Source organism: Apium graveolens, chromosome 6 (assembly GCF_009905375.1).
Source record: "Apium graveolens cultivar Ventura chromosome 6, ASM990537v1, whole genome shotgun sequence".
NCBI classification, from domain to species: domain Eukaryota; kingdom Viridiplantae; phylum Streptophyta; class Magnoliopsida; order Apiales; family Apiaceae; genus Apium; species Apium graveolens.
In genome coordinates this window covers 213873729-213945817 of record NC_133652.1, presented here as the reverse complement: position 1 = coordinate 213945817, position 72089 = coordinate 213873729, and positions in this window count along the sequence as shown.

The following is a 72089-nucleotide window of genomic DNA, read 5'->3' as shown; positions in this document are numbered from 1 at the left end:
TGCATGAGAATTAGACTAGATAACTACAACTTACAGTCCTTAAAGTTTTACCAATATTTAACTTCTGATAACAACTTCAGTCTGTACAAATATCAGAATTTAAGCAGTTGTAGATCTTTGACTTGGCTTCATCTTCTGATCTCTCAGATGTCAGGAGTTGTTCTGAGATAGTTCTTCAACAAACATCTCTCAGCATATCAAAGTTTATCAATCATTCTCCTTTTGGCATCTTTAAGCTCTGCAGTATCTTCACCAATTTGAAAGATTGCAGCCCTGAGATCATTAATCTTTGCTTTTCTTATATCCTGATCCAGTCTGATCAAATAAGCTTTATCAGACTCAAGATTGAATTCCACAGCCCTGTACCCTAGAAAGGTAGTTATAATTTGAGCAGAATTGGGCTTCATTTCAACTATATCACCCTTGTGATCTCTGTACTTTGGAACATATGTGCTGTCAGATTTAACAGAATAAAGCCTTTTCTGTCTCTGAATCTGATCCTTCAAATAGTTTGTAGCAGTTCCTGTCAATCTGTCATCCACTTGAAGTAAGAATAATACATGCTCCAATTCTTCAAAATACTTCAATGGAATGGCATTTTGCCTTATATGATAAACCCTACCATCTGTCATGAAATACAACAAGATGTATTCTTTCAAGTAGGTATGGTAAACCATTTGTACAGATTCCAGTTGATTCAATCTCTCAGGAGTTGCTCCAATACCTGGTTCACTCAAGGAAGTTGGATCATTGGTAGTGTTATGTATTCTTCTTTCATTAGCACTTCCCAATCCAGTTTTATCTCTTGCTTCCTTTCCAGTAACTACTCTAGCTTCAAAACCACTTGCAGTAGTCTTCAAAGATTGAGTCTGTTTTGCTTTAGTGAATCCTAGTAGGAGTGTTCTTGGTCTATCTTCTGATATCAAGTTAACTTGAGCTATGTCAGAGGTTACTTGCTTCTTCTGAATATCAGAACTTATAGTTTCTTGACTCTGAACAACTTGAGCCATGTCAGAGGTTATTTTAAGAACTTTTCTTGAAGTCAGAGCAAGATCATTCTTTTCATCAGTAATTTCTTCATCCTCAGGAGGCACATAAACCTTGATAGGTTCACCAAACTTTTCTTTACCCTTGGATCTTGGATCTATCTGCGGTTGTGATTTAGCCAATGTTGCTTCAGTATGTGTCCTTTCTTTGATCACAATGCCTTTGAGTTTTGGAAGTGGCTTTTTACCAGAAGCTTCAGATTTAGATGTGACTTTCTCTGATTTAAGTCTGGCTTCTTCTTCCATTAAACTCTCCAAGTCCATTCCTGGATTTTCCTGAAGAAATAATTGTCTTGACATTTCCTCATCAAGATCTAAAAGTTCATCAGAACTTATCCTTTTACCAGTAGCAGAACTTATTCTTTTCCCAGTATCAGAACTTGTCCTGTGACTTGTGATTTCAGCTTTTCTTGATGTGAAACCTCTACCTTGACTATGACCTCTACCCGTTCCAGAGTTTCCTAGATCATCCTTTTCATCATCCTTCCCTTTTAGTGTCTTGTCAGTCTTGCATTTGGACTTAATTACTTTCTCCCCCTTTTTGGCATCAGCAGGTAGTAGAAGAGAGACAAGCAATTCCACTGAGGCTTGGATTTCATTAAGTTGTGATTGCTGAGAAGCTTGATTTTTCAGAATATCATCAATCTGAGCTTGTTGAGTATCTTGAGTCTTCTCAATATAAGCAATCATGTCAAAGGTAGGTTGGAAGAACTTTTTCTTATCAATCTTTTGAACTTATTCCTGTTTGATAAATTCTTTCTGAATCTTGTGTAGCTCTGCATGAGTAGTTGAATGAAGACCTTGTAGATGTTTAGTACTCAATGCAGTGACTCTAAGCTGGGTTTTGAAATCATCAGAATTTAACATTTCATCAGCTTTAGTCAAGTGCTCAGCAAGATGCTTTTCATTTGGAACACAGGAAACTGAGTTCCATTCCTTAGTCCACTCCTGTCCTGCAGGAGTTTCACTCCAAGGCACTGGTGCTTCTCTGGTAACAAAGCACTGGTGCTTCTCTGGTAACAAACTTCTTAATAAGTTCAGACTTAAGAATAGTTTATTGAGAAGCATGTCCTGAAGGACCTGCTTCATCAGCATCTGCAGTTGGAGCAGCATCACCAGTATCTCCAGCATTTGCAGTATCAGAACTTACAGAATCAGTATCCTCTGATAAAACAACAGTGTGAGTAGCAATGAAGGCTTCAGCATCCTCTAATTGCTGATCTGGTTCTAAGTTCTGATCAACAGCCATATCCTGATGCTCACCTAAAGTCTGATCATCAGCATCTAGATGCAGAGAAGGTGTAGCAGATAACTCTGGAGTTTGAACAGCATCAGTAACAGGTGTTGTGGAAGGATTAGTTGTTGTTGGAGCTTCTAAGAGAATTACTTCAGGCACAACCAAGTTTTGAACATCAATATCAGCACCTGTGCCTGGATCAACAGGAGATACACATGGTGTGATGACCTTTTCAGAAACAGCTTCCTTAGATGGAGTTGATGGAGAAGAAGTAACTTTAGCAAATTCCTTTTTTTGTGAGATCAGAGATTCCTGATCCCCTTCCTTAGCTGCGTCCTCTTCATCATCTGAAACTGGCCTATTTGCCCTCTGTTTCTTGTATCTCTTTGTAGATTTGGATTCCTTGGGAGTTTCAGGAACTGTCATTCTTCTAAGCCTCTTGAGAAGCCTAGATCCCCCAATTCCAGAATCCTTCTGAGAAGTCTCTTTCTCAGCTTCATCAATAACAGGTTCTGAAGAAGGAACCTGTTCCTCAGTATCAGATTCATCTCTCAAAGCAATCTTCCTTTTCTTCTAAAGTGCCTTAGGAACAGTCTTTGTCCTCTTTGGTTTGGAAGATGAAGGCTTCACAGTAGGTGTTGATGATGAGGGTTGAACTGTCTGTGAAGTGGAGAGATAGGATTTGATATATTGTCTGAGGGTTGGTTGAGTAGAATGAGTGGTAGGTGTTGATAGTTGTTGTGATTTTTGGGAGGTTGTTGTTGGTTGGACATCAGAATAAACAGATCTATAAGTATCAGGATCAGCATTTACTAAGATTTGTTTTACAGACTGAGGAATCTGTAAAGGTCTAACCACCGATTTCTTAGTGTCAGCATTTACCAGGTCATTAAAGTAGTGTTTTGCAACTTTAAAAGGTGGAGTTGAGGAACTGACTAATTGAGGTTTATCAGTACAAAAAGTATATATAAGTTGATAGAATCTAGCAAAGTACACAACATTCCTATCCTCTGTCATCCTATCCCCAATAAAACCAAGTATACCAGTTGCAAAATCAAAATGAGTTTGGTTTATAATAGCATACCCGATGTGCTGACTCAAAATTGGGATAGCATCAAAATTCGAACATTTGTTCCCAAAAGCTTTAGTGATGCAGTCGAAGAAGAAGCTCCATTCTCTTCTGATATGAGCCCGTTTCAACTGCCCAAGTTTTGCCAAACTCTGTTCATACCCCAAATTGGCCATTAACTCCTGAAGAGCTGATTCCTCTGGAATTGAAAAGGTACATCCTTCTGGGAGATGTAGAGCCTTGCGTATTGTACCAGGAGTGACTGCATATGAAGAATCACCCACTTTGAAAACAATACTAGGAATGCCATGTCTACCACCATCATCAAAGTGCCCAGTCCGCCAAAATGTCAGAACTTGTTGGCTTGAAAAGACTGAAGGCTGGGTCAATGCATACCCAATCTCACTGTGTGCAAGAAGATCTTACACAAAATGCAATTCAGATGGAGCTTCAGCATGATCAAGAATTGCAGCATAGTTGTTTGGAACAAACTTAGCTCCATCAATGATTAAATCCTTAGGTGCCATGTGAAAAGTTGAGATTTAAGCGAGCCTGTTAGGTGTTTGATAAAATGTCTGTATGAAAAACCAACGTGAGAAGAAGAAAGAGAGTAAAAGCAAGGAGAGAAAAAAAATATGAAGGGAAATAAAAGATTAAAAAAAATCTTCTCTCTTTCTTACTTATACTCAAAAAAAATGTTATCGTTGGACACCTGTCAGACATGCAGTAATAACGGATAGTTACTGGGCTCGAGAAAACAGTAATCATTACTTACCCACTTGCCGTTTTTCAAGGAAAAACCGTTCCACTTACTCAGATATTCCATTAATCAAGGTGAAATAGTTTTAATTCAAAATTGAAACTGTTCCCACTTATTTAATTATTTTTCACTACATCATTAATATTCTGAAAATAAATCAAGTGAAAATGACCAAGATAAATCAGATGAGTAAGTACTAATAAAGGAAAATCAGAACTTAAATTAAAACAGAAGTTATATGGTCATCAGAATATGACTATGTATCAGGATTTATCAATGCATTACAAAAGAACTTAGAGACAAAATCTTGAAACAAAAACAAATTTCATTAATATATCAAGTGAATACATTCATGAAATTGAAATTACATCAGAATTTATACAAGATTTCCCTAAGCTGCTAAACCTAACATCAACAGCCTTAGTCCTAGCTCAAGAAGCAGGGCAAGGCTGACGATGAAGAAAAACAGGAAGAAGAAAATAAATCATTTCTTCTTCCTACTCTCGACAAACAGAATGGCGAGTCGAATGATTCGCTCTTGCTGGCGGAGAGCTTCCAGCCTTTCCTCCTCCAATCGCTCCAGATGGCGATGGTAATCCATATAGAAGAACAGGAAGTGGGTGAGTACCTCCTGTGGGACAGAGTCCCATATCTCTTTAGGAATGGCAGTGACGTGCCATTCCTGCTGCCAATCGGCACAGCTTAGCTCCATATTGAATGTTTCGTAGTTCAAAAACATGTTGTATCTGACCATGGTGTTTTTGAAAGAAAAAGGATGAAGGTAAGATGAGTTTGTGAGAAAGGATTTGATGGGAAGGCTGATGTGAAGTGGTTGCTTATATAGGCAAGAGAATGCCAGGAGACGCAAAGAAATTTAATGCTGACAGGTAGAATTAATTCTACCTCGTCTCCCCAGACTTGGAAAAATAAAAACATTCATTGGAAAGAGAAAACATGGTTTAATGCGCACAAGAAGCAAGTAAAAGTTGACTGTTCAAGTACGAATACCATTAACCCTAACCATAGTGACTATTAATCTTCCATTTCAACATATTCTAGTTTGAACCGAGACTGTTATCAAATTTTATCCACGGATAAGTCAAGTAAAGAATTAGACTGTAATATCAGAACTTAGACTTATATCAGAACTTAACATTCATCAGAACATAATTTCTTAACTCGAAAAAGGAATGCCTATCTTAGTAAGTCCTCATACAAGTTCTGAGTTATATTCTTCAGAACTTAATCATCAGAACATGCAACCAGAACTTGTCCTCAGAATTCGTGCAAAGTGACACAATGACTATTTATCTAAAACAACATAGATCACCACAGTAATTTTCATCATTCATATGGAGTGATTAGTGTGTGCATTAAGCTAAATGTCAGACAAAGAGTAAAGTCTGATTCACTTCAGTACATCTTAGAAATAAGGCATAACTAAAACTTTGCTAAAGAGCTGTCATTATTCTGTAACCTACTGTTGAATTAGTTCATGCTTGAGTCCACCTCAACTATTTTGTGTTAATTTTGTGCATATTTTTAAATTCCATTTCACAGTAGCTTCTCAGTGTAAGTGAGTCACGACTGCTTATCAGAATTTATGCTATTATCAGAGTATTTCTCCAGCAATCATAGAGTGTGAAAAGTCACCAAGAAAATATTTTGTTTTTCTAATGCATATTTACTTAATACCAGCAATGCACTTGGTTCTTCCCTTCCACATTTTTACTCTAGATCTCAAAGGAGTACCTGATTTTATTCTTTGATCCTTTTGCTTTTTCTTTTGATTAGTGAGGTTTATCAGCACTTAGTGCATTCAGCAGATTTACTAGTATCAGAACTTAACAGATGAGTAGCATTATTCTAATTTGTGACTTAGTAATAAGATAAACAAAGTAAACTCAACTAAGCTCAATTATCAGAATTTGCTTGTGTCAATAGATTTCCACATAAATAATTACTTCTTACATGGGATCATTTGTTTATTGAAGACTACTAGGTCAGCATCTAGCACAGTTATCCTCATAGGATTGAATAGTTACTTAAACAGACATATCACTTATCAGAGTTTAGAAACATATATCAGACAACAGTCAGTACTTAAACACATTTTTTTTCATTAAGCACAGAATACACAAAGAGATTAAATTCTGTAAATACTGATCATGAAGTCTGATGCAACAGAACAAAACTAAGCAGATTTAGAAAAAGAACCTGAAACCATTCCAAGTTCATTTACCAATCTTGTAAAGGTAGCTTCACACAATGGTTTTGTGAAGATATCTGCTAGTTGTTGATCTGTTGGAATAAAGTGCAACTCCACTGTACCTTCATCTACATGTTCCCTGATGAAGTGGTACCTGATGCTGATGTACTTTGTCATAGAGTGTTGAACTGGATTACCTGTCATAGCAATAGCACTTTGATTATCACTGTAAATAGGGATTTTGAAATATGTTAACCCATAATCCAGTAACTGATTCTTCATCCAAAGAATCTGTGCACAACAGCTTCCTGCAACAATATACTCAGCTTCTGCAGTTGATGTGGAAATTGACTTTTGTTTCTTGCTGAACCAAGAAACCAATCTGCCTCAAAGAAATTGGCAGCTTCCACTTGTGCTTTTCCTGTCAATTTTGCAACCTGCAAAATCTGCATCTGAGTAACCTATTAGTTTAAAATCTGATTCTCTAGGATACCACAATCCCAGATCAGCTATTCCTTTAAGATACTTAAAAATTCTTTTCACAGCTGTTAAGTGAGGTTCTCTTGGATCTGCTTGAAATCTTGCACAAAGACAGGTAGCATACATGATATCAGGTATACTAGCAGTTAGATAGAGTAGAGAGCCAATCATACCTCTGTAATTAGTAATATCTACTGATTTACCAGTATCCTTATCCAGTTTTGTTGCAGTGGCCATGGGAGTGGATGCACTTCAACAATCTTGCATTCCAAATTTCTTCAGCAAATTTCTGGTGTACTTAGTTTGACAAATAAAAGTGCCTTCTTCATTCTGCTTGACTTGAAGGCCCAGAAAATAGCTAAGTTCCCCCATCATACTCATCTGATACCTTGACTGCATCAGTTTGGCAAACTTCTTGCAAAGTCTGTCATTTGTAGACCCAAAAATGATATCATCAACATAAATCTGGACCAGAAGTAAGTCTTTTCCATGGTTGAGGTAGAACAGTGTTTTGTCTATTGTTCCTCTGTTGAATCCACTTTCCAGAAGAAACTGAGCTAAAGTCTCATACCATGCTCTAGGAGCTTGCTTTAGTCCATAAAGTGCTTTATCAAGCCTATAGACATAATCTGGATGTTTGGAGTCTACAAAGCCTGGAGGTTGTTCAACATATACTTCCTCCTCCAATTCTCCATTGAGAAAAGCACTTTTCACATCCATTTGAAAGACAGTAAACTTTTTGTGAGCAGCATAAGCCAAAAATATCCTTATGGCTTCTAACCTAGCAACTGGTGCAAATGTTTCATCATAATCAATTCCCTCATGTTGAGAATATCCTTTTGCAACCAGCCTTGCCTTATTCCTTATAATTATGCCATCACTGTCAGTTTTGTTTCTGAATACCCACTTTGTACCAACAACAGATCTATTCTTTGGTCTTGGCACTAGGGTCCAGACTTTGTTTCTTTTAAATTCATTTAACTCTTCCTACATTGCTTGCACCCAATCAGCATCTTGAAGAGCTTCTTCCACTTTCTTTGGCTCAATCTGAGAGAGGAAAGAATTGTAAAGACATTCGTTTGAAGTACATGTTCTAGTTCTGACACCTGCATCAGGATTTCCAATTATCAAATCAGGTGTATGTGATTTTGTCCACTTCCTTGCAGATGGAAGGTTTTCTCTAGAACTGGATGCTCCCCCATGATCCATGTTGTCTTCATTTTCATTTTCTAATGCTCCCCCTGAAACTATGCTCTCTGAGTTGGATTCTTCAGAATTTAGATTTTCAGCACTGTCAGAACTTGGCTTAACAGAACTTAACGAATCAGAACTTGAAGATCCAGACGTATGTTCTGATGTTTCTTGAGATGTGGTAAGATCTTGAGTATGCTCCCCCTGCACAGGTGCATCTTCATTTGGTGTAGTCACCACAGTTTCAATAACATAAGAGTTTAATTCATCAGAATTTACAGTATCAGGACTTAGACTGTCAGGATTTTCAGCATCAGAATTTGAGTCTTCATTTTCAAATCTCAGCTGATCATGGTCAATAAAATCTTCAAGACCGGTAATCTTCTTGTCATCAAAGGAGACATTGATAGATTCCATGACCACTTTTGTTCTCAAATTATAGACTCTGAAGGCTTTTGTGGAAAGTGGATATCCTACAAAGATTCCTTCATCAGCTTTTAGTTCAAACTTTGATAGTTGTTCAGGATGAGTCTTGAGAAAAAAATACTTACATCCAAATACATGAAAGTACTTCAGATTTGGCTTCTTTTTCTTCACCATCTCATATGGTGTTTTTCCTTGCTTGTTAATGAGTGTTGCATTTTGAGTAAAATAAGCAGTCTGCACAGCTTCAGCCCAGAAATAGGTTGGAAGCTTTGCTGCTTCAAGCATTGTACGTGCAGCTTCAATGAGAGTTCTATTCTTCCTTTCAACAACTCCATTTTGCTGTGGAGTTCCAGGAGCAAAAAATTCCTGCTTTATTCCATGGTTTTTGCAGAACTCTTCCATTATCAAATTCTTGAACTCGGTGCCATTATCACTCCTTAAGGTTTTCACAGAATTTTTGACCAATTTATCCAGATGTTTGACATGATCAATCAAGATAGATGCAGTTTCACTTTTTGTGTGCAAGAAATACACCCATGTGTATCTAGTGAACAATTCCACTATGACCAATGCATATTTCTTCTTTGCAATAGACATGACATTTACTGGACCAAATAGATCAACATGTAGTAGATGATAAGGCTCAAGAATTGATGATTCAGTCTTGCTCTTGAATGAAGATTTTCTTTGTTTGGCCTTCTGACAAGAATCACAAAGGCCATCAGGAGCAAATACTGACTTTGGCAGTCCTCTCACAAGATCTTTCTTGACCAGTTCATTTATATTGTTGAAATTTAAATGAGAGAGTTTCTTGTGCCAATTCCAGCTTTCTTCAATTGATGCTCTACTCATCAGACAGATTGCAGAACCATCAGTACTTGTTGAAAGCTTAGCTTCATAAATGTTACCACGCCTGTATCCTTTCAGAACAACTTTGCCTTTAGATTTACTCACAACTTCACAATGTTCTTCAAAGAAATCAACATGATAACCTCTGTCACAGATTTGACTTATACTCAGCAGATTGTGTTTAAGTCCTGAGACCAGAGCTACTTCTTTAATAATGACATTCCCAAGATTGATATTGCCATATCCCAATGTTTTTCCAATGTTGCCATCTCCATAAGAAACACTTGGGCCAGCTTTCTCCACAAAGTCTGATAGCAGGGCCTTATTTCCAGTCATATGTCCTGAACATCCACTGTCCAGAACTAGAATATTTTTCCTGTTGCCCTACAATCACAAAGACCACTAATTATTAGTTTTAAGGACCCAGACTTGCTTGGATCCTTTTTCCTTATTAAGTTTGTTAACATTTGCAGCGGATTTAGCATCAGAGTTTATGTTAACATTTTTCTTATCAGAACTTACACTATCAGACTTTGAATCAGAATTTACACTAGAAGGAACAATGGAAACTTTCTTCAAAGAAGGTTTTAATTGATAATAATCATAGTACAAACTATGATATTCCTTACAAGTATAAATGGAATGCCATAAACTACCACAATGAAAACAAGGATTTTGTGGTTTATATCTAACAGACTGACTCTTAACTCCTGATTTTAAAGGTAAGGAGTTAATGTTCTTATTCTTCCTGCAAAAAGAAGCCAAATGGTTAGAACTTCCACAGTTATGACATATTTTCCTAGGAGCGTCAGGATCAGGTTTATAATCATTGCTTTTATTCACTACCCTTTCCATTCCTATTTTTTCTAGGTGATTTTACCTTGTTTACATTCTTAACATCTTTCAGCTTATGCTTAAGCTGCTTCTTAGTCATTAAGCCTATGTTTACTTCAGCTGTCTTTTCCTGTTTTAGTTTGTCAGAAGTTAATCCCTCTCTAACTTCTGATTTATCATTATCAGACTTTTCAGTTACAAACTTAACAGGTTTTAACTTTGGCTTTTGCTTAACAACAGGCTTAATTTCTACAGTTCCTTTATCATTCTTATCCTCTCCATAACCTAAGCCCTCTTTCCAATTTTCACTACTTAGCAAATTTTGAGTTGTTCTGCCGGAGTTAGTCCAAGTCCTGATTATTTCTCTTTCCTTTTCTAACTCAGTTTTTAGAGATTCATTCATTTTTAGCACTTCATCCCTAACATAAAGAGCATCATCTCTATCCTTCTGAGTTTGATGGAACATAACTAACTCTTTTTCTAAGAAATCATTTCTTTTCTTAAAAGCAAGATTTTCAGAAGTTAATCTTTCACATGTTAAAGTTTGATCTCTATAACTAACAAACATGGTTTTAAGATATCTTCTCAACTCATTAATATCATCAGTATGAAAAGCATAAGTAGTCTGAGGTACCTTTGTTTCAGCAGTTTCAGAACTGCTCTCAGCACTTTCTTTATCAGCATTTGCCGTCAATGCATAGTTCTCCTCACTTTCAGAGTCTGAGGTGTCTGTCCAGCTTTTCTAGCTTTGTGACAAGAGCCTTGCCTTTGTCACCCTTTACCTTCTTGCAGTCAGGAGATATGTGGCCTTTCTCACCACAGTTATAGCATTTGACATTGGTATAATCTCCTCTATCATACTTTCCTCCTATGCCTTCAGATCTTCTGAAATTCTTCTTATCAGAACTTATGCCTTTCCTGGAAAACTTCTTTCCCTTCCTGAACTTCCTGTATACAATCTTTGTGATCCCTTTCACCATAAGAGCACACAGCTTCATCATCTCCTCATCAGCATCAGTCTCAGGAAAGCTTTCAGAATCTGAGTCATCATCACTTTCAGAACTTGATGACTCAGTATCAGACTTTGTTAAAAGAGTTTTACCCTTGTCTTTCCTTGAGGTAGCTGCCTTGGGGGATTCTTCTTCAGCCTTAAGAGCAACTGTTCTTGACTTTCCTCCTTTTCTCTTGCTTCTTTGTTCCATCTCAAGTTCATGAGTCTTGAGCATTCCATAAATTTCATCAAGAGTTGTTTCATCAATATTGTAATTGTCTCTTATTGTTGTTGCCTTCAAATCCCAACATTCAGGAAGAGCTAACAGGAATTTAAGGTTTGAATCTTCAAGATCATACTCCTTATTAACCAGTGACAGATCATTCAAGAGTTTGACAAATCTATCATATAAATCAGTCAATGATTCATTAGCCTTTGAATCAAAGTGTTCATACTCTTGAGTGAGTATTGTCTTCCTGTTCTTTTTAATCGTATCAGTTCCCTGACACCTTGTTTCCAGAGCATCCCATATCTCTTTAGCAGTCTTGCAGTTAATTACCCTGTTTGACATTACATTATCAATGGCACTATGCAGTAAGTGTTGTACCTTAGCATCCTTAGCAATTGATGCGATATCTTCAGCAGTATAATCACTCTTTTCTTTTGGTACGGTTTTTGCTGCTTCACCTGCAACTGCAACAACGAGCTTGGTTGGTTTGTGAGGCCCTTCCTTGATTCTATCAAGATATTCTGGATCTGTAGCTTCCAGAAACATGGTCATCCTCACCTTCCATATGGCATATTCAGATGGTCTCAGTATGGGAACTCTGATGGTTTCATACCGACTTTGAATTTGTGTCTTTGGAGGTTCTTCAGTTTTGGTAGGCTTAGTTAGAGTTTATGTGTCAGACATGATTGTGTTTGGATCTTTAACTGTATGTGTGTTAACAGATAGGCTCTGATACCACTTGTTAGGTCACACACACTGTAGAGGGGGTGAATACAGTGTATAATACAATCAAATCGAACTTTAATATCTTGAGTAACAGAAAACAAACTTTATTGAAACAATAAACTCTGTTACAGTATGGAACTGTTACCTCTCAGTGATGAACAAATATCACGAGAGCTGCTAGGGTTACAATGAATAATCTTCTCGAATATGATAACACTTATAGTGTAAACCCTATGTCTGTGTTTATATACTACACAGTTACAAGATAATCGCTAATTGATATGGAATATAATTCTGCTTCCTAAAATATATCAATCTGATATCTTTTCTTCCAAGTATTCCATTCTTCACGGAACTCCTTCTTCATGCATATCTCTTCTTATGTTTATCTCGATCTTTTTTCCTTTAATCAGCTACTTTCCTTATCTGATTGTCCTTCAACACTTAAGTTCTGATATCCAACTTCTGATGATTATCTCCTGATAATATAAGTACTGATATCCTTAAGTCCTGACTTCCAGTATAAGTACTGATTCCCAGTTAAGTACTGATTTGTCCGGTTAAGTAAGATCTGAAAACTAAACATAAATCATATTAGCCATGACATTATCAAATATATCTAACAAAAATAGTTTATGATAAAGCAATGATAGCAACAGAGATTATAGCTCGCTTGCAAAATATGTAAAACAATTCATAATCTGGATACCAAAACTAGCATGCTCTGTAAAATAATAACATCAGTAGTGTGCTGCGTATAAATACCAGAGTCAAATTTTAGCATGCTATCTTCATTTCCAAATCCACTTGATAAACCACTTGCTCCGTTATGGAGACCACAAAACCCAAATCAGATACGTAGTGGATATGTGAAGACGGCTGATCAGGCTATCAACACCAGACGGCTCTAACTGTCATCCCATTTACCTGTTCCGGAACTCAGAGACTAGCTAGGTCTCTGACCTGCTGGACTAATCGGTTTTATAGTGCGTGCAACCGAATTAGCCTCTTACGCCACCTCAATAGGCCTACTCTGGCCCCAATGTATCCCATATCTGACCTTTTTATCCAGTTTTCAAAACACGTGTACCTATCTCATTTTCAAAATCATTTATTTAACCAGCACAAATATAAAATCCATTTCACAAATCATTTCATTCGAGATAGGTACCTTTCGAAGTTACTTCTCCCCAAAACAATTTGAAAACAGTGATTTATAATTACTGGGGATATGTAACTTAAAACGTTTCTGTTCCATTACAAGAATAAAACATTTAGCTATTCATAAGTACTGAACCATAAAAAAATGGTCAGGGGTACTTGCCTTGCAGAGCTTTACCACTACTACCGATCGACCTTGGACTAACATGGATACTCGGCTTTATTGCCTTACTGTCAGACTATCCCGGTTCCGACTTCAACGTTCAGGTCCTTCACTTGGAACCTCGCTACACTTGTCAACTGATCACTAGGTTATCCTTAGTTCGACTTCACTTTTGGAGTCCTTCAACTAGAACCTACAGGGCCGAAATACCCTACGTTAGACGTCTAGGTATGCTTGACATATCCTCACTACCAATTCTACCCAACGATATTCAAACCCGACTCGTAGTTATGTAGATTATAATAACACATGCAACAATTAGGGTTCACAATCTCGAAAATCGGTTCGGTGTTTGTTTTCAGAAAATACGTATACTCGTCATTTTGCGAAATTAGGGTCATTAAGTTTTAACAAAACATTCACCATAATATACAATCACGTTCTGCACAAACTATATGTATATACTTATTTGTACTCGTTCGACGTTCCGATAATTACAGGGTATGTTCCGAATTTCTGAATTTAATTTCTAAAAATTCGGGCAGCACCTCCACTGTTTATCGGCCTATCCGTCGAACAACTCGACGTCAAATCACAACAAACAATCAAACAATTTATTCCACCAATACAACTGAAATCCATTTCACAAATCCCAAACACCGATTTATCCAACTAATTATTATTATTACCTCTTATATTTATACTCGTATTTATTTATTAGTTTGGAGGACTCAATACAACGTCATCACCGTCCACCGTCCGCTCGTAATGAGTCATCGCGGTACGGCGGCAAAATTCTCGGGTACCCGATAATTCGGATTCCAACCAAAAATTTCACTGATTTATCCTTAAGAATTATTCCGCACCAATAATTAATATCATAAATATTAATCAAAAATCCTGCAGAAAATAGAAAATGAAATTAAAGGCTGCACTAATTGAGCCCAACTGCAAAAACTATGCCCAACAGTAGAGGCCCAAATCAACCAGGCCCAACTGTGAAGCCCAACCCAAACCAACAGAGAACACAACCAACCCGCACAACACACTGCACAGCCGCACACACACGCACCACCGCGCCACACACACACATGCACACACAACTTCACATACAGGTACACACATACATAATCATATGTATATACACAACTGAATAACACAAATCGAACCAGCCAAGCAAGAAAGAATCGAGCGGCGGCTCACCGGAAATAGGTAGGAGCACAACGGCGACAAGGGGAACAGAGGGGGAGGGGCGAGGGATAAGCAGGAAAGATAGAGAGATCGAAGGGAAAGAGAGATGAAGAGATTGATCGGGAGAGAAAGGAGACAGGGGAGGGGTGAACACAATTGTGTTTATCTCCTCTCCATTTTTTTTTTCTTTCCTGAAAATTCCAGCAGCTAACATTTGTCTGCAAATTAACAGAATTATAACACGTAGCAATAAGGATTGACACGAACTTCCCGCGACCCAGTTTTTGTCCCGAAATTCGAAATTAACGGAATAAGGTGCGAATAAAACAACCTCCGAAAATTACGAAAATAGCTTTAAAATATTATAAATATCCCAAAGTTAATAAAAACCTAACTTTCGAAATTTTAAACCAATTTCTAAAACTCACTTTATACCCGCTTTTATTAATTACACGACTCGACGCGCGGGTAAAACTTACTCCAAAAATTCTCAAAATAATTTTAAAATTCCCAGAATATTCCCAACTTAAATAAATATGAGTTTCATAATTTTTGAAGAATTAGGGAATTAAATATATATTTTACAAATAATTGAAATCAGAAAGTCGTACAGGACTAAATAATTGATGAAATATTGATTTCTAAATTTTATAAAATCCTAAAAATAAATATTATAATTATAAAAGCATAAAAACAATTTTAGAGACAATTCAAATATTTATGCAAATAAATTTGCATTAAACCCCCTTGTAAAAACAAAACAAAAATCATACCACCCCATAATTAACCACACAACCCAATACCATCCACTTGTCATCACATATACATAGTATCAAAACAATAACCCGCTGACAGAACCCATATACATTTTCTATTTATTTAATTATTCAACACTTGCACAGATAGATAAAAATAAAACACATATAGCTAACAAAAGCTATACACGTATATTATTCATTTAATAATTCCATAATTATGTATTTAAATAATATAGAAATACACGAGTCGTTATATCCTTCCCCCCTTAAAAAGATTCTGTCCTCAGAATCTGACTTAACTAAATAAGTGAGGATTTTTGTCAAGCAATTCTGACTTTAACTTTCAGGTAGACTCTTCGACTCAAGGATTTATTCCAAGCATACTTATTATAGGCATAAATTCATTACTAAGGGCTCGCTCTTAACAATCTAGGTTTTGGATCGATTATTCCACGCAGAATAAATTTGGATGAGAGCCCATTGGCTCCTAATCAATGGCTTGATTCTGAATCAGATACATATCACCTTTATATTGATATGCAAGACACATTATATATATATACTGCAACTGCAGCAGCCATGACAACTCAGGGGCAACTTTACCTATATTTATTAATACCTCGAATGGTTCAACACCGCTAGGACTCTACTTGTCCCTTCTATTCAAACTTAACCAATCTCTTTCAAGGTAGAACTTTTGCCTATACCACGATCCTCATTCTATATATTCATATCCTTTTGATACAAATCCGCTTTCTCTCTTTGTATATCCTGAGTACGCCACCACACTCTTGATGTACTAAATTAATTCAGGACTTAACAATAACTATATTCTCACTTCCTCTTAATAGAGGGAGGACTTACGCTTATGTCCACACAACACTTCGCAGAGTAGTATTCTCTTACTAACAGGGTAACTACTATCATAGAAAACTCAATCCATAGTAGGTGATTACTTCAGTTTCCTTTATAAACCCAACACATATACTCTCCACATTTCTTATATTGTCCGAATCATTTTCTCACCTTGACCCTTCATCTAAAGATGATAGATAATACTGATTTTCAATTTAATTTCTAACATTTGATCGCTTCTTACTCATTTCCATCAGTTAAGGCTGAGAAATAATCTTATATACTAATTTCGCATCACCTTCAAGTACTCAACTTTGATTCCAACATTTTCCAATTCCTTTACTGATTCCTTAGCAATCTTAACCACCTTTAATCATCTTTCTCTGCAAGAGGCATAAACTACTACATTGGCTTTACTTAGATGGTTGTTAGTAAAATACTCAAAATCTTTTGTTATTTTTAACCAAAATTCATACTTTAAAACTTAGCGTATAATTGCTTTCCTTTTAATCTTCGTAGGGAAATCCTGGAGCGTTTTACACAGACTTTCTTAATCTTTAGATAGCTGAGGATGTTATCAATAAATACAATTTTGCTTTTCCAAGTACTCCTTATACACCAGGTTCCTTGATTCCTTATAAAAGACTCATACACTTGTCACTCCAGATGATATCACCAACCTTGCAACGCTCATAACTCATCCTAATCACAATCCCTGATATGCCCTCATGATGTATCTTAAAGCAATCCCGTATAAATCACACACTCCTTGAGTTAACTCACATAAGTAACCAATCTTTTATAAAGGTTACCTATTCTAATTTATCATTTTGTTAAACTCCTGATAACCAGTACACAATCTCACAATTTCATTACTCTTTCCAGCAGCATCACTGGTACATCTCAGAGGTTTCTATCTAGTATACTCACTTCCCTTCCAATCACTTTCACAATCATCACACTAGTTATTTCATTCCACTGACTTCTAGAGACTCCAGGGCATTTATTTATTACTCCAACTTTCTCTTCTTCGTATCCTTACACATGGTAGATCTACCTTATATTCTTAGCTTATTACTCCTTTCCCAGCATGATTGGACAAACTTCTTATGTTGCTTCTGCATTCAAAAACTTACCTTACTATTGGCTTCTATGCACCTTACATTTCGCTTTTTCTAAAACCACTCCTTGCCATAATACAGGACAACCAACTCAATCCTAAAATCGCATCAAATTCTTCTAGCTCAAAGGGGGTCAGATCAACTTCAACTATGTCCACTTCTAAACGCTTGATTTCTTGGTTCTTTTGAAAGTTCTATCTCTAGCTGAGCTGGATGTTGGCCTTTGGGATGTAATATCTTGAGTAATCGTTCTACAACTTCTTGCAATATGCCCAAGCTTTCCACAATTATGACACGTAACTCCTAGAATTTCTGGATTACATTCCGATGCATAATGACCTTTACGTCCATACTTGAAATATTGCACATTCTTTCTACACGAGCCATTGTGTCTTCCGTCACAGGACTTGCAATCTACTACTCACTTAACTGACTGGGCTGGAGTGGAAGCAACTGAAGTAGCACTAGATCTATCTGGAAATAAAATCTATCTCCGGAATCTCTTACCCCTATTCCGGCTAAACCAATTCTCAAATCCCTTAGTGGATTCTCCTTGGTTTGCTTTATCCTTAACGCCTTCCAACTTCCTTTTCTTATCACTTTCGTCCTTAACAGTCAACCTCTGGTCACCTTCCATTACTAGGGTGACCTGAACCATAGAGGAATATGTCTTGAGTTGCAATGCCACAACTCCTCTGCGAATTTCAAGCTTCAACCCTTGTTAGAACCTCCTTGCCTTCTGACTCTTCGTACTTACATATTCAGGAACTAATCGGGCCAATTCTATAAGCTTGGCCTCAAATTCCAACACACTTCTTTCACCCTGTTTCAGTTCTAGAAACTCGATTTCTAGTTAACTCCGCACAGCATCTGGGAAATACTCTTCAAGAAACAACTCATCAAACTTAGCCCATGGAACATGGCCTTCTCCTTCTCACACTCTGGTTGACTTCCACCAATAATTCGCTTCATTCCTTAGGAAGTAGCTTACACAATCAGTCTTAAAATTATCACTTACTTGGGCAAAATTGAAAACTTTCTCCATCTCCTTTAACCATGCTCCTGCAGCTACTGGATGAGGTTCACTTTTAAACTTAGCAGGGTTAACATTCCGAAAAGATTTGAAACAAACACTTGGGTTTAAACCTTGCTGTTGCTACTGCAACAGTAGTTACCGCCACTAAACCTGTTAGATTAACTGCAATTGTTGTTGCTACGGCTGGCGCAACAAATCTAGAATTTCATTTATAGTTGGACCATTCGCAAAACTACTACTATTTTCTTTAGACTTGGTAGTTTTCTTAGGTGGCATTTTCCTAAGACACATAAATTAGTTCATTTAAATCATAACAAAATATTTAACAAAATATCACCGTTTTTAAACAGTGCACCTGTATCAGGAAAATGCTGCCCAATAAATTACCCATGTCCTTAATATCGGGGTTCATGTACAAAAGAAATCTAGATTAATAGCACTAGCAATCACAGCAACAATGACAGTAGCAGAATCAATAACAGTTCAGGAAAACTAAAATACAAAGGAACTAACACTGCAACATGACTCCTCAATACAACAGCAACTAACCACTTCCCGTCACTGCTCTATTACCTCATTAACACCAATCTGGTATACAATGAAACTTGGCCGACTATAACAACCACCAATTACATAGAACCCACTAGTAATTCAAGTCAAGCTTAAGGAATGCTAGACTCCTCTAGGCACCATGGTCCAAATTTCAACCAACCATTCCTCCAGGGATGATTTCTTATCACCCTCAAGTGATTCATCAATTACTGAATTAGCCTCTCTTCCCAAGGCGACTTCTTATCTCATACCATAACCTATCTTCCATAAAGTTAACTTTTCTAAAGCCGCAACCTTCCATATCGAGTCATGAATCCTCTCTACTATTATCGTTTCTGAGATAGCTAGCAATCCAATGTACATCTTTTATTGCTTCTAAACAGTCACTCTCAACTACTTTCGATGACCAGGACTGTCTAACCACAAAAGCTACTAACAATCCACCGCATCGGAACTTCAAATGAAATTTCAAAGTCAATGAATCAATGATACAGGGAGGACAAAAGAAGAAAACATAGGTATGACTGAGAGCAACCATACAAGTATATAAGATGGCCAGTCTTAGTACCGCACAGTTCAAAATACATAACTTGGTGGCGTCCCACAAGACCCTTTTGTCACGTAGACAAATGGTTAATTCATATACATTGTTTTCCCCAATCAACCGATAGAATCACAAAGAAAAGAGACAATGTTTAAATAGAAAATTCACCAATAGGGAGGGAGAAAATCTGATTTACAATAGGAACAACAGAATCCTAAGTTGTTTACTTCGAGTTCTCAACTTTCTCACAGGAAAAAAAATAAGCAACTTATGAAATAGGAAACAATTATTTTGGAAACAAGATACGTCTCAAGAAAGAAGTATAAGGGTTCAAAGATACATACCACAATTCTGATCCACCTAATTCACGAAACTTGGTTATCATAACAGCCACTAGCTATTATCATACTATCCGAACTCACCGAGATCACACACTCAGTCTAGTAACATTCCTTGACATGGAAAATGCGATATTTAGAAATAACGTTGGCATCTCTTCAGCTGTCACATCAAAGGTCTACTCAGAAGCTGAATTCTCTCAATCAGACTCGAATTCTCGAGAGGGAAACTAGAATTCTCTATCAGACATTACTAATAATACATCTACAAAGGGAACGTACTCTAGGTTAGGGAAGTTCCAGTCAACCCTCAACAACGTCAGGGTTACGCTTATGAAACCCTTGGCTAAACTCATAGACTCACTCCTCTGATTGAGTTGCTAACTCACATCTACACATAAACCTTCTTGCACTCTTTTGACTCCATTCCTAACCTAAATCAGGGACTCAAACCTGTAGCTCTGATACCAACTGTGACGGCCTCAACCCCGGGGTCAGGAGTTGACGTCATCAATAACAGTAATAACCATAAAAATTCAATCCAAATCATTAATAATATATATCAACGACCCCTCTTTACCAAGACCTTTTCCAGGTTTAAGTATGATTTAGGTTACTCAACTAACACAACTCAAATTACCTTACGTAATCATGACCACTAATTTAATGCAGCAACTCACCTGACCTCATCTGCTCTGAACACAACTACCTCAGAGGAGTCTGACTCGAAAGGAGCTGGAACTCTGCCCTGACTACCGCGCAAGAATCTCCTAGGCATCTGCAATACATATAAGATATTCTACAAGGGTGAGCAATTGATTGCTCAGCAACACCACTATATGAATAACAAGTAAAACAGTTTATGATAAAGCAATGATAGCAACAGAGATTATAGCTCGCTTGCAAAATATATAAAACAATTCATAATATGGATACCAAAACTAGCATGCTCTGTAAAACAATAACATCAGTAGTGTGCTGCGTATAAATACCAGAGTCAAATTTTAGCATGCTACCTTTATTTCCAAATCCACTAGATAAACCACTTGCTCCGTTATGGAGACAACAAAACCTAAATCAGATACGTAGTGGATATGTGAAGACAGCTGATCAGGCTATCAACACCAGACGGCTCTAACTGCCATCCCATTTACCTGTTCCGAAACTCAGAGACTAGCTAAGTCTCGGACCTGCTAGACTAATCAGTTTTATAGTGCGCGCAACCGAATTAGCCTCTTACGCCACCTCAATAGGCCTACTCTGGCCCCAATGTATCCCATATCTGACCTTTTTATCCAGTTTTCAAAACACTTGTACCTATCTCATTTTCAAAATCAATAACGCACACATATAAAATCCATTTCGCAAATCATTTCATTCGAGATAGGTACCTTTCGAAGTTACTTCTCCCCAAAATAATTTGAAAACAGTGATTTATAATTACAGGGGATATGTAACTTAAAACGTTTCTGTTCCATTACAAGAATAAAAAATTTAGCTATTCATATGTACTGAACCATAAAAGAATGGTCAGGGGTACTTGCCTTGCAGAGCTTTACCAGCACTACAACGATCGACCTTGGACTAACTTGGATACTCGGCTTTATTGCCTTACTATCAGACTATCCTGGTTCCGACTTCAACGTTCAGGTCCTTCACTTGGAACCTCGCTACGCTTGTCAACTGATCACTAGGTTATCCTTAGTTCGACTTCACTTCTGGAGTCCTTCAACAAGAACCTACAGGGCCGATATACCCTACATTAGACGTCTAGGTATGCTTGACATATCCTCGCTACCAATTCTACCCAACGATATTCAAACCCGACTCGTAGTTATGTAGATTATAATAACACATGCAACAATTAGGGTTCACAATCTCGGAAATCGGTTCGGTGTTTGTTTTCAAAAAATACGTATACTCGTCATTTTGCGAAATTAGGGTCATTGTGTTTTAACAAAACATTCACCACAATATACAATCACGTTCTGCACAAACTATATGTATATACTTATTTGTACTCATTCGACGTTCCGATAATTACAGGGTATGTTCTGAATTTCTGAATTTAATTTCTAAAAATTCGGGCAGCACCTCCACTGTTTATCGGCCTACCCGTCGAACAACTCGACGTCAAATCACAACAAACAATCAAACAATTTATTCCACCAATACAACTGAAATCCATTTCACAAATCCCAAACACCGATTTATCCAACTAATTATTATTATTACCTCTTATATTTATACTCGTATTTATTTATTAGTTTGTAGGACTCAGAACAACGTCATCACCGTCCACCGTCCGCTCGTAATGAGTCATCGCGGTACGGCGGCAAAATTCTCGGGGTACCCGATAATTCGGATTCCAACCAAAAATTTCACAGATTTATCCTTAAGAATTATTCCGCACCAATAATTAATATCATAAATATTAATCAAAAATCCTACAGAAAATAGGAAATGAAATTAAAGGCTGCAATAATTGAGCCCAACTGCAAAAACTAGGCCCAACAGTAGAGGCCCAAATCAACCAGGCCCAACTGTGAAGCCCAACCCAAACCAACAGAGAACACAACCAACCCGCACAACACACTGCACATCCGCACACACTACATAGCCGCACACACACGCGCCACCGCGCCACACACACACATGCACACGCAACTTCACACACAGGTACACAAATACATAATCATATGTATATACACAACTGAATATCACAAATCGAACCAGCCAAGCAAGAAAGAATCGAGCGGCGGCTCACCGGAAAAATGCAGGAGCACAACGGCGACAAGGGGAACAGAGGGGGAGGGGCGAGGGATAAGCAGGAAAGATAGAGAGATCGAAGGGAAAGAGAGATAAAGAGATTGATCGGGAGAGAAAGGAGACAGGGGAGGGGTGAACACAATTGTGTTTATCTCCTCTCCATTTTTTTTTCTTTCCTGAAAATTCCAGCAGCTAACACGTGTCTGCAAATTAACAGAATTATAACACGTAGCAATAAGGATTGACACAAACTTCCCGGGACCCAGTTTTTGTCCTGAAATTCGAAATTAACGGAATAAGGTGCGAATAAAACAACCTCCGAAAATTACGAAAATAGCTTTAAAATATTATAAATATCCCGAAGTAAATAAAAACATAACTTTCGAAATTTTAAACCAATTTCTAAAACTCACTTTATACCCGCTTTTATTAATTACACGACTCGACGCGCGGGTAAAACTTACTCCGAAAATTCCCAAAATAATTTTAAAATTCCCGGAATACTCCCAACTTAAATAAATATGAGTTTCATAATTTTTGAAGAATTCAGGAATTAAATACAGATTTTATAAATAATTGAAATCAGAAAATCGTACAGGACTAAATAATTGATGAAATATTGATTTCTAAATTTTATAAAATCCAAAAAATAAATATTATAATTATAAAAGCATAAAAACAATTTTAGAGACAATTCAAATATTTATGCAAATAAATTTGCATTAAACCACCTTGTAAAAACAAAACAAAAATCATACCACCCCATAATTAACCACACAACTCAATACCATCCACTGGTCATCACATATATATAGTATCAAAACAATAACCCGCTGACAGAACCCATATACATTTTCTATTTATTTAATTATTCAACACTTGCACACATAGATAAAAATAAAACACATATAGCTAACAAAAGCTATACACATATATTATTCATTTAATAATTCCATAATTACGTATTTAAATAATATAGAAATACATGAGTTGTTATATGAATGCCTCTAGACTCAAAAAAATATTTCGTTTCCAAATAAAAATACTTTCTAAACCTAAATTCTTTTGTATCAAAAGGTCGTTTATTTTTCAAATTATTATGAGTCAACTATTGATCAATAAATACCTTTTGACCCGATTCCAATTCTAAAAGTATCGAGACCTATCTTTTGGTTATTCAACTTATGTGTTACATGAATTATGTGATTACCTATGATATGAATAACATGAGTATGTGCCTTATGTGTATGTGTTATGTGAATTATGCAACGTGTCTATTAATCGTTATCTGATCAAAATATGATCTTTATCTGTTATTATTGGGTGGGTAGATGATAAGGATAAGCGTATGATAGACAATTATACATTGTCAATTAATTGAAATAGCACCTCTTATGATAGATTCATATAGTTCGGGGTATTCAAACCCAGACAGTGATAGTAAAAGTAAAACCTGATTATGCATGGGAATGAGACGAGTGAATAGTGAGTAGAGGTGAACATTGAATGGTGAGTGAAAGTTAAAAAGCGGATCAATTGAGGCAAGTATTCCTAAACTTTCTTCTAAAATACTGCAAATATTTCTTCATTCATATTCTAAGTTCAGAATAGTTAAATATTTTTATATTTCGCTGCAATTACTCTTATTTATGCAAGTGCCTCTTTGATTTTGTTCCTTGATTATCGATTGATCTCCTGAGCAAATACCCATTATTTCGGGTTATTTGCGAACCCTGAATTGGAATATTTTAAAATCAAAGTAATTTGACATCAAAATACTCTACGGACTGGATGGTTATGATGAGGGCCAGGAATGAGCTGGACCTAAGGGCCGGAGATGGCTGGACCCTTAACTATTAGGCCATACTGCCTGGGTACCCTATATGTTGGTGGGTCTATACAGTTGGGTATAGATCTGTGCTATATCCTGACTGATCAACAAGTTATAGTGCATATGTTGGTTCTAGTATCCAGTCTAATTTATTATTGATCGCCATTAACGGCATTCCTTCTTGAAAAATCTATGATTGCAAAGTCAAACAAAGATTTGATTGAATCAGTGAAACATTCACCGTTTTTTTATAGAGAATTGTGATTTATGATTAAAGGCCATTGAGGGCCGATGTTTTATTCGCTCAACTATTTTATATAAATAAAAGTGTTTTGATATCCTTTAAAGATTGTTTCCAGAAGTTTCTTTGATCTGATACCTGGAAACCATCTATGATACTTGCTGGGCATTTTTGGCTCACTCTTGCTTTGTGAATTCTTATTTCTTTCAATATCAAGTGAGGACAAAAGTGAATAGCTATTAATAGATAGCAAAAGTGGGGAGATCCCAGCTGAAGGAATTTGAAGGTGTCAGAGTAAATAATACGAGGAAGTTAGTAAAAAGGTAATAAAATTATATTTAGTTATTATAATTTTAGAAAGTTAGATTCTTGTTTCATACCATAACCTGTAAGCGATCCGGAATAATAAAGGGTTATCTGTATATTTATTTTAATATACAGGATTATATTGTTTAAATTGTTTAGTGACACCCAATCCTGACCCCGGATTTGGGGATGTTACAAAAAGTGTAGATATTTCAAGCTATAGAGGGATGATTGGATCACTGCTTTACTTAACTGCAAGTAGACCAGACATCATATTTGCTACATATCTGTGTGCAAAATTTCAAGCCAATCTAAAAGAATCACATTTGATGGCTGTAAAAAGGATTTTCAGATACTTGAAGGGGACTCCAAACTTGGGATTATGGTATCCTAAGGGAACTGGTTTTGAAGGTGTTGGCTACACAGATGCAGATTTTGCTGGATGCAGGGTTGACAGATTGAGTACTAGTGGAAGCAGTCAATTTCTTGGACAAAGACTTGTATCCTGGTTTAGCAAGAAACAATAATTTGTGTAAACTTCCACAGCTGAAGCTGAATACATAGCTGCTGGAAGTTGTTGTGCTCAAGTGCTTTGGATTAGAAATCAGCTTATTGACTATGGTCTAGTGTTACGCAAAATTCCAATTATGTGTGACAATACTAGTGCTATATCTATAGTGGCTAATCTAGTTAATCATTCTAGAACAAAGCACATTGATGTAAGGTACCATTTTATTAGAGAACATGCTACAAATGGTACCATTGAGCTCATTTTTGTACCAACAGAAAAACAATTAGCTGACATTTTTTCTAAACCTTTGGATGAGGCAACTTTTACTAGACTTATAGGTGAAATTTGTAAACTTAAATCTTCATCCTAATACAAGAACTCAGCTAATATTTTGCAGCAGATTAATTTCTAGTAAATCAAAATTGATTTGATTTAATTGGAAATTAACTGAAATATGAATTATAAATATTTCAGAAATCTCTGCATATTTATTTTTCAAAAACAAAAACTCAGCTTGGAATTTTTCAAAATTCTTAGAAAACTGTCTAGCTGTTAATTTACATCTTTAATATGTAGAATTAACACAAGGCAGAATCAAAATGATCAAAAGTATATAGAGAACTGAGTTCTCGATAAGTCTAGTTGACTTATCGACAAGTCATTTTAAGACTTCTCGAGTGAGTTCTCAATAAGTCAATTTACTGACTTCTTGAGTGACTTCTTGATAAGATTTATTATGACTTATCGATAAGTCTGTGTAGAGTTCTCTAGTAGTGTTAACTCATAGAGTTCTCTACAAGTATAACTTTTAGACTTATCAATAACTCAGAATTGAAATAATTTAATTTAATAAATTATTTTGGTAAAATACTTTTGGCGAATTTATTCTGATTTTATTTTGATTTATTCAAATAAAAATTGGAAACAATTCAGTCCATTTTTAGACAAACTGTGTATTTATTTGACATCTCGATAAGTTATTTTTAGTTCTCTACAAGAATAAATAAAAATGACTAATCGATATATTTTTTATATTTCAAAATGACTTCTCGATAAGTATACTCCAAACGTCTATTTTTGACTTCTCGACAAGTCATTTGCTTTTACTATAAATACCCAGACATCTCGATACATATACACACTTACACCTTTGAAAACTCAAGTGACCTAGCTTTTCAATCTAAAACCGATTTCTCTCTCGTTGCAACTCCTTTCTCACTAATTTTTCTTACCCATTCACTCTCACTAAACAACAATGAAACTCAACTATCCCAGAGAAAGGAACCAATTACCTAGCTTTTATTGATACTAACCAAGCCCCTGATAGTTTCAAGGGGTTTGTGAAATTCTTGTCTGAATCTTACATTGTAGGAGCTTTAACTGCTAGCCCAGTCCTGTACTTGGATTATCTGCATGAGTTTTGGACAACAACTGTTGTAAGGAATGTTATGAATGACAACTCTGTATCTTTGGTGGTAACTTGAACAATTGGAGGCCAAAAGATAGAGTTCAATGAACAAGATGTGAATATAGCTTTGGGTCTACCAATTGCAAACTTAGTGGAGGTGCCAACCTAAGATGAACTGACTGAGTTCATGGATTTCATCAACTATGGTGGATGAATCAACCTGTCAAGCTTGAATAGAACAAACTTAAGGAAGGAATGGTCCTTTATATTTGATTCTGTAGTGAGATCCTTCACATGCAGGAAGACAGGGTATGACAACATTTCAAGTGTGGTGCAGAAGTTGGTGTACTCAATAGCCCACAACAGACACTTGAATGTTGGTCTATTGATCCTGGAAGAACTTGCATCCAGGCTGACCATGCCCCAATCTGCTAGAGGTAAGGAAATTTTCTTTCCTAGATTCATTATGTCTACTTTAAGTCATAATGTAACAGACATACATTTGTTGAATGGTATATATAGAACTAATGTAATAACCCCAATTTTTTTGGAAAATTTTTGAAACCCTTATGAATAGTGTTTTTGCTGAATGAGAAAACTTTTCATGCCACACTAGGTAGGGGTTCTTTTATGGATATTCTGAGATTTTATTGGCACTCTATATGACATATAAGTGTATGTAAAGATCGTCAGAATCCAATTCCGAACACTTTGATTTTTCCCGGAAATCCACTAGATACGGAAAGAATTGAGTATAAGATAACAGGATAAAAATGATTTAAATTAAAGGATTATAAGAGAGGATCATAAAAGGAATATAATATATTGAGAAAGGTTAAGGAAACCCAAGTAATAAGATCCCGGGTATGATCCCTCAAATGATAAACGAAAACGAAAGTTAAGCGAACCGTATAACAGATCAGCGGTCATTAGGCAAACAATTAGGAAGATAATCAAGGAGGTTAGGGATGATGAGGTCATCCAACCAATAAGAAGAGGGCAAGTAAGGGATAATGACATCATAAGCATGACATAAGCATGACATAAGGGGAAGGAGATGTGGTTGATTTAAAACCATACAAAGTCAAGGTTAGAAAGGTAATTACCCAAAAACAAAACAAAAACAACCAAGCTAGCCAAAACAAATCAAAGCAAACACAAAATTATTTCATTCCTTCAACATTGCTCTCGGCATTTTCTTCTTTTCAAAGGAAGAAAAATCAAAAATCAAGTTTCAAGCATTGTTAAATCACAAGGTAATTATCTAAGGTTCCTTGTACATAGATATGGATATCCTATAAGTTTAAGCTTCTAATTCCTTCACAATCTCTTCCAATAAATTAAGGAAGAAGATGGTGAATAGTAACCTTCAAGAAATAACTTTGGTTTTCTTGTTTTTTTATGAAAGTTCAAGGTAGCTTAAGCATAGGTCAAGGCTTCCATGGGCATTCCAAGGATCTTTCATTGATTAAAAGCTTCAAGGAAGGTATAACATCTCCAAACCCTAGCTTTACTTTGTATATTAGGATGATTTTGATAGTTATGGTAAAGAGTAGCTTGAAGCTTGTTTGTTTAGAGTTTGGGTTGGAGTGGTAGTGGTATGAATGTTGAATCTTGTTGATTTGTTAAAGGAATTAAGTATAGTTTAAGTTCATGATGAGAATAACATAAATTGGAAGAACTTGAGGTTTTGGGACTGTTTTAGTGTGTTTTGGATGGATGTTGGTTGTATGAATGAATTGGGATTGATTGGTGATTGATTTGGATTGGTTTAAATTTGGGAAATCGCGTAAACATAGCCGTCGTAATGTCCGATTTACTTTAGACTGCTTTTGTTCATAATATTAGGACCCGAGAACTCCCTGCTCGGTTTTGACCATTGCCATTTTTAGATAGTTCATGTTATGAGCTTCGTTTTGATATGTGGTTCGTTTGATTCCGATGTACGGTTTAGGAGAAACGGCCGTTTTAAGTAACGACGTTTCGCGAACGAATCATTACCCCTCGCCTTACTTTGAAATATAGGTTAAAGACCTTAAAGGACTAATTGAAGTATGAAACAATTATGTAAAGTGGATTAGGCAGTTGGTAAGGTACTCGCGAAAGAATCGCCTTAAAACCCTTAATGGTTAATTTATTAAAAATGGTGGAGCCGAGGGTACTCGAGCGACTTAAGTAAATTATAAAGCGCGAAAGCGAACATTAGGACTCTAAATGGTTAAAGTCTAGTTTCTTAAGCGACTGGGGTCTAATTCCGACTTATGTTGTTATTCATAGGTTATCGTACCCACTCTAAGCTTAAGCCTATCCGGGAGCACTCAGGCAAGTTTTCTACCCGTATAACTGTTGTTGTGATGTATATGTGTATATGCATGATCTTGCGATAAATGCATATTTGTTATTAGCAAATTCTTGCGATATATTGTAGCATGTGATATGGTATATATGCATGCCTGTTTCATATTCTTGATTTATATATCGATTGGTTCAATGCTTATAGTTGCATAATACCTATGCTAGAGGTAAGCGGTATTTGAGTATACCCTTAGTATAGGGGATCAAAAGGTGAACTTTTTCTAAAACCGGGAGTCGAGGCTCCCGAGTATAATATATATATTTATATATATATATATATATATGAATAGTTTTTAAAACTATGAATCAAATAAGGTTTATTCGATAACTTTATTTTATTAATGAATATTATTTTGAATATTCATTCGAGGACATATGACTCCGCTTATTTTATTTATTGAATATTATTTTGAATATTCATTCGAGGGCTTATGACTCTGTTTATTTTATTAATGAATATTATTTTGAATATTCATTCGAGGGCTTATGACTCCGATTTATTTACTAATTAATATTCTTTATTTTATTAAAGAATAATATGTCGGTAATCAAACTTACTTTTGATTATTTAAATAAAGATATCACTTTCGTATAAGTATATCTTTGGTTATTTAATAGTCATTTCAAGTATAAGTTTTACAACATCTACTTCAATTATTTTTATAAAGATTATTCTTTATGGGAATATTATTTAAATAATAATATTCAAATATTTTCTAATATATTGGGACTGATTTACTTTATTAAATCAGCATTACACCAAACACTCTTTAAAGTATTTTTGAGTCTTTAAAATGATTTTTAAAAGTTAGAGCGGATCCCAAAACTCATTTTTATATTTAAGATCCTCCTTTCGAAGGGGATTTAAATACTCACTCAAAACCTGAGGGATCCGGCTCTGTGGTTTGTTTTATATTCGTAACAAGGTTGCTGTCTTGATAAAAGAATTTTGATTACTTACCCAACACTCGGGAAGTAAAATTCTTGGAACAAGTTAATCCATTAACAGGCATCGCCTGGGAAATATCGGTGAGTTTTCCTTTCCAACTAGATACGACTTCTTGGTGGAGCCGTATCAACAAGTTTCTACTTGGGGAAAGGGGGGACGAGCTTTACGTTTCAGAGTCATGGATTTCATCTGAACTAGGAGTGGTGTAAGTGGTCGAGTGGCGCCGGCCCAGCCTTATTATATTGGCCCAAAATGGCCTGGAAGTTCCGCTAAGACGGTCCATTCCTTAGGAGTCCAGTGTTCGGTTGACAAGTAAATCCGACAGGTTCTCCTCTACATGTAGAAAATGGTGGGGTTGTACTACTGCGACTGATCATCGTAAGTGGTCTTCCTGGCGCGACAAACTCCCGTAATGAGTTCATCATCCAGTTGGATAATTCTGTAACACTACCCGTAGCATTTCGATCGAAAGGCTACGAATGGGTGGTTGCCAAAGCATTGACAGGGTCAAACAGTTTTATTGGTGTTTCCATTGAATGAAGTATCTCGTAACTTCATTTCATTCAATAATATTTCAAAGATTGAATCTATTCAAGTCTTATCTTGTATTCTCATCTATGTGATGAACTTTTGAAACTAATTATAACTTGAACGGTGGTAGTTCAAGTAGTATTCGGAAAAATATAAGTATATTGGAGTATCTTGTAACTTCATCTTTTAAACTTATATCTAGTAAATGATTATCTTGTGCATGTCAAAGATTTTCGGAAATATGTTGAGACAAGGTTAGATATATGAGATCACCTTGCAACGATATTTTATACAGTTATAGACGGGAACTCTGTGTTTATTATGCATGGAAGAGGACTTCCAAGATTTTGAAAAGTATACGTATATATATACTAAATTATTTTGCGACTTGGTCGCGTTAAGATATCAGCTTGGTTCATTTCTTCTTAACCAAGACTTTCATGAGTACTATGAGAATGCTCATATATTGTTAATTATTATACATATTATTTTGGTGGGCTTGTTGCTCACCCTTGCTTTCTTCTTTCATCACACAACATCAGATAGACAAGATGAACAGGATCAAGCTCCCAATTCGCGAGCGGATAGGAAACGTTCCGCAGTTTCTTGTAGGCGTTGATGCCATTGTAGCTGAGGTAGGATCTACCAATAGGCTAGGCTTTCAACTTTTGATGTACCAGACTTATGTATATTTATGAATTGCAATAATGGCAAGGAAAATGTAAATTTATTCAGAAACCCTTTTAAGGTGTAATGGCAAATAATTGTGGAATAAAATGACTCGTGTTATTTTTGGATATTCATCTCTGAGACTATAACTTGTGGTGTGTGTGTTTATTGTGGGGTCACAGTACAGAGTAGTCGATTATTTATTAAAATTGGGTGTTATTAAGGGAAATAGAACTCGTGACAACCCGGATCCCCGACCCCGGATTTGGGGGTGTTACAGAAATGGTATCAGAGCCAAGCGTTATAAAGCTTAGAGATGATGTGACGTTAAGATAATAAGTTCACTAAGATAATAAGAACTCTTGCCAAGTTCATAGTCGGACTACCTAACGTAGTACTGACAGTTAAAACCCTTATGGGAACCCTTATAAATATCGTGATAGAAGCGTCGTTCGTTATCGTATATGGTAGCGGGACTCCGAACCCTGAGGTTGAGGAGCAACAACGCGATGATGTTTTATTACTTATTGGAGATCAGATTATGGATCCGATAGAGCGTCCTAACGCGGGACCGGATGATGTTCATATTGAGGATGTAGCGGTTGAGGATGTTGTCTTATAAGGGATTGTTGCTGAGAAGAATCCCGTGGAGGATCCTGACAAGAATGAATAAAGGACCACTGAGGAATTGATGACTATGGTTAGGGCGACTACCAGAGGTAGGATTGGTCGGTTACTGCCAGAGGTTCGTTCAAGTTCCTAAAGATAGTAGCCCCTTTAACGCGGCTTACTCGTAAGACTGAGAAGTTGAATGGACAGAGAAATACGAGAACAACTTTCAAGAACTGAAGCAAAGATTGGTGACGGCCCCTATGATGGCATTGCCGGATGGAAAAAGGAGATTTTGAGATGTGTAGTGACGCTTCACATAAGGAATTAGGGTGCTTCTTATACAGCACAACAAGGTAATCGCGTACGCATCAAGATAATTAAGGGAATATAAAAATTCGATATCCTCACCCATGAGGTTGGGCTCGTGGCAATAGTTTTGCCCTAAAGATTGGAGGCACTACTTGTATGGAGAGAAATGCGAGATTTACACAAGCCATAAGTGATCTAGTGCATTTTCACGCAGAAAGAGCTCAACATATGCCAGAGAAGGCGGTTAGAGCTAATCAAGAATTATGATTGGGAGATTCTTTATCATTCTGGGAAAGCCAAAGTGGTGGCTGATGCCCTTAGTAAAAAGGAGAGACTCAAGGTGATAATGTCTTTGAGAGAGTTTATAAGAGATTTTGAGAAAATGGAAATAGAAGTGAAGGTAACCGGAGCCGGTACCGAAAAGCTGTGTGAGATTGCAATACAGACCGAATTATTGGAAAAGAACATATTGTGCCAGAAAAAGTGATGAATGAAGGCAGAGAGCCAACAAATAGATATGAGATTAATACCGAGAAAGATGATAAGGGAATAATGAGGTATTCCTATAGAATTTGGGTTCCAAATGTTCAAGAGCTTAAGGATGAGATCTTAGATGAAAGTCATAGTTTGAGGAATAAGATTTAGAGCAAACCCTGAACGTGATAGTCAGGGAGGTCGCCATCAAGATAGAAGGAGCCCATAACATAATGGAGTGGAAAATGAGGATTTTAACGTATAAGATAACCCCAAGTATGGGAGAAGGATGAAACATTTCAAACTAAGGAAACAGAAAGTCGAGTAAGGAAAGGAGACCCGAAACGGTACTCCTATATGGAAATTCATGGACCTTTCTAGACAGAACTTAGACTATTATCCCCAACCACCACACTGAGGAAACAATGCGGTGAGAAAATCTTTCTGAACCTTTAAGTCGCTAAGCTCTCAGAGTTCCAAGGAACAAGTTGACCCAGTCAAGGCAAGAGCCTGGCTAAAGGAAATAGAGGAATCAATTGAGATTCTAAATGATTGACGAAGTGCAAAAGACTATTTTTCCACTTACCTTCCTAAGAGAGAGGCCACCCGCTGGTGAAAGGCCAAGGAAGGCACGGAGCAAGAGATTATTATAAACTGATTTAAGTTCAGTCAATTGTTTTCAGGAAAGTACTTCCCAAGGTTATGGAGATAGTGTAAAAGCTTTAGAGCCAGAACAAAGGCAGACGAGTATGATGAATTATGAATCTAAGTTGTAAAAGTTATCAAGATTCGTTCTGAGGACACGAATCCGGAATGACGGGATGTTTGAAATCAATGCTTATGTTGTGTTGGTTCATGAAATAACGATAAGAGAAAGGAAAATAAAAAGAAACTGAAGTGGAAAGGAATATAAAGGCAATAGAGTTTGAGGTATGATAAGGGAGTTGGGTATGAGGATACCCTAAAGACTCGTAGCAATAGAAATAGAAAAGTATGCATTCGTCAGGATGAGGGTGATTCACCATGAGTTAAAATTGATGGTTGAAGGCATAAGAGATACATATATTTTATCCCCTGTAAGTTGGGAGGATTCGAGGAAACCTTGAGATAATTCGAAGGATAAATAATGAGACGCGGATAGACTGAGGAGATAAGGAAGTAAGAAATTAGGAAAATTGGATGAAGGAAGTGACCTTCAAGAATATGAAGTGTAAGACCGGTGGCTTGATACCCATAAAGGGAGACACCAGGTATAAAAGATATCCCAACATTGAGATGACTTTTGAGATAAACAACAAAAGTAAATAAGGAATTATTAAGAAGAGGTTCACGTTGAACACGACCAATATCTTCCAGAACATCCTTGTTATCGTTACCAAATTAGGCAAGAAAAGCGGATAACCATTGTTATCTTTTGGAGGCCATATTGATTGACCTCATTTTGAATACAGATGTTATTGTGAAATTAGGCATATACTATCGAGGTGGGAATGATTGAATAAGACACCCTTATCAGGGATATATGACTTGATTTATCCATGGAAGGATGCATGTACCTTTTTAAAGGTGGAATTAAGGATAGAACATCGGTAACTTAAAATGAATCCTAGGGGAATGCATAAAGGTTGGCATTTCACCCTTAATAGGGATAGCATGAGTTTTGACCGTATGAATTGGAAAGGATTAAGGTAATAACAACCTTTAAGAATCAGTGGAAAAAAAAATTCAGAAGTATATAGACAATGATTCTGGTATAAATAAATGGTATCTTGATATGCCCTGTATCTAGGGAATACAGGAGGAACGATTCCAGGATAACCTTAGAGGTTTTACAAGGAGAAAGGTGATATTCAAAATTCTCAAGAATAGAAATGTTGATAAAGGAAATACGATGTAATTATAATGATGCCAAGTGGGGCACGTGTTAAACCACGAGAAAGTATGGATCGAACCAGTAATGGTCAAAATTGTTCAGGGCAATTAGGACTTAAGATAAAAAGATGTTCTAAGTATGATTGAGAGTCAGTCGTGACAGTGATTAACCTCTAAAGACTGAGGAAATAACTTATGGAAAAATGGTGATATTTTTTTTTTACTCATCAGATTTTAAGGAAAACATCTTCACATAAGCTGTGATTGAAATGAGGTAGAAAATTTATTTGGAGGTGGTTAAAATGACATTGACTGTAAGGAAATTTTACTATCAGGAAAGGCCAAAGAGGTGGCCGACACTTTAAAGGTAAGAGGATAATTATAGGCGCTTGTGCCAAAGGAATACAGTGATAATGGTTAAAGCTAAGAAGGTTGTATTATGGTTTGGAAGATTGACATTCCTTCTGATGACTGTGCAATACCCAACCGTAATAGTAGTTGGTAAAGGTTTAATTCGTGTAATCGCCATGAGCGGGCTATCTATCTCAGAAGATACTATCTTGAGATAAGTCAGGACCATGTTTCAAAAAGGACTAGACGAACCTTTGAGTTAAGTCTTCTATTGAAGGCATATGATTAAGAATGGTATTAACCTGCTATCGTTGCTTTGATTGAAACTCTTCTGCAATTTTATCTGCTTCATGTCATGAATGTACATCAGGATCTGGAGTGTTCTTCATGAATCATGAATGGTGATTATATTAACTCCTTAGAAGAATTTGATACGACAGGTATGGACTCCGTATGGTTAGATATTAAGATTTCATGGAATGTCAATGACGATAGTAGGTCAGTAGTGGACCATAGTAATGCAGCAATGATTTTGCGAGTAATGAGCTGATTACAACCTTGAGAGTTGTATTGGAATGGATGTTGAGATTAAGTACCACTAATCGGGTCGTGGTAGTGTATAAGTTATCATTGATAGACTAATTAAGTAGAGTATCTACCTATTGTATATTTATTCCCTCTTATGAAAAGAGAGTCGTATTACTATATGAGGAAGGTTGCGGTGCAAGCATAGAATTCTAGTAACGATGATGTCTAGAATGAGATCCCAGATTCGATTTTCGATATCGAGGGAGTTTCAAAGGTGATTGTGTATAAGCTCGAGGAAGAGCAAGGGTCCATAGAATGATGGACGGAATAGCAAAAATATTTAGGCATGTGAAATACGATGTTATAATACTTGATGTTGATATAAATACATATATGTTTTGTTCCCCTATGACAAACCTCTATAGTTCAGAGGTAGGTTCCAAGCCAGATATTTGGTGGCAGTATATTTTTTTTATATATACAATTCTCTTCAATTCATTATTTTCTCTCGTTTTTATTTCATGTAAGTTGAGAAGAACAACCCTTCCAGAAGGGGAGGTATTGCCGAATGACTATCTATCTGTGTGATAGAAGCCTAGTAGGATACCAGCTGTTGTTTAATTGCTTGTCAAGTACTAAAGGCTGACCACCTTCTGTACTAACTATGCAATAAAACAAGTGTTCATGATCATAGTGATCTCTCAATAAATTCTTTTACTTCTATACGAAGGATCGAGCTTTCAAAGATGGAAGCCGCTAGAAATGAAGTAGTATCAGTGCAGGGGTATTCCGATTCTAACGCATTCGTGATACTAAGGGTGACGCGTTTATTTAAAGGTTATACAACACTAGCGAGCAAAAGTGTAACCAGTATGATATTAGGACGGAAGATAGTAACAATTACAAACTGGAAAAGAATGGGTATTGAGAAGCAAAAGCTCTAATGCTAAAAGCTATAATGAGAGTCTGTGCAATAGACTTGAAAGAAATTGGAATGATCACTTAACACGGATTGAGTTTTCTTACGACAATAGATCATATGTCAGTATTGAGATATCGCCTTATGAGATCCTTGAGGGAAGACAATGTCGATCTCCCTTATGTTAGGATGAAGTTGTAGAGCGCAAGATGCTCGGACCAGCAGTGGTCCAAAGGATCAAGGATATGATAGATCTAATCAGAGGACGGCTGGTAGTAGCCCAAGATGGACATGATAAGTATGTTGATTTGACACGAAAGGACAAAGAATAGGAAGTAGGGGACCTAGTGTTGTTAAAGGTATCCCCTTGGAAACCCTTGGAAAGGATTGATGAGATTCGGAAAGAAAGGAAAGCTAAGTCCACAATTTGTCGGACCCTTGGATATATTAAGAAGTATTGGGAAGTTAGCATATGAGCTAGCCTTACCCCAAAACATGTAGCAAGTCATAACGTGTTTCACGTATCAATGTTAAGGAAGTGTAATTCGGATGCCAGATAAATAGGGGCATATGAGCGCGTAGACATGCAACCAGAACGTAACCTATATGGAGCGACCAGGAAGGGTTATAGATTGAAAAAGGAACAAGTGCTTAGGAGAAGGGTTATCAAACTATTCAGAATTTGATGGAAGAACCACAATGTGGGAAAATTTACTTGAGAGTTAGAAAGTGTAATGCTAAGAGAGTATCCCTATTCATTTTCTATCTGATTCCGGGACGGAATCCTTTTAAGGAGGGGAGACTGTAATAACCCCAATTTTTTTGGAAAATTTTTGAAACCCTTATGAATAGTGTTTTTACTGAATGAGAAAACTTTTCATGCCACACTAGGTAGGGGTTCTTTTATGGATATTCTGAGATTTTATTGGCACTCTATATGACATATAAGTGTATGTAAAGATCGTCAGAATCAAATTCCGAACACTTTGATTTTTCCCGGAAATCCACTAGATACGGAAAGAATTGAGTATAAGGTAACAGGATAAAAAGGATTTAAATTAAAGGATTATAAGAGAGGATCATAAAAGGAATATAATGTATTGAGAAAGGTTAAGGAAACCCAAGTAATAAGATCCCGGGTATGATCCCTCAAATGATAAACGAAAACGAAAGTTAAGCGAACCGTATAACAGATCAGCGGTCATTAGGCAAACAATTAGGAAGATAATCAAGGAGATTAGGGATGATGAGGTCATCCAACCAATAAGAAGAGGGCAAGTAAGGGATGATGACATCATAAGCATGACATAAGGGGAAGGAGATGTGGTTGATTTAAAACTACACAAAGTCAAGGTTAGAAAGGTAATTACCCAAAAACAAAACAAAAACAACCAAGCTAGCCAAAACAAATCGAAGCAAACACAAAATTATTTCATTCCTTCAACATTGCTCTCGGCTTTTTCTTCTTTTCAAAGGAAGAAAAATCAAAAATCAAGTTCCAAGCATTGTTAAATCACAAGGTAATTATCTAAGGTTCCTTGTACATAGATATGGATATCCTATAAGTTTAAGCTTCTAATTCCTTCACAGTCTCTTCCAATAAATTAAGGAAGAAGATGGTGAATAGTAACCTTCAAGAAATAACTTTGGTTTTCTTGATTTTTTATGAAAGTTCAAGGTAGCTTAAGCATAGATCAAGGCTTCCATGGGCATTCCAAGGATCTTTCATTGATTAAAAGCTTCAAGGAAGGTATAACATCTCCAAACCCTAGCTTTACTTTGTATATTAGGATGATTTTGATAGTTATGGTAAAGAGTAGCTTGAAGCTTGTTTGTTTAGAGTTTGGGTTGGAGTGGTAGTGGTATGAATGTTGAATCTTGTTGATTTGTTAAAGGAATTAAGTATAGTTTAAGTTCATGATGAGAATAACATAAATTGGAAGAACTTGAGGTGTTGGGACTGTTTTAGTGTGTTTTGGATGGATGTTGGTTGTATGAATGAATTGGGATTGATTGGTGATTGATTTGGATTGGTTTAAATTTGGGAAATCGCGTAAACATAGCCGTCGTAATGTCCGATTTACTTTAGACTGCTTTTGTTCATAACATTAGGACCCGAGAACTCCCTTCTAGGTTTTGACCATTTCCATGTTTAGATAGTTCATGTTACGAGCTTTGTTTTGATATGTGGTTCGTTTGATTCCGATGTACGGTTTAGGAGAAACGGCCGTTTTAAGTAACGACGTTTCACGAACGAATCATTACCCCTCGCCTTACTTTGAAACATAGGTTAAAGACCTTAAAGGACTAATTGAAGTATGAAACAAATATGTAAAGTGGATTAGGCAGTTAGTAAGGTACTCGCGAAAGAATTGCCTTAAAACCCTTAATGGTTAATTAATTAAAAATGGTGGAGCCGAGGGTAGTCGAGCGACTTAAGTAAATCGTTAAGCGCGAAAGCGAACATTAGGACTCTAAATGGTTAAAGTCTAGTTTCTTAAGCGACCGGGGTCTAATTCCGACTTATGTTGTTATTCATAGGTTATCGGACCCACTCTAAGCTTAAGCCTATCCGGGAGAACTCAGGCAAGTTTTCTACCCGTATAATTGTTGTTGTGATGTATATGTGTATATGCATGATCTTGCGATAAATGCATATTTGTTATTAGCAAATTCTTGCGATATATTGTAGCATGTGATATGGTATATATGCATGCCTGTTTCATATTCTTGATTTATATATCGGTTGGTTCAATGCTTATAGTTGCATAATACATATGCTAGAGGTAAGCGGTATTTGAGTATACCCTTAGTATAGGGGATCAAAAGGTGAACTTTTTCTAAAACCGGGAGTCGAGGCTCCCGAGTATAATATATAAATATATATATATTTATATATATATATATATGAATAGTTTTTAAAACTATGAATCAAATAAGGTTTATTCGATAACTTTATTTTATTAATGAATATTATTTTGAATATTCATTCGAGGACATATGACTCCGCTTATTTTATTTATTGAATATTATTTTGAATATTCATTCGAGGGCTTATGACTCCGTTTATTTTATTAATGAATATTATTTTGAATATTCATTCGAGGGCTTATGACTCCGATTTATTTACTAATTAATATTCTTTATTTTATTAAAGAATAATGTGTCGGTAATCAAACTTACTTTTGATTATTCAAATAAAGATATTACTTTCGTATAAGTATATCTTTGGTTATTTAATAGTCATTTCAAGTATAAGTTTTACAACATCTACTTCAATTATTTTTATAAAGATTATTCTTTATGGGAATATTATTTAAATAATAATATTCAGATATTTTCTAATATATTGGGACTGATTTACTTTATTAAATCAGCATTACTCCAAACACTCTTTAAAGTGTTTTCGAGTCTTTAAAATGATTTTTAAAAGTTAGAGCGGATCCCAAAACTCATTTTTATATTTAAGATCCTCCTTTCGAAGGGGATTTAAATACTCACTCAAAACCTGAGGGATCCGGCTCTGTGGTGTGTTTTATATTCGTAACAAGGTTGCTGTCTTGATAAAAGAATTTTGATTACTTACCCAACACTCGGGAAGTAAAATTGTTGGAACAAGTTAATCCATTAACAGGCATCGCCTGGGAAATATCGGTGAGTTTTCCTTTCCAACTAGATACGACTTCTTGGTGGAGCCGTATCAACAAGTTTCTACTTGGGGAAAGGGGGGACGAGCTTTACGTTTCAGAGTCATGGATTTCATCTGAACTAGGAGTGGCGTAAGTGGTCGAGTGGCGCCGGCCCAGCCTTATTATATTGGCCCAAAATGGCCTGGAAGTTCCGCTAAGACGGTCCATTCCTTAGGAGTCCAGTGTTCGGTTGTCAAGTAAATCCGACAGGTTCTCCTCTACATGTAGAAAATGGTGGGGTTGTACTACTGCGACTGATCATCGTAAGTGGTCTTCCTGGCGCGACAAACTCCCGTAATGAGTTCATCATCCAGTTGGATAATTCTGCAACACTACCCATAGCATTTCGATCGAAAGGCTACGAATGGGTGGTTGTCGAAGCATTGACAGGGTCAAACAGTTTTATTGGTGTTTCCATTGAATGAAGTATCTCGTAACTTCATTTCATTCAATAATATTTCAAAGATTGAATCTATTCAAGTGTTATCTTGTATTCTCATCTATGTGATGAACTTTTGAAACTAATTATAACTTGAACGGTGGTAGTTCAAGTAGTATTCGGAAAGATATAAGTATATTGGAGTATCTTGTAACTTCATCTTTTAAACTTATATCTAGTAAATGATTATCTTGTGCATGTCAAAGATTTTCGGAAAAACGTTAAGACAAGGTTAGATATATGAGATCACCTTGCAAAGATATTTTATACAGTTATAGATGGGAACTCTGTGTTTATTATGCATGGAAGAGGACTTCCAAGATTTTGAAAAGTATACGTATATATATACTGAATTATTTTGCGACTTGGTCGCGTTAAGATATCAGCTTGGTTCATTTCTTCTTGACCAAGACTTTCATGAGTACTATGAGAATGCTCATATATTGTTAATTATTATACATATTATTTTGGTGGGCTTGTTGCTCACCCTTGCTTTCTTCTTTCATCACACAACATCAGATAGATAAGATGAACAGGATCAAGCTCCCAATTCGCGAGCGGATAGGAAACATTCTGCAGTTTCCTGTAGGCGTTGATGCCATTGTAGCTGAGGTAGGATCTACCAATAGGCTAGGCTTTCAACTTTTGATGTACCAGACTTATGTATATTTATGAATTGTAATAATGGCAAGGAAAATGTAAATTTATTCAGAAACCCTTTTAAGGTGTAATGGCAAATAATTGTGGAATAAAATGACTCGTGTTATTTTTGGATATTCATCTCTGAGACTATAACTTGTGGTGTGTGTATTTATTGTGGGGTCACAGTATAGAGTAGTCGATTATTTATTAAGATTGGGTGTTATTAAGGGAAATGGAACTCGTGACAACCCGGATCCCCGACCCCGGATTTGGGGGTGTTACAACTAAAATAGGCAATTGTAAGCAAGTGTCTAAAATAATATTTGGTTCACTTACTATAAAGAACAAGGTAAAGGTAAGTCTGAAAATCACTCCATTCATGATGGAAAGGTTTAGGACTTACCCTTACCCAATGCCTTACATGAGATCAAATGCACAGTCTAGCACAGCTATGGTCCCTGAACTTGTGGAAGTATAAACACAGGAACACCCACAGGGACCTTCCCGAGCTGAAACCATTTCTTCACAACCATTAGCAGCTAGGAAACCAACCACTTCATCCTCTCAAAAGGGTGAAGTGGGAAAAAAGAAGAAAAAGGAAATAACCTTAACTGTTATGAATGAGAGTGGTGAGGAACAAACAGAAGTTGAGTCACCATTGGTCAAAAGGACAATGAAGGCTAAGAAATCTGAGCTGACCACTCAAACCACCTCTGTATCCTCCCAAAAGGATGCAGTTGTAAAAATGGGGACAAAATAGACTCTAGATACATCCTCTCAACAGGGTGTGTCTATTGAAAAGAGCATTCTCCTCAATGCACCTTGTGAAGAGTCTGCACAGCCAACACTTGATCAAATTCAAGTGTATGGTAGAAGAAATAAGGATGGCACACACAGTGAGAGTACATCTATTGAAGCTCCCTCATCCACTCAGGGGGAGCTGCCAACACTCACTTTTGAACAACAACTCTTAATCTCACAAATTCAGCACTTGAATCCATTCCTCAAGTGTCAGCTCAATCAAGTGACTTGGTTCAAGAAACCTTGCTCACCACCCAGACACTAAAATAAGATGATGAGAGACTACTAGATGGGGTAGACCTTGATGACACCATCAAAACCATGGGGGATTCATCAGTTTTCACTGAAGACCCCATGGATGCTACAAATGCACCTTTATGTGCAAATCAGCCTTCACGGGCTATTAAGTTTGAGGGTAGTACTCCTAAGGGGGCTCTATCTAAATCCTCTCCAATTCAATTGGAGGTTCATGTTCCAAGAACAACTCCCCTCAAAACCCTGGCTGAGATTGCCTTGACAACTGAAGCTGGGAGTATAATTGCCAATGACCCTACTATAGGAGAGGCAAGTTTATCACATTCATGTGACAGTGCTTTGCAAGAAGCACAAGAGTTTGAGACTGGTGCACATGATAGTAACCCAGTTAAATCCCCTCCAATTAAATTGGAGGTTCCCACAACTAGTGTGGAACAACAACTTGTCATAACCACAGAGCAATCTGTGAATAAAATTGTGACTTCTGTCACAGGTGGTTCTGATCCCTCACAGCAACCATCAACCTCACAACCTCAACAATAACATCTTGTCTCCAACTGGCTCCAAGAAGCTGCAGCTCAATCAAATCTTGAAGAGTTCAGGGTGGATCAGATTGTAGGACTAGCCCAAATTTCTCAACAGTTGTTGACATCTGATATGTCTAACCAGGACTATCAAGCCATGATGCTCTCCTATCAAACAGATTTCCAAGAACAACAAGACAAAATTGTTAATGAAGCTGAATAGGATGGCAACTATGATGCTTAGCTGGACCAGGACTACAATCTACAGATGGAGAGTGTTTTAGCCAAGTTCAGGGAAGATTATTTGACAATGTTGGGCTGTAATGCCAAAACACTAACTCCTGGTGAAGTTTATGATACCATTAATAAGGTTTCCAAGACTCAACTCAAAGCTTTCCATCTCTTTGGAAAAGCACTAGAACTCAAGACGGTTGGTCATGAAGACAAAATCAGGAAACTGGTGAAAGAGAAGATGGATGAGATCATACCATCACAAGTCACGATCACTTCTAAATTCAAACATTTTGTTGATCAAATGGCAAGGATAAATCTGACTACTACTGAAAAGGAGGTCAAAAATCTCAAACAATCCTTCATTGCTCTTCATGAAGTGGTCCAACAGCAAATCACTAATTCAAATAATGTAAAGATCAAGTTGGACTAGCTTCACCAATCAAGATAAGAGCCTTCTGCATTGCTTATGGATGGCATCAAACAAGCTGTGGAAGCAACTTTTGGCTCCTCACCTTCTACAAGCTCACATCAGCCTACCTCAACCTCTACAAATCTTCAGATCCAATCTCTTCAACAACAAGTTTCAGACTTGCAGACCTCCAATGCTTCCTTCAATGCTCAAGTTCAAGCCTTGACTTCTCTAGTCAAGAGCCAACAATCAGATATCTAGACCCTGGTGAACTCTCACAATCATCTCCAAATGCAGAACTCTGTTGCTTTGGGGGCCATCATGGGGAATCTCAATATAGCATTGCCCTCTCTACCTGAACAAATAAGGCCAGAATTAACAACTCCCCTGCTCATGCCTGTCACCAAGACTAAGGGGGGGATTGAGGCTAGGATTCAACAATCCAAGGATGCTAAAGCTAAATCTAAAGAGCCTATTCAGGTTGGTCAAAGCTCAAGTGCTCAAATTGATGTTGGAAAAGAAAGACTTCAAAAGGCTGTAGAAGGACCCAATTAAGACCAGGAATTCAGTGAAATTCTTGCAGTCCTAAGAATGTCTCTTCATAACAATTATGTGACCTACAAGAAAGCTTTGACCAAGAACATTAACTTCATTAGGGCAGTGGTTGTGAAAATTGATGACTTCTTGGAGAAAAAGATTGTTGTGAACATTAATGATGGTGGTGTGGACAGGTGTCTCCAGGTGACTCTTACAAATCTTCAAACCTTAAGAGCATCTAAACTGGATGTAATGATAGACAGAGTGAATCCAGTTATTCCAGAAGACACTCAACTTCTCCATGAGCTCAAAAAGGGACAGATAGCAGCTTTTCTCGAAGCCTATCTATATCCAAACAAAGGAGTAGTTTATGTATGTCCAACAACCAATCAAGCCAGACATCTCCTTGTTCTTAAACACTGTGTTAGATCAAATATGAGGTTGATCATGACTTTGCAGTCTGATCTAAAGTATAAAAGGAACAAGAAGCATGAGGATGTTGAGATGATAAAGATCTTGGACAGATATCTTGTAAATGCTGACACCATGTTGCCAAACACTCAATACAATCTAAGAAATGACAAGGATGATGATGAGCAGAAGGATGACAAATAAAAACCTTCTGGCTCAAATCCAAGTCAATCCTCCAAGGCAACTGGTAGCAAGGATAAGAAGCAAGAAGAGAAGAAGGATGATGATAAGAAGAAAGAGAGTGATAGGAGAAGCAAGAAGAGACAAGATGGCTCAGAACCATATCAACCAACCCTAAAAATCCAAATAACTCAAGCTCAACCTTCAAATCCAACAATCTCAAACATCAAACCACCTCAAACCTCTAAGCCCAAAATCCTATACAAGCAAACTGCAAAAACCTTTCTAAAATTACCAATCACCTCAATCCAAACATCTCTCAAGAAAATCACAAACCTGCCTTGTGTCAAACCATCACTCAAAATCAACTACAAGTCTGTTGGGAGAAAAGCTAAGAAAGCCAAGCATACAGAAAAAGTAGAAGTCACTGAAATAATCATCTAGAATTATTTCAAGCAAAATGATTTTCTACCTTTAAATTGGTACAACTCAGATGGAGATTATTTTCAAAATATAGCTGAGGAAATATTTAGAGTCTGGGTTGTATCTCTAAGGGAAGTAAGAATCTACTATGAAGATGGATCCTTCACATTTCTAAGCTGCAGCTTAATGGACTCTCTCTCTCTCTCTCTCACGGAAATCAAGAGAGTGATAAGTTTACTGAAAGATAAAGATACTGCTACAAGAGCATGGAGATCTGTTCTGGCTGAGTGGTTGATTGAAAGGGGGGAAAGAAGAGCAAGGAATGAAGCTGAATATGAGGAGAGGATAAGGAAGTATGATTAGGAGATTGAAATGTACATAAAAAGATCAGAAGAACTCAAGGAAAAAGGAATGAGCAGAATATCTAATGATGGAAAGTTTTAAAAATAAAGCTGGCAAATTTACAAGATTTAGGATTGATTTGCTAAATGGTTATCCAAATCCAGACAGACGTATACTTTTAGAAGCTCTAAGTGGGACACGTATCATAGAAGAACTTGAAATTCTTGTTTACTTAAAGGATCTCATTAGAGAAGAAGCAGAAGTAAAAACAGTCTTTGCCTGATGCTTGTAACTATTTAAACTCTGTAAATCTCCTAATGTATAAAAGCTGTAATTGAGTCAATTTTTTTGTATTAATCTTATTTTCCATTATAACTTGGGGTTAGTCTTGTTAACAGGCATGAATTTATGTTAAGCAATCTTCTCACAAATTGGGGGAGATTGTTGTGCAAGATATGCATGTACAATAACAAGATTAAGTCAAATTGACAACCCTATGTAAGTTGTATTGTAATCTTAGTTTACATTTTGTATTGTAACATTAAAGTCTGTAAATATGTCAAAGAGCAGAGTGGAGTCTTTTTCTTTAAACAGTATCAAGCCTAAGAATTCTGTCTGGAAGAAGATCAAGAAGATGGTGCCTCAGAAGAATTATGATGAGGCTTGGAGTTGAATAAATCTATTTTGAGAAAAATGTTCTAAGTCAAGATCTCTACAAGTCACAGATTTAGTGTTATAGAGAAGTCATTCGAGAACTCCAAAATGACTTATAGAGAAGTCAGGAAAGCTATTAGAGAACTCAGAGATATCGACAAGCCAAATTGAAGACATGAAGATTGGAGATATCGACAAGTCATTTCTTCACTAAAAAATTCAGAGTTATTGACAAGTCAAATATCACTAGAGAACTCTGAGATATCGAAAAGTCAAATATCACTAGAGAACTCTGAGATATTGACAAGTCAAATATCACTAGAGAACTCTGAGATATCGACAAGTCAAATATCACTAGAGAACTCTGAGTTATTGACAAGTCAATTAGTCACTATAGAACTTAGAAGCCAAAGTGAAGACATGAAGTGGAGAGATCTCGATAAGCCAAAATACTTATCGAGATGTCAAGTTCTCTATATACCAAACTGGAGAACTCGAGGTAAAACTCAAAGTACAAAATGCAGACCAATTCAATATCCAAGATTAACAATCAACAAACAATCAACTCAGTTGGATTGACAAGTCTACAAAAGGCAGCTTGAGGCGTGCAAGATCAAGGGTGAAGATTAACTGACAAAGGAAGATCAAAGTTAAGACAGTATGCAAAGATATGCTAAGCCATAAATGGAAGTTATACTTTTCCTAAAATGGAATGATTAGTGACAGTTTACTAAATTGAATGGCATCTCTAATTATACATTGTGTAAACCAGTAGTTAACTATCATATAAAGGTAACACTGGTCTTTTATTAGTTGTAATAATTTAGATAAGAAAAATCTTGTATTCTTTCAAGGGAGAAGCTAAGCTCTTTAACAACAAAGAGCCTAGAAATTTTATAGCAAAACATTCTTAATTTTAATATAAAATTAAGTGAGTTTTGAAATATTTGTGTTCACTGTTATTGCTTGTTTAATTTCAGTATTAACACATCTCACTGCAAGATTTAATTTACTTTTTTCACAACCATAAGAACTTCAAGAAAAGCATAAAACACAAAAACACATTCACCCCCCCTATGTGTGATTCATTATCTAACATACGGGAACTCCATGTCGCATTACAATTTCTTTGAGATATAAGTGCACTAACCTGTCGAGCAAAAATCTTTCGTTGATTGGAAGAAAATATGTTGACTTTGTTAATTTGTTGATGACATCATGATTTGTTCTGGTCCTTGGAAGTCCTACCACAAAATCCATCGCTAGATGTTCCCATTTCCATTCTGGAATATCCACTGGTTGTAGAAATCTGCTTGGACATTAATGTTCTGCTTTCACTCGTTGGCACGTGTAACATTTACTTACCCACTCTGTTATTTCTTTCTTCATGTTTAGCCACCAAAAGTTTTCTTTCAAATCTCGATACATCTTTGTACTTCATGGATGTATGGAATATCTTGAGTTATGAGCGTCCCGTAAAATTTCTTCCCTTAGTTCTAGCACCTTAGGTATCCAAATTCTCGAGGAAAATCTTAGAATTACTTTATCATCTTTTTGAGTTGTGATTTCTTCTCCGGTTAGGTTATCGTCCTCTTGACTCATTACTTTTTCTTGACATCTTCGAATCTTTTCCAACAGTTCTGGCTGAAAAGTCATTGCATAGTTCATTTCGGTGGATTCCTCTGGAATACGAACTTCAATTTCCAATTTCTCAAATTCTCTTACCAGTTCTTCCGAAGAAGTCAATATATAGAGTCTCTCTTTCCGGATTAGCGCATCTACTATGACGTTTGCTTTTCCTGGATGATAGTTGATTGTAACATCATAATCCTTGATCAGTTCTAGCCATCTTCGTTATCTCATGTTAAGTTCCTTATGCGTAAAGATATACTTTAGACTTTTATGATCCGTATAAATTTCACATTTCTCACCGTAAAGATAATGTCTCCAAAGTTTTAATGCGAACACGATTGCTGCTAGTTCCAAATCATGCGTAGGATATTTCTATTCATGAGGTTTTAGTTGTCTAGAAGCGTATGCAATTACGTTATCGTGCTGCATCAGTACACATCCAAGTCCTCCATAAGAAGCATCGCTATAAATAACAAAATCTCCTTGCTCATCCAGTAGCACAAGTACAGGTGTTGTTACTAATCGATTCTTCAATTCCTGAAAACTTTCTTCACATTTTTCACTCCATATGAACTTTTCATTCTTTCGAGTCAACTTGGTAAGTGGCGTAGCTATCTTCGCAAAATCCTTGACAAATCTTCTATAATAACCTGCCAATCCCAAGAAACTTCTGACTTCTGTCGGGGTCTTTGGTCTTTCCTAGTTTAATACAGCTTCAATCTTTGTTGGATCAACTTTGATTCCTTCACTGCTGATTATGTGGCCCAGAAATTGTACTTCTCTTAACCAGAATTCGCATTACGAGAACTTCGCGTAAAGCTTTTCCTTTCTTAAGATTTCCAAAGCAATCCTCAAATGCTCGGCATGTTCTTTTTCAATCTTCGAGTAAATCAAGATGTCATCAATAAATACAATCACAAATCTATCCAAGTACTTCTTGAATACCCTGTTCATCAAATCCATGAATGCAGCTGGTGCGTTAGTCAAACTGAATTCCATTACGAGGAATTCATAATGCCCATATCTGGTATGAAAAACGGTCTTGGGAATATCCTCAGCCTTGATCTTCAATTGATGGTATCCTGACCTCAAGTCTATCTTAGAAAACCATCCGGCTCCTTTTAGCTGATCAAACAAATTATCGATCTGTGGTAAGGGATACTTATTCTTAATCGTAAACATATTCAACTCACGATAATCGATACATAGTCGCATGTTGTCGTCTTTCTATTTCACAAACAATACAAGTGCGCCCCATGGGGATACACTGGGTTTTATAATTCCTTTATCCAGAAGATCTTGCAATTGTGTCGCCAATTCTTTCATTTTAATCGGTGTCATTCGATACGGAGCTTTCGAAACTGGTTCTGTACATGGCGCTAAATATAACGACTTGTATATTTTATTATTTAAATGTGTAATTATTAAATAATTAATGAATAAAATATGTGTATAGGAATTGTCAGCAGTGTATTGTGTGTGTTATTATTTTATGTATGACTGTGGATGCATAAGGATTATTTGTGTAATAAGTATTGAGTAGTATTTTTCTGTTCCACTTTAAAAAGTGGATTTAATTACAGATTTAATTGCATAAATATTTAGAATGTCTCTAAAATCGTTTTTATGGTTTTATAATTTTAATAATTATTTTTGGGATTTTATAAAATTGAGAAATCAATATTTCACTAATTATTTATCTTTAAATGATTTTCTTAATGTGTTTATTTGTAAAATCCATATTTAATTCCAGAATTGTGCAAAAATCATGAAATTCACATTTTATTAAGTTCATAATATTCGGAGAGTTTTAAAAAAAATTGGAATTTCCGGGATTAATCTCGCCCGCGTGTCGTTTCATTTAATTGTTAAAAGCGTGTATAAATTGTATTTCAAAAATTGTTTTAAAATTTTGAAATTTATGTTTTTATAAACTTCGAGATATTTGTAACATTTTAAGACTATTTTTGTGATTTTCTGAAGTCATTTCAAGTACAACTCGGTTCGTTAATTGTGAAAGGCGGGTACGAGTTGCATTTCAAAAATACTTTAATAATCATGAAAATTTTATTTTAATAGTTTTGGGATTTCTAGAAAATTTTAAAACTAGTTTGGTAGTTTTCTAGATTTTATTTAACCTCGTATTTATTCGTTAAATAGCAAATTACGGATCAGAATCGAGCTGCAGGGAATTTAAACTCATCCAGTTTTCCACGTGTCAGGATTTCAGCCATTTACAGAAATGTGATGAAGTGTTATTCCTTGTTGTGTTACTCTTGTATATAAAAAAAATATCAGCCCCCCCCCCCAATTTCTTTTATTCACGTTTCTTTCCCTCTTTTTGCCGTTGTTGTGCCGGTTACCGGCGATTTTTCATCGCGCCTTGGCGCTCTCAGGTGCTGTTGTTCCTTTTGATTCCTGTTGTGCCTATTTCTGATAATTGCAGTGTTGTACCGCCTTGTTCCTCATTTCCGGTCATTTCGAACTCCGGCGTGATTCTGGTGGGTGCCCTTCTCTATTTTGCTCATTACCGTGTATGTATATATACATACGTGTGTATATGTGCGGCTTGCTGTGTGGTGGTTTATGAGGCTTATATCCGTGCGTCTCCAGATTGTGTGCGAGCAGCGGCGCGTGTAGCGCGCGTCTGCCGTGTCCTGTGTTGTTTTTGTTCGGTTGTTTTGATTTATAAATATTATATTAATATTTTCTGCAGAAAACATTTGAGTGGTGTTTGTGAAATGTATTATTGCGTGCAGAAAATTTGTAAATTTAATCGGTGAATTTCGTGTCGGACACTCGAATATTTCGGGTACCCGCGACTTTTCGCCGTTGGCAATGAGCTTGGCGAGCCGAAGGTGGACTGTGATGACTCAGTTCTGAGTCCTAATATGAAAAAATAAATAAATATATATATAATGGGAATAGTAGTAATAATGTCGGTAATTGGGATTTGTGATTGTTGGCTTAATTGTTAGGTTGTTTGTTAATTGAGACGTCGGATTGCTTCGACGGGTTAGCCGATAAATAAAGGAAGTGCAGCCCGATTTCCGGGAAATCGAACTACGGAAATACGAGAGCGTATCCGGTAATTATCGGGACGTTGAGCGAGTATAAGTAAATTTATACTTATGTTTTATACGAAACCTGATTGTATGTTGTAGTGAAACGTTTTGTCAAAACCAATAACCCTAATTTCATACAAGGACGAGTATACGTATTTTCGAAAAATGAACAACGAACCGATCTTTGAGAACATGAACCCTAACTGATGCGTGCATTACAATAATATGTATAATTACAAGTCGGGATTTGATATCATATGGGTAGATTGTTAGCAAGGATATGTCAGGCATACTTAGACGTCTAACATAGAGTATTTCGACTCTGTAGGTTCTAGTCGGGAGACCCGAAAGTGGCATTGGACCAAAGATAACCTAGTGATCAGTTGATAAGCTCAGCAAGGTTCCAAGCGAAGGACCTGAGTGTCAAGGTCAGATCCAGGATAGTCTGTTAGTAAGGCGATAAAGCTGAGCGTTCAAGTCAGTCCCAGGTCAATCGGTATTAGTTGTAAAGCTCTACAAGGCAAGTACCCCTGTCCATTCTTTTATGGTTCAGTACGTATGAATATCTAATGTTTTAATTTTGTATCGAATAGAAACGTTTTAAGTTGCGTATCCCCTGTGATTATAAATCACTGTTTTCAACCTGTTTTAGGGAAAAGTAACTTCGAAAGGTACCTATCTCAAATAAAATGATTTGCGAGCTAGATTTTATATGTGTGCTGGTAAAATGAATGGTTTTAAAATGAGATAGGTACCAGTTTTTTGAAAACTAGATAAAACGATCAGATATGGGATACGTAGGGGACAGAGTAGGCCTATTGAGGTGGCATAAGAGGCTAATTCGGTTGTGTGCACCATATAACCGATTAGTCCAGTAGCTTAGAGACCTAGCTAGTCTCTGAGTTCCGGAACAGGTAAATGGGATGGCAGTTAGAGCTGTCTGGTGTTGATAGCCTGATCAGATGTCTTCACATATCCGTACGTATCTGATTTGGCTTTGTGATTTTAGTAAAGGTATAAGTACTTGATACAGTAGTTTTATAAATGTGAATAGCATGCTAAAATTGGACTCTAGTATTATTACACAGCACACTACTACGTTTGTTTTGTGGAAAGCATGCTAGTTTCGAATATCCAATTTATGAATGTTTACCATGTGTTGCAAATGAGCTATAATCTTTGTTCCCATCACAGTTTTATCAAAAATTACTATAATGGTTATTCATATAGTGGTACTGCTGAGCAATTGATTGCTCACCCTTGCAGAATGTTATATATATATATATATATATATATATTGCAGATGCCTAGGAGATTCTTCTGCGGTAGTCAGGGCAGAGTTCCAGTGCCTTCCGTGTCAGGCTCCTCTGAGGTAGTTGTGTTGGACCAAAGATGGTCTGTTGAGTTGTTATATTAAGATAGTGGGGTTCATATTGTTTGTAGTAGGTTGGTTTGTAATAACTTTAACCTGAGTCAAACTTAAACCTGGAAAAGGTCTTGGTAAAAAGGGGTCGTGGTTATATATAATTAGTGATTAGTTTATATTCTGTTTATTAGTATTATTATTGGTGACGTCAACTCCTGACCCCCGGGGTTGAGGTCATCACACTAAATCAATAGTAAATTTAATTTCTCGATTTGGCGGTAATCCTGGAAGTTCATCTGGAAAAACATCAGGAAATTCACACATAACAGGAATATCTTCTATTCTCGAACTTTTCTTTTCAGTATCCAACATATAAGCTAAATAAACTTTGCAACATTGTCATAGCAGTCGTTTAGTTTGCATTATTGTCAAGAACTTCTTCCGCTGTTTCTCGCCCCTAAATATTACCATTGCATTTTCTGCCATTTCGTAATTCCACTTTCTTATTCGCACAATCAATATGAGCATTATTACAGGCTAACCAAACCATTCCTAGAATAACATCAAACTCTCCTACTTTGAAAGGTATCAAGTCCACAGAGAAATGATGTCTTGCTATTTCGATATCACATTCTGGACATACTCGATCTACAGGAACTTGGTCATCATTTGCTAATTTTATAATTAACGTCTCGCCCAACCATTGATTTTCACAACATATCTTATCAATGAATTCTTCATAAATAAAAGATCTAGTGGCTCCAGAATCAATAAATATCTTTGCATTTACTGAACTCACAGAAAGCGTAACTGTAATCACACTTGGACTCTGTACTGCCTCCTTCATAGTCATATTAAAAGTCCTTGCTCTAGGCTGACTTGTTGTGGTGGTGGAGGTAATGCCAATACTCTTGAAACACTAGCTGCCATTGCTAATCATCTATAATCTCTGGCAACATGTCCCTTTTTCCCGCACTGGAAGCAAGTTACTTCTATTTTCCCTACTAGACATTCATTGGAATAGTGTCCTTTCTGTTTGCACTTGAAACATGTCATATTTGCCTTGTTACAGATTCCTGTATATTTCTGATTGTATGTCTTGCAGTATGGTAATGGTGGTCTGATGATTCCCTGTTGGTTGGGAACTTAAAAATGATTACCCATTCTCTGATTGCCTTGTCCTGTCCTTTTAAAATTCATACTTGTCCAAGCTTAAAATCCCGGCTTTCTGTTGAAACGATTCTGAAAATTCCCTTGTCCCTTTTCCTATTGGGACATTTCACTTTCCCCTTTAATGATCATGGCTTTCTGAACCACGGCTGTATAAGTCGTCAATTCAAACACTGTCACTCTGCTATGAATCCATGGTCGTAATCTTTGTTGGAATCTCTTAGCCCGTTTATCTTCAGTATCAACTTATTCCGGAACAAACCTCGCTAATTTCCTAAACTTGGTTTCATATTCAGTCATCGATGTGTTCCCTTACTTCAGCTCCAAGAACTTGATTTCCATATGGTTCTCCATAAAGCAAGGAAAATACTTTTCCAGAAACAATTCAGTGAACCTATCCCAAGTCACGATGCCTTCACCTTCTAAAGCTTTCTTGGATTCCCACCAATAATTTGCTTCTCCTTTTAGGAAATAGCTAGCAAAATCAGTCTTCTAATCCTCTTCAGTTTTCACAAGTGCAAACGTTTTCTCCATTTCTTTCAACCAAGCCCTAGCCTTAGTAGGATCTGTTGTACCTTCAAACTCTGGAGGCTTAACTGATTGAAACTGCTTAAAGGTAACAACAAACACAACTGGAGGTATCTGAGGTTCAGGATGAGGTGGTTGTTGTAACATCTGTTGCTGAAATTGTTGTTGATGTTGCTGCATCTTCTACTGCATCATTACTATCTGTTGTTGCATCAGATGGAACATTGGGTTCATGGTATCATTATTCTGTCCCTCAGAGTTGTTGTTGGAGGTTTCAGTTCTGGTCTTTCTTTTGGTGTCATTTTTCTGATAATAAAACAAATAGTTCTTTTAATAATTTATTAAACAGTTGATAGTGGATAAAGTAACAATTGACTGGTATTAAATAAGAAATTAAACAGTTCAGCATTTAAACAAATCATTTGAAATAATTTTAAAATTTTAAATAAATGAATTGAACAATATTATTTTGGATAAAACATAATTTAAGATATGGAAAAACTGTAAAGCGGTAAAGTAAATGTAAATACTGTAAAGACTGAAATTTAAATAAATAAAAGGAAAAAGTTGAAAAAAAAATATTTTATATAACTAACACCAGCATCAGGTGTTAATGCTTGATACAAAAGTCTAAGGTAGAGTCTAACATAACTACTGCTAATACATGTCAAAACTGGGTACACATTTACATATCTGGTCTCACTATACTATAGTTGCCTCTATCTAAATATTTCACATATAATTCAACAACCCGATCCAACTATCAAATATCAGAATCCTGGAGGAATACGTCCCAACTCCTAGCGAAGAGTCTCAATAACTGACTGTGCAAGACGGGTGGCTCTATGAAACTCTGCATAAGTATGTGGCCCTTCATTCATTAATGCATCCAACTCAAGAGTAGCACTATAAACTGTCTGATATAGCCTCTGCCTCATCATATAATCTGGTTGAAGTGCAGTTAACGGTCATCTATCCTCCTGGTCAAACAATCCCATAATCTTTTTGCACTACGATCTCCAATACTATACATCCTCTCTCACAATATTATACTCATGATATGGTACCATATGCGGCTCTCCGACCTGTCCAACTGACTCCTGGGATGGAACCCTAGGTAACCCAGCAACACCCTACTGAGGTAATCCTAACTGTAATCCAATATCATGCTCATCCATCCCCTCGACCGGGGCCATCTGAAACACATCTGGAACTGGAGCGTATACTGGTATAGGAGGTAGTATTGCATCTTGTGGAAACTCTTTCTCAACCTCTGGTATAAACTGATACTCTACAGTTAAGGGGGTGGTATCAACGGTAAAAAAGAACTCCATGGGGTCAAACATCTCTGGATCTGGCAACTGTTTAGGAGCTGGTGGTGTTGGCTCCTATGGTAATTGTGGTGGAGGTATCTGTGCTGGAATCTCCACTGACACTGGTGGTATCCCTGGTGCAACTGGCCCGGTAATAGTCCTCTCAGAAGATGCGGATGATGCCATCTGATAATGTAACAAAGAAAGAAAAAGGGTCACTCAGCATTCCTAGAACTTATAAATTCGTTATCTAAAGCTATCTACATCCTAACCTTCCTATTCATATCTTATATGATCTTCCTATCCTATATTAATCCTAATGTTCTTGTTTCAGGGATTAAAAGCTACAGCTCTGATGCCAAACCTATAACGCCTTCCAAACCGGGGGTCTAGGTCTGGGGGTTACTAGCTAATCGCCAAACCTGTACAAACCTGTATAACAATTAAGCAAATGCATATCTAACCCTTTTTTAATATTAACCAGGATCTTTTTAGGTTAAGGTATGAAAACAAGAACAACACACTACATTTTATTACAACCCAAATTTAAAATTTCACAGAACTCTCTTTATTACAAACCATTATCTAACAAGTTTTAAACTAAATTCATCTTTATTAAAATATGCACATTATTTATCTACACTACACCTGCTCAGGTAACTCAAAGCTCTCTTCCTGGATTGGGATCAGCACTTTTGGTATTAGAGGATCCCGCTGCTTGACTCATTTCTTTACCATGCGAGTCCGGATATGTTTCATTTTCCTTCTTAACTGAAAACAATAAGGTGAATAACAATAAAAAGGGTGTGAGCCATAAGTTGCTCAACAAGTCCACAATATATAAATAGTATTATAATAAAGTTGAATGAACCGGAAATTTCGTTACATCTGCAAAGATATAACCTCGCAAGAAGAGAACAAAGGCCACTATCGGGAGTAACAATAAACTAGACTGGACATAAATTCGCACATATATCTTGTTAATCAGTCAGGATACAGTATAGATCCATACCTCTATGTATAGACCATTTGGGTACCCAGGCTCTACGGCCCAACACAATGATCTGGTAAATTTCCGGTCCATAGAATCAAGTGTATACCTGATTCTAACCATCACCATCCAGTCCACAGATGAGCAACCGGAACAATCGGTATGCTTTGATGTATCCCAACATCAGAATATATCAGGATATATGTATATATATAACTATTGAAATATGAATAAAGGATTCAATGAATTAGGAAAAATCAAGAATCGAATTGAAATACGAACAAAGGAATGAAATTTGTGTATCATTGTTTGTGAACATGAATTATCATTGTGTAACTGCGACAAGCATCTGAAAGTAATTCACTATTCTAAATTTAAAATAGGGGAAAAACTTGCCTTTCATGCGATTTACTGCAATTATATCACCGTCCTCTAACATTGGCTAGATTCGCCTTGTTGGCTTCGTCTCTATCAAAGAAATGGGCTTATTTAGTTAACTCGTATCTCAATCGCGTCTTATACCGACTTCACGTAGCCTATATCTTCTACCCGTACGCTTATAATTGACTCGTATAATAATTAATAATAATTAGGACTCGATTAACCACATAATTCACATAGCACATAAGTCACATAGTCATTCTAGGTTTAAAATAATTTTTAGAATCGAAATCGACTCGATATTTGCATCATTGTACAATATCTGTCTCTTTTCCTAATTTTCGGAATTTATTGGACTCGTCTCTATATTTAATAGGGCATATAAGTAAGTGAATCTCGAAAGTCGACTCGCTCCTAAAAGCAATTAGGATTTAAAACTATTTTTAATGAAAACAGATCATTTTTCCGAGTCGAAGGGCTTTCGTTTTGATTAAATCAGATTAACGGTTCAATTGTTATTCAATAAATAAGAATAAAGCAATTTATTATTCAATATAATTAATTATTCAAAATAGTTGAACCTCAAAAATATTTTTAAATAATTATTTAGGAAAAATCAGAATTAAAAATGATTTTGCCATATTTTTGGAATTAAAATAAATTTATTATGATTTATTGAAAATAATTTGATTAATTATTAAAATAATTAATAATTTTTAAATAATTAATAGATAAATAATAAATAATTATAGAAATAATTAACCTCGGATTTTAGAAAAATATTTTAACATTATTTATAAAATAAATCAATTAATTAATTGATTAATTAATCAATTTATAAAATAAATAAAACTTATTTTATAAATAAATAAAGTATAAATTAAAAATCCAGATCATTTGTCAGAAATGAAACTTCTGACAAATTGGATCAAACACGGTTCAACTAACAGGTCAAACGGGTCAAAATTCGGGTCATGAAGAACATGGCCGGATTTTGCTCAGAAACCGGCGACCTCACCGGACTCCAGTGAGTCCAATACAGCCTCAAATTAACACTGTTTGGTGCTGTTTTTGAGTTCTTCTCATTCTAAATCACTTCCCAACTTCAATCAACTGAAATACAATCAGAATCATCCCTGAATTTGCTACTCCGGCCAAACCCGACTGAAACTCCGGCCAAACATCAATCTAACTATTATGTACATGAAACTTCGTGTTCTATATCTCAAACCAAAGTTTATGAACTATACAATCAAAGCCCTAACATCTAAGGAACCAAAAATCATTCAAACTCAAAAACGTATAAATCAAAAATTGGGTATAAACCCTAATAATCGAATTTGATCTTACAGGAATCGTTTGTTTAATTAACCACCATGGATCGATTGTAAACATCACAGAGAAACTATATCAATGATCAAATCATCCTAATAACCCTAGAACCAAAAAGTCCCAATTCGGGTATAAACCCTAGAAATCGAAATCGAAAAATAACAGATTAAAACATGAAATTGATGCTAGAAATCGAAAGAACAGATCAAAAGGATGAATTTGAGTACTCACATCGATCGACTTGGTGCAGAAAACTGATCAAAATCACGGTTTGATTACACGACCCGAATCCGGAAACCCTGGCCCGAATTATAGAAAATTTCTGATTTTCTGAATTTTTAGTAATTAATTATAAATAGTTAAATAAACATTAGGCTATTTATAGTAAATAAAATAATACTCCTATATAAAATTAAGGCCCTAATTATACATCTATTAAAATTAATTGGCCCCAAAATTTATAATTTTTGAGTATTAATTTCTAATATTTAAATATTTAATATATATGATATATATGCCAAAAATTCCCAAAAATTGTGAATAATTCAAAAATACAGAGAAATGGTATAATTGAAAGTCCTATAATTTTATAAAAATAAAAATGTGATTTTTGTGGGCTTTTTAACACCCAAAGGGGCCTGGAAAAGTTATTTTTCACGAAACGAGAAAATTTATAAACTATTTAGATGTTTAGAATAACGCGATGGTACAAGTCATTCTAGGAAAAATAAGGCTAAATATTTTATTTGAAATATCAGCTATTAAAACGTAGTTCGAGTCGTATAACTTTTGATACGAAATCTTTTAACACGGAACAAAACATCCAATAAATACCGGAAAAATACCCTAACGATACGGAGCATACGTAGCACATAATAGTTAGGGTTTTATACTTAATTACACATAAATGACATAATAAAACATATAATTTATCTTTATTACGAAATAATACAAGCGTAATTTTCCCAGTCGTTACAACCCAACAAACAAGCTTCATTGTTGGGTGCAAGAGAAGAGAGTTATTGATGATTTAAACAGGGCAAATCACGAGTGAGGTTCCCCTCATCTATTTTCCAATCATCGAGGAACCTCAAGTAAGTGAGGTAAACACTTCTGTCTCTACTACTTTCCAACTACTTGTTTTTTTGCAAACTTCTGTGGCAATGGCATCTGTGACAATGACCAAACAGATTCCTACCCAAGTCACACAATCAAAAATTTCAAAGTCCAAGTCTAAGAAACCCCACTCTAGTTCCTCTCAACAGGAACTAGTTTCAAAAACTATTAAATCCAAATAGGGGAGTGTGAAGGGAAGTAAGATTGGTGAGGGACAGGGTGAACATCAAAGAAACCCTAAGAATAAGGAGAGTGAGGTATGTGTAACCCAGCTCAGCCACAGTGGAGTGTCCCAATAAACTGTAGTGCTTAATAAGGATTCTAGCTCATTACTAGTTGCATCCTCCCAAAAGGATGTCACTATTGAAACAAGCTCTCAACCAAGAGCACAGGTCAAAAGGGGAATGGACACGAACTAACCTCAAACTTATATAAGAAAGAAGAAATCAAAACCTATTGGGGAGTCACAGGGTGCACACACAGTGCCAACTGCAGTCAAAGACTCAGTTACTGCACCATCACAAAGTTAGGTTGATGTGGCTCCATTAAATATGGAGTCACAGCCAAAATCTCTCATAATTAAAACACCTCACACACACAATTCTCCCATAAACTCACTAGATGTGGACATGATAAACACATCCATTCCTGATTCTCCATCTCTAACTCTCATGAAGGATCCAAAATCTCAAGAAAGTGAGCATCATCTTTTGGATTATTTGTTGGCTCACTTGCCATTTCTTTTTGATACTATTGGGAAAACTGTGCTTAAACTCAAATCAATCACCACAGATTCTACAGTAGTTTCAACTCCTAACTCTATCATTTATACTCTCTCGACGGATATTCATTATTAGTCGACAAGTGATTGTCTCTCGACGGATAAGCTTCACGGTAATTATCCGTCGACATTCAAAACTACTATTTCAACGGATACCTCTCATCTGTTGGAAGTCTCTACATAACTTGAAATTTCTACAAATATTACAAGTGTGGATGACTTAATGGTTGTTCAATCACTATTAGGATTGAGGGAAGGGAGTGAATTGAGTGAGAGGCTGAGTTGCGCTCAGGAAAAAAGAGAAGAAATGAGTGACCAAATGCATGTTATTTCTTCCAGCATGGCAAAAGTGAATAAGAGGAGTCCCACCGTCGATGGTGAAGGTGAGGGTGTGAGGGTAGGAAGCAAAGAGGATCCCATGATGCAAGAAAAAAGAGAAGTTGACAGTAAAGCAGGTACAACTGAAGAATGGGAAGAGCCTATTGTTAGTGAGTTAATGGATGTCAATAAAGCAGAAAAGAAGCAGCTATTTCAATAAGAATATCAAGTTGATTTAGACTATGTTTCTTTTGAAGCTGAGGCAGTTACTCATCCTGTTCCAGCTTATCAAAATCTAACTGAACAGGGCAATGAGGCTGCTGAGAGGGCATTGAACTTGGTGCACACTACAGCTTATATGCTAAGAGCCAAGGATGCAATCAACTCACTTCCACCCACAGCTAGTGATGATCTTGAGTTTGATTCTGTGACACTCTTAGAGATGCTTCTAATAAAGAAGATGATGGCATGGATATAGGGGAGATGCAGAATATAGCTCAACCACAAGCACTCCAGCCTGGATGTTTACCAAGGATTGCACAGATCATCATTTTAAATCAACTATGTTTAAACTTATCCATCAAATTCAGTCAGCTCTCCAAGCCACTACAGATGCCAACACCAAAAGTCTTCTCCAATCCCATCTTGAATCTCTACAACCGCACAAGATTCAATCTCTCAAACAGAGTCAAGATGTGGATGACATCAAGACAAACATTACACAAGTCAAGAAGGACATCAATGAAAGAATCGAGTCTAAACTTCCTGAAGCTACAATGAGAGTCATTCACCAGAAAATCAGGAAGGATTATGACTTAAGTAGCAAATTTATTCTTTGGACACTAGGCTGACAGCACTGGAAAATTCAATCACCAAGTTTCATGTCAACTAAGTTCATCAGACACTCCTTCTTCAGAAATTGGTGGCTGCTCAAACTTCAACCCATGTCTTACTTGCTGATAACAAAAAGGGGGAGAAAGATGCTATTGTCCAAGCTAGTGAGGGGTAGAAGGATGTGCACATTCAAGTCAGCAAAATGATTGTTCCAACAATTACTTTCTCTAAGCCATCAGTTCTAGATAGCATTGACTTGATCAATATTATAGTCATTGAGCTCAGGCTGAATGAACAAATGAAGCAGATTGATGAAAGGATTGAAAAGATTTTTGGTCCAATTGCAAAGCAAGATAAATCTGTGAAACACTTCACACAATTGAGACAAATTCCTATCAGTGAAATGAGCTTGAGGAATATGGAGAGTGGTTAAACCTCTGCTAGAAGACAGTCAAAGGCCAATGTGATCTTGAAGCCCAAGAAACATTCATCAAAATATTCTACCAAGAATCCTTTGGACCTAGTCTATGCAACTCCACAACCTGATGAAAAGAAATTGCATGGTCACTCCATTACAAACATCAAGGATCCCAAAGACTCAGTTTTAAAGAAAAGGATAGCAAAAGTCTACAGACATGGAAAAGAAATTTGTGTGATGGCTGGATATCCACAATTTGTAGAAGCAAAGGAAGAAGAGAAACTGAGACTCAAGCATCAGAAAAGGCAGGCTATAACAACTCGTATATTTTTGTATTATTTAAATGTGTAATTATTGCGTAATTAATTAAATAAAAAGTTATATATTGATTTTGACAAATATGCTTTATTTATTACTATTTATATGTGATTGTTGGGTTGCGTGGATTATTCGTATGATTGTTTGTTGAACCATATTATTTTTTTATTTCGCTTTTAAAAGTGATTTTATGGAAAATTTATTTTCATAAATATTTGGATTATCTCTAAAAAAATTTATGATTTATAATTTTAATAAATAATTTTAGGATTTTATAAAATTTAGAAATCGACATTTCATTAATTATCTCTCTTTAAGATTTTCTGATTTCAATTATTTGTAAAATCAGTATTTAATTCTAGAATTCCTCAAAAATTATGAACTCATATTTTATTAAGTTTTATTATTCTGAGAATTTTAAAATTATTTTGGAGATTTTTGGGATTAAATTCACTTGCACGTTGTTTCGTTTAATCGTTAAAACACGGTTATAAGTTGCGTTTCAAAATTGATTTAAAAATTATGAAAAATTCATTTTTAATAACTTCAAATTATTTGTGACATTTTAAAACTATTTCGGTAATTTTCCGGGTTTGTTTTACCCGCAAATTGGTTCAATAAATCACGAACACTCAGATTAGTAGGACAGGACACGTGTTATTCAAGTGAGGGTTGTGGCATTGTGTTGCATACGTGTCATATGTATAATTTTTGCCCCTTTGGTCTCTTTTCTCTCCTAGGTTCAACATCAATCTCTCGTCTCTCCTCTCGCACCTCTCGATTCTCTAATTGTCTCACTCTCTTCCCTCACCTCTCTCTTTCTTCCCCGTTTTTCTGTTTATTGCGCTTTCCCTGCTTTTTCTTCCTCCTCCTGGTCGAGCTCTATTTTCCGGTAACTCTTTCCGGCCGCCTTTCTTATTCCGATTGAATAGGTCTGATTGGTTCCTATGTTATATATATTTTCATCTTTGTGTATATATGTATGTGTATGTGTGTGTGGTTTCCAGTATGTGTGTGTCTTTTCCGGGGTGTTTTTCCGGCTGTCCTCACGTGTCTGATTTGTGCTGTGGTGTTGTGTGCGTGTCACGCGCGTGTTGTGCAGTTTAGGAATTTTAATTATTTTCTGATTTTTATATAGGAATTATTGATTAATATTTCATGATATTAAATTTAATTCGCACTAAAGATGATTTTAATAATCGGTGAAATTTATTCGAACACCCGAATGTTTTTGGGCACCAGTAAATTTTTCCGTCGTCTGCGATGAATTTTTACGAGCGGACGTTGGACGGTGATGATTTTTATCTGAGTCCTAAATATTTTAAATAAATAAAACAATTTGTGTAAATTATTTTCGGAACATAAATAAATACTTGTGTGACGAGTTGTATTGGATTATAAATTGTGAATTGAATTTGTTGGGAAATTGACGTCAACTAATGTTTTGACGGGTAGGTCTATAAATAGAGGAGTCGTTGTCCAATTTTCTAAAAATTATTTTTAAATAAGAATCGAACCCTGATTGTTACGTGTATTATTATTATGTGTATAATATTATACGAATGTGTACGAGTCGGGAATCGTTAACATTGGGTAATTGTCTAGCGAGGATATGTCAAGCATAATTGGTCGTCTAACCTAGGATGTTTCGATTATGTAGGTTCAAGTCAAAGGACTCAGTAGTTAAAGTCAGTCTAAGGTCAAGCCAGTGTTAGTTGTAAAGCTTCGCAAGGTAAGTACCCCTTAAAAATCTTTTACAGTTCAGTATATATGAATAGTTGTTGATTTAATTTACGTATTGGAACAGAACGTTTTAAGTTACGTATCCCCCGTGTTTAAATATGTTTTATTAACTTACGTTTTGGGGAAAAAGTGACTTCTGAAAATGCCTATCTCTAGATTGTGGTTAATATTGGAAAGGTTTTGGAAAGTGTGTTGTGATATAATTATTTAAAAGAGATAGGTATAATTGATTTTGGAAACTGGATAAAATGGATCAGATATTGGATGGTTGCGTAAGAGGCCCATAACGGCCCAGCGGGTTTGCATAAGTGGTTAAGTCGGTTGCTCGCCCTATTTAAACCGCTTAGTCCAGCATGACAGAGACCTAGCTAGTCTCTGAGTTCCGGAAGAGCTTGTGGTGGGATAGACTGATCAGATGTCCCTAGGATTCATCCAATTATATATCTAATTTTGGTTTAGTGGTTCCCGTAACGGAACAGATGATTTTGGTGTTTTCTATAATGGAACAGTGGATTTATAAATGAAAATAGCATGCTAAAATTGGACTCTAGTATTCACACAGAATACAACTGATGATACGTTTTTATAAAGCATGCTAGTTGTTGATATCCAGTTTATACCTGTTGTTAGTCCCTTAACAATATAATAAGAATTACAGAAGGGGGGTTGAATGGAATTCTTGAAACTTTTTCTTGAATAAAAATTGTTCTAACTCAATTATATATATCAGTGAGAATTGATTAGCAGAATGCGGAATAATCACTTGAAATGAATCAAAACACAAGTAATTAAAAACAAGAGTCTTTAAAAACTTTCTGGTGGATTTGAATGATTCCACCAGAGATGTATAATATATATTGAGAGAACTCCGTGTGTAAAAAGCTCACAGCTGCTTACAAATGAACAACTAAGAATACTAAGAATTTAGCTTACAAATGTTTCTCTCTTGGTTGCTTAGTTTTTAGTTCATTATTCTATTTACTGCTTCTTGGTTTATATATCACCAAGATTACAAAGCAATAAGACAAGATAATAAAACAAAAACTATCGAGTCTATTATAATGCTACTTCATTACTCTATTCCAGCATCTTTGAATATCTTCATAATAGCATGGAAATGGAAATGCTTCTTTGTTCTCGAAAACCAGTTAAATAGACTACCACATTCCATTTGCATACACTCGACGCATGTGACTGTGTTGTCACTGTCAATAGATATTTGAATTCTTTATCCGTCGGGTTCATGATCATTCGTTGAGTTAATGATCATCTGTCGGGTTGTTGATCATCCGTCGAATTCATTGTTGTTTATCCGTCGGGTAGCAATCAGGCACTAGACTTCATTTCATTTACGCAGAATTACGAGACATCATCTATGTACAATTAATCAACCTATTCTGCATATCTAGTTAAGGTCAACATGACTTAAGTACTACTACAGATTCTAAACAATGTGTATGCAGAAATGTGCTACAGACTTATTATTACATAAGCTACTCACTCGATGGATAATAAAACATCATCCGTCGGAACTATATTGAGTCATCCGTCGGGACTATAATCCTTATCCGTCGAGTGCTACATTTTCACTAAGTAAAATCTACCAAGGTGTTTTGTTAATGAAATCATCAAGTTCACAACATATACACAACACCTGTTTTACTTGTTTTCGTAAACGAGTTATGATTTCTGTTCCTATGTTGTTTTTTTGTGTATACACTGCTTTACTGGTTATTCATATAGTGTTACTGTTGAGCAATTGATTGATCACCCTTGCAGCTTGTTTTGTATTTATATGTTACAGATGTCTAGAAGACCAGTAGACCATGGCAGAATAGAGCGTCACCCCCCTCCGGTCCCGGATCATCTGAGGTAGTTTGTATCAGACCATGAGGTCTGATGAGTTGATGTAATAAGTTAGAGTGTCGGGTTATGGAATAAATTGGTTGTAGTATTGTAACCTAAATAATACTTGAACCTATATCAGATCTTGGTTTGGGGTCGTGTTTATATAATAATGTTTAGTTAGTAGTCTATATTCATGGTTTGTTATATTTTAGTGACATCAACCCCTGACCCCGGGGTTGAGGATGTCACAATTGGTATCAGACCTATAGGTTCAAGTCTTTGATTTAGGTTAAGGATAGAGTCAAAAAGGTATAGGAAGTGTGTCCTAAAGTGTGAGTCAGCAACTCATTTAGAGGAGCAACCCTAAGAGTCAGTCGAGGGTTCCGACGACGTTACCCTGGCATCTATTGATGTTTTGATAGAACTGTCTTAACCTTGTTGTGTCTTTCCTGTATATTTATATTATTGGCAGTGGCCTATAGTGATTTCCAGTTCTCCATCCGGGAGAATAGATCAGATTTGGATAGTTCAGACTCTGAGAGGACTTTAGACGTTATAGCTGAGGAGACTCCCTTGCCTCCCCCACCAGTTCCTCCATTTGCACCGAGAGGCATGTCAGGACCTAGTGCCCGTCCTCATTAGGTATAGAGGTCGGTGTCTGCTGTTAGGGACTTCCCTCCAGGCTGTGGTCCTAGTTCTTCCTCCTCGAGACCTCCAGTCCCTCCATCTGCTCCTTCAGGTGCTTCCTCCCCGATTCCCTACCATGTTCACCGAGCGGTGAACCAGTCTTACATTAGAGAGCAGAGCCCGGGCCTAGACGCACAGCTTGACCAGATACCAGTTGGACCTTTTCAGGGAATCCCTGCCCCTTCACCCGATATTCAGTCACGAGTGCGATCCTTGACTCAGACTACTGTGGACTGTGGAGAGAGCTAGGTTCATTGACCGTTTTATTAGTTCAGAGTTCAGGGCTGTTCAGTACCAGGATCTGGTGAACTGGTTGGTGTTTGAGTTAGGATCTATTGGTGGCAGTGGAAGTGTTTATATCAGAGTTGCCCGCAGTGAGGTACAGAGCTCAGAGTTGGGTTGCAGGAGTTCTGTAGTTGTTTCTTTTATATATATATATATATATATATATATTATGTTGTTATAGTTTGTAGTAGGCGGAGGCTGCTATGACAGCCAATTTTTTTGTGTACTCGGTTGTATTTCTAGTATTGCACTGCAGTTGTTGGATGGATCTTTGTACTATTGTTGTACTGTAGTTCTCTTTTTATATATACAGTTGTTGTTGGTTTTCATTTTCTTTGCATTGTTGTTATTACTGTTACTGTTATTATTGTAATTGTTGATGGTTTTGTTAAATTTAGCTATGCATCATGGGTGGACCCCAAGTAGATAAGGAGGGGAATATTTATTGTGGCAGCATTCTCCTGATGCATAAAAATGTTGCTACCCGGGGGCACAATTTTCATATAAAACCTTTTTGTTGTGTTTCAGGAGAATGCCTCCCAAGAAGAATATCCCATCCAATTCCTCTAGCAGAAACTCTGATGGGGGCCCAGCCATGGGTGGATTGCTAGATTTGCTGCGCCAACAGTCTAATCAGATGGCTCAGCAGCAAGAAGAATTCCAGCAAAAGTAATTTCTGCAATAGCAGCAACAACAGCAGCAATTCATATAACAATAGCACCAACAAATCCAACAACAGTTGCAGCTTCAGCAGCAACCCCAACCGAGAGAGCCAAACAAAACTGTTAGTTTCAAGTCCTTTTAGTCAGTCAAACCCTCAAAGTTTAAGGGCGAGGTAGACTCGATTGTCGCTAAAGTTTGGCTTAAGGAAATGGAAAAGGCCTTTACCCTTATTCAGGTCAATGATGATTTTAAAATGAATTATGCTAGTTATTTTCCCAAGGGTGAAGCAAATTTTTGGTGGGGATCCACGTGTGCACTAGAAGGAGAGGGTCATGTTTCTTGGACCAGATTTACGGAGTTGTTCCTAGAGAAGTACTTTCCAGATTGTTTACAGAGTCCATTTGAAAGTGGATTTTTTGGAATTGAAGCAAGGTGAGAAGAGTGTGGCTGAATATGAGGCCAAGTATACGGAATTGGCCCGATTAGCCCCTGGATATATGAGTACTGAGATTCAGAAAGCAAGGAGGTTTCAACAAGGATTGAAGCCTGAAGTTCATAGTGGAGTGGTGGTTTTGCAACTCAAGACGTATACCTCTGTAGTTCAGGCCGCCCTAGTGATTAAAAGTGATCAAAACTTGGCGTCCAAGGAGAAAAGCGATAGGAAGAGGAAGTTTAATAGTGGTACTGATAAGGTGGATCGAGAAGAGTCCAGTCAGAAGTTCCCAAGGAAATTTGGCCAAAATAGGAACAAGAGATTCAGGAGACACGGTTTTTCCCAAACGAGTTCCGATGTCACCTCAGTTGTTTTCGCCCCAGCTCAGTCAACCAAGCCAATAGTGGAATGTAATTCATGTAGTAAGAAGCATAGTGGTCAATGCAGAAAGGATGTCCAGTGTTTTATGTGACGGCCTCAATTCCGGGGTCAGGAGTTGACGTCATCAACAACAACCATAAGATAAACAATCCAATAGTATAATATAACTACGACCCCTTTACCAAGATCTTTGCCAGGTTTAAGTATGATTTAGGTTATAACTAACACAAACCAACTTACAACAATCATCTCTACGCAGCTAACTTAACACAGTAACTCAACAGACCACCCTTGGTCCAGCACAACCGTCTCAGAGGAGTCTGACACGAAGGGAACTGGAACTCTGCCCTGACTACCACGGAAGAATCTTCTAGGCATCTGCAATACATATATAAAATATTCTGCAAGGGTGAGCAATTGTTTGCTCAGCAGTACCGCTATATGAATAACAAGCAAAACAACTTATGGTAAAACAGTTATCGGAACATAAATTATAATTTGCTGCACATCAAGTAAAAACATACGTAAACTGGATATTCAGAATTAGCATGCTCTGTAAAACAATATCATCAGTAGTGTGATGTGTATAAATACCAGAGTTTAATTTTAGCATGTTATCTTCATTTCCAAATCAACTGTATAATTCACTTGTTCCGTTACGGAACCACAAAACCCAAATCAGATACTTAGTGGATATGTGAAGATAGTTGATCAGGCTATCAACACTGGACAGCTCTCACTGCCATCCTATATACCTGTTCCGGAACTCAGAGACTAGCTAGGTCTCTGACCTGCTCGACTAATCGGTTTTAGAGTGCGCGCAACCGAATTAGCCTCTTACGCCACCTCAATAGGCCTACTCTGGCCCCAATGTATCCCATATCTGACCGTTTCATCCAGTTTTCAAAACACTTGTACCTATCTCATTTTTAAAATCATTTATTTAACCAGCACACATATAAAATCCAGTTCGCAAATCATTCCATTCGAGATAGGTACCTTTCGAAGTTACTTTTCCCCCAAAATAATTTAAAAACAGTGATTTATAACTACAGAGGATATGTAACTTATAACATTTCTGTTCCATTACGAGAATAAAACATTTAGCTATTCATATGCACTGAACCATAAAAGAATGGTCAGGGGTACTTGCCTTGCAGAGCTTTACAACTATTACTGATCGACTCTGAGCCGACTCGGACGCTCAGGCTTTATCGCTTTATTATTTGACTATCCTGAATCCGACCTCAACGCTTAGGTCCTTCGCTTAGGAATCTCGCTGCGCTTGTCGACTGATCACTAGGTTATCCTTAGTTCGATATCAACTCTTGAGTCCTTCGACTAGAACCTACAGAGCCGAAATACCCTACGTTAGACGTCTAGGTATGCTTGAAATATCCTCAATAACACATCTACCCATTCGATATCAAAGTCCGACTCATACTAATATATATTACTATTATACATGTAACCTTCAGGATTCACATACTCAAAACTCGATTAAATATTAATTTTCGGAAAATGCATATATTCATTGTTTTAGGAAACAAGTTGTCAGTTATATTATACAAAATATTTATTTATAACTATATAACTATTTACATTCGAGTGGTAGTTCTGATATTCCACAGGATACGCTCCCGAAAATCGGGCAGCGTCTCCTTCGTTTATCGGACTACCCATCGCATACAATCGACGTCACAATAACCAATCAAACAGGCAATCAAACAACTACCACCAATCACAATCCAAATTATGTGCCCGACTTCGATTTACAATAATTAATTATCATACCGAAAAATAATTTTATAAAGTAATTAATTGTTTTATAATTTAGGACTCAGAATCAATTCATCACGGTCCACCGTCAGCTCACTATTGTTCATCGCTGACGGCGGTGAAATTCGCGGTACCCGATTAATTCGGATGCCCATTACGAATTTCACCGATATATAAAATTTCCGATCACAAATAATTTATTTCATGAATATCAATCAATTATTATTTCTTTTTCCTGCAAAAATCAAAAGTCCGAAATTAAAACAAGTCCAACAGATTCCGATTCCAACAACTGAAAAACAGAGCCAGTGGCAGCAACAAGAACAATACACGCAGCACAATACATCCCTCCACCCCTCCGGTCACCTTGTCGAAAAGTTAAAACGGCGACGACCGGAGAAGCATAGGGCGGCACACGCACAGACACAACATCCAAACACATATAATTAAATCCTCACAAAAACACACACGCACACCGTATATGCTACCTCACCAGGGAACAAACCGGAAAGGAGACGTGGCCAAAAAACTGACCAGGGGCGGGGAAAATAAACGGAACCACAGAGAAGGAGAGGGAAAATAAAGAGATTGAGACAGAGAGAGATAGCGAGAGAGAGAAGATGAGAGAGGAGAGTACAGTGACAGAGAGAATCGGGAAAATCAAAGTAAAGGTGAAGAAGAAGCAGGGGTGTGTTGATGTGCTTGTGTTTTTATTTTTATTTCCTTTTTTTTTCTTTACCCAACAGCAACAGCCACGTATCCAAGGTGCAAGGAACACAATACACGTGTGTTTTAACTTGACACGTACCCCCTGCACCGCCCGATTCTGCCCCACTTTTGCGTCCTAACGAATCACTTGTGGTAAAAATAATTCAAAAAAAAATTACCAATCAAGTTTTAAAATTTGTGGTATAAGAAAATACTAGTAAAATAAAAAAAAATCAAATTTTTAGACTATTTTTGAAAGGCAATTCATACCCGCATTTAACGATTGACGAACCAAGCTACACTTAAAACAAATTCTGAAAATCACGAAAATAGTCTAAAATGTTATAAATATACTGAAGTTAATAAAAACGTAAATTTCATAATTTTAAAACAATTTCTGAAATGCGATTTATACCCGCTTTTATCAATTAAATGAATCAACGCGCGGGTGAAATTAATCCCAAAAATTTCCAAAATAATTTTAAAATTCTCAGAATATTATAAACTTCACAAAATATGAGTTTCGTAATTTTTGAGATATTTCTGAATTTAATATGGAATTTACACTGAAATATAATCATAAAATCATACAGGGTTAAATAATTGATGAAATATTAATTTCCAAATTTTATAAAATTCCAAAAATAAATATTGAAATTATAAAGTCATAAAAACAATTTTAGAGACAATCCACATATTTACACAAATAAACTTGTATTAAATCCACTTTTAAAAGTAAAAATAATTCAATACAAGTCCATAATTAATTACACGAACCACCCTGGACACCATAATTCACACGCATAGATAAAAGTAAAATAACACATAGCTGACAGAAGATATACACATATATTATTCATTTAATAATTCCATAGTTACACTTTAATTAAATATAAAAGTATACGAGTCGTTACATCCTTCCCCCCTTAAAAAGATTTTGTCCTCAGAATCTGATCTTACTATACATGAGGATATTTGTCAAGCATATATGACTCTAACTCTCAAGTAAACTTTTTGACTTAAGGATTTATTCAAGGCATACTCAATATGAATATAAACTCTTTCTTAAGGACTCGCTCTCAACGATCCAGGATTAGGATCGATCATCCCACGCAGAATAAATGTGGATAAGAGCCTATTGGCTCCTACTCAATGGCTTGATTCAAATCAGAAACACATCACTTTAACATTGACACATATAACATTTTATATATATACTACGACTGCGGCGATGATATCAACTTATGGACAACTTTACCTATCTTTCTTTATACCTTGAACGGTTCAACACATTTAGGACTCTACTTGTCCCTTCTATTCAAGCTTAACCAATCTCTTTCAAGGTGAAACTTTTGTCTGTACCACGATCCTAATTCTATGTATTCATATTCTTTTGATGCAATTCCGCTTTCTTTCTTCGTCTATCCCGAGTTGTTTCAACTCTCATCTGAATCAACACCACCACACTTTTGAGGTACTGAATTAGCTTAGGACTTAATAATATATCTACTTCCACTTCCTCTCAATAGAGTGAGGACCCACGCTTATGTCCATACAAGGCTTCGCAAAGTAGCATTCTTTTACTAACAGGGTGACTATTATCATATAAAACTCAATCCATGTTAGGTAATTATGGTAGTTCACTTTTATCCCAACATATATACTCTCCACATATCTTATATTATTCGAATCATTTTCCCACTTTGACCCTTCATCTAAGGATGATAGGCAGTACTCATTTTCAACTCAGTTCCAAAAATTCGAACACCTCTTACTCATCTCCATCTGCTAGGGCTGGAAACTAAACTCATATATTCACTTCTTATCACCTTCAGATACTCAACTTCAACTTTCACAGTTTCCAATTCCTTTATTGATTCCTTAGCAATCTTAATCACATTTAATCATTTTTCTCTGCATGAGGCATAAGCTATTATATTGGCTTTGCTTAGATGGTTGTTAGTAAAATACTCAAAATCTTTTGTTATTTCCAACCAAAATTCATACTTTAAAACTTAGCGTATAATTGCTTCCCTTCTAATCTTCGTAGGAAAATCC